At 46.6% G+C, this 57,892-nt stretch overlaps 1 protein-coding gene and 1 long non-coding RNA gene across 3 annotated transcripts; one reads left to right on the plus strand and one right to left on the minus strand.

The window, feature by feature from the left end:
- Positions 1-3,533: 3,533 nt before the first annotated feature.
- On the minus strand, positions 3,534-34,449 carry LOC123383371. The gene is made up of 3 exons (XR_006593043.1): positions 34,074-34,449; positions 33,119-33,339; positions 3,534-5,172 (listed from the first exon to the last, which is right to left on the minus strand). It is a non-coding gene; the product is annotated as an uncharacterized LOC123383371 (long non-coding RNA).
- On the plus strand, positions 5,635-24,712 carry UTP14A (UTP14A small subunit processome component). Of its 2 annotated transcripts, XM_004000882.6 has the most exons (15): positions 5,637-5,771; positions 6,808-6,883; positions 8,114-8,184; positions 9,377-9,441; positions 10,812-10,954; positions 11,247-11,402; positions 16,237-16,356; positions 16,455-16,549; positions 17,157-17,280; positions 17,363-17,440; positions 17,927-18,317; positions 20,413-20,816; positions 21,586-21,779; positions 21,909-22,008; positions 24,275-24,712. In XM_004000882.6, exons 1-15 carry the CDS (start codon positions 5,746-5,748, stop codon positions 24,545-24,547), a joined length of 2,316 nt encoding a protein of 771 aa, XP_004000931.1. In that variant the 5' UTR covers positions 5,637-5,745; the 3' UTR covers positions 24,548-24,712. The 2 variants fall into 2 exon arrangements, with proteins under 2 accessions (XP_044906774.1, XP_004000931.1); XM_045050839.1 differs by lacking the exon at positions 21,909-22,008 and having other exon boundaries at positions 5,635-5,771; positions 24,275-24,356.
- Positions 34,450-57,892: the final 23,443 nt, after the last annotated feature.

A 57,892-nucleotide genomic window follows, 5' to 3' on the forward strand; every position in this document is an offset into this window, starting at 1 on the left:
TGTAATATTGGATTAGAGTTTTGCAAGATGTTACCATTCGGGTAAACTAGGTAAAAGATCTACAGCATCACTGTATTTTTTCTTACACTCTGTATGTGAATCTACAATTATCTCAAAATAAAAATTTAATAAAATGTTTAAATAAAATGCACAGTGGATGTCAAAGCTCTTAGTCCGTTCAGGCCGCTGTAACAAAATACCACAGACTGGATGGCTTATAAACAACAGAAATTTTATTTCTCACAGTTCTGGAGGCTGAGTCCAAGATGGAGATGCCCGACTGGCTGAATGAGAGAGCCCACTTCCTGATGCGCAGCAGGTGCCTTCTCCCCATGTCCTCAGGTTGCCTAAGGGGCAAGGGAACTCTCTGAGGTCTCTTTTCTAAAGACGCTAATCTCATTCATGAAAGCTCCACCCTCACGACCTAATTACCTCCAAATGCTCCACCTCCTAATACCACCACCATGGGGATTAGAATTTCAACATATGAATTCAAACGGTAGCAAGCACCCTGCAAATTCTAAAAATAGGCGCAGGCATACTTTGTTTCATTGTGCTTCACTTTATTGCGCTTGGCAGATACTGTGTTTTTCGCGAATTGAAAGGTTAAGGCAGCCCTGTGTTGAGCAAGTCCATTCGCGGTATTTTTCCAATAGCATTTGCTCACTTGGTATCTCTGTGTCACATTTTGGTAATTCTTGCAATATTGAAAACTTTTTAATTTTTATTATATTTGTTATGGTGTCAGTGATCAACAGTTTCTTGTGCTGGAAACTGTTCCTGGTGGAGATGCTGTGAAGAGTGTTGATATGACAACAAAGGATTTAGAACATCACATCAACTTAGTTGATAAAGTAGGGGCAGGGTTTGAGAGGATGGACTCCAATTTTGAAAGTTCTGCTGTGGATAAAATGCTATCAAACAGCATCAAATGCTACAGAAGTCATTTGTGAAATAGTCCGTGCAGCAAACCTCATTGCTGTCTTATTCTGAGAAACTGCCACAGCCACCCCAACCTTCAGCAACCACCAACCTGATCCGTCAGCAGCCCTCAATGGTGAGGCAAGACCCTCCACCAGAGAAAAGATTATGACCCGCTGGAAGCTCAGATGATGGCTAGCATGTTTCAGCAGAAAGTGTTTTTTAATTAAGGTATTTACATTTTTAGACATAATTCTATTTGGACACTTAATAGACTACAGTATAGGGTAAACTTAACTTTTATATGCACTGAGAAACCAAAAAAATTAATTTGACTCACTTTATTGCAATATTCACCTTAACTGCAATGGTCAGGAACTGAACCTGTAATATTTCTGCCTGCACAAATAATTATTAACAAGCATCTTTTATGAGAATGAATAGCATGGAAATATTGTGGCTTTATTCAACCATTAATTCAAAAAATACTTAGTGAGTCACTTATTATTGTTCAAGGACTAGGTTAGATGCTACAGGGCATACAACATCATGAATTTATGGTAACATCACAATTGTTGCCATGTTGCAAGTTTTGCCTGAGCCTGGGTATTTTTTGTGAAATGTAAGTCAGTTGATAAATATACTTGTAGGGAGAAAACATATTTTTATTTACTGATAATCACTAACAGCTGTGACTGAGATCAAAGGCTCTTAACGAATTATCTTTCACAACTCCTATAGCCAACTACATACTTGATATCTCCACTTAGGTACCTTGCTTTCAAACCTCAAAAGTACTAAACTCCCCAAATCTGTTCCCTCCATTATTAATCTTCTACATCTTTTTTTTTCACCAATATTTTTTTTATTTTTTTTAACTTGTTTTATTTTTTATTTTTTTTAATTTACATCCAAATTAGTTAGCATATAGTTCAACAATGATTTTAGGAGCAGATTCCTTAGTGCCCATCACCCATTTAGCCCATTTCCCCTCCCACAACCCCTCCGGTAACCCTGTTTGTTGTCCATATTTATGAGTCTCTTATGTTTTGTCCCCCTCCCTGTTTATACTATTTTTGTTTCCCTTCCCTTATGTTCATCTGTTTTGTCTCTTAAAGTCCTCATATGAGTGAAGTCATATGATTTTTGTCTTTCTCTGACTAATTTCACGCATAATATCCTCCAGTTCCAGCCACATAGTTACAAATGGCAAGATTTCATTCTTTTTGATTGCCCAGTAGTACTCCATTGTATATATATACCACAACTTCTTTATCCATTCATCCATCGATGGACATTTGGGCTGTTTCCATACTTTGGCTATTGTTGATAGTGCTGCTATAAGCATGGGGGTGCATGTGTCCCTTCGAAACAGCACACCTGTATCCCATGGATAAATGCCTAGTAGTGCAATTGCTGGGTCGTAGGGTACTTCTATTTTTAGTTTTTTGAGGAACATCCATACTGTTTTTCTAGTGGCTGCACCAGCTTGCATTTCCATTTCTTCTATATCATAATAAATAATCTACCGTACTTGTTCAAGCCAGTAATATAAGCATAATCTTTCTCTTTCCCTTGCCTCCCACATTTCTCTGGTGAGTCCATCAATGACTCTATCTCCAAAGCCACCACCCTATTGCAAGTTATCACCATCTCCGACTGTACTACACAATAGTTTCCCTACTGATCCCTCTGCTTCCTCTTGTGCCCACTCCCCAACCCCGCCAATCCATTCTCTGCACAATGGACAAAATGATTTTAGTAAAATTTGCATTACGTCACTCTCCTACATAACCCCTACACAACAAATACATCGTGGCCCATTTTATGTAGAGTAAAATCTGAGTTCTACCATGGCCTATGAGACCCTACAAGACCTGAATCCTGTCCATCTTTCCATCCTTCTCTGTTATATTTCACCTTCTTGTTCACCACCACTCAGCCACGCTGGCCTTTCAGTTGCTAAAATGTAACAAGCTTTTCCCAGCCCAGAGGGCCTGAGTATACATTGTTTCCATTGATCAGAATACTCTTCCCAGTTTCTCGGAAGGAAGCCTTGCCTCTTTCTTCTTCTCAGCTGAAACATTGTATTATTGTTCCATAATTCTACATAAGAGGGAAAGGGGGCAGCAGTCTGGTTAGAGCTGGAGAAGGGGAGTACCTAGGGAACTTGCCTCAAGGCTGCATTTGCATAGCAAACACACTGTCTTTACTTAGATTAAGTGTAGATCAATAAAAAAGTCAATGTTTTCTTAAAATGCTTTTATTTGTACTTCCTATAAGATTAAGAGAACATCATCTGTCCATAAAAATACAATTTGGAGGGGTGCCTGGGTGGCTCAGTCAGTTAAGTGTCTGACTTTGGCTCAGGTCGTGATCTCAGTTTGTGAGTTCAAGCCCCGCATTGGGCTCTGTACTGACAGCTCAGAACCTGGAGCCTGCTTCAGATTTTGTGTCTCCCTCTCGCCTTCTGCTGCTTCCCACTTGTTCTCTCTCTCTCTCTCTCTCTCTCTCTCTCTCTCTCTCTCTCAAAATAAACATTAAATATATGTATACATTTATATTTTTATATTTATAATTTATATATTTATAATTTGGAGTGTCTTGGGGGAAGCAGCAAACAATTCCAAAGAGGTTGGAGAGGTAGACAAGGACTAGAGATTTTTAAAATTTTATCTTGAAGGTGATGAGGGTCTATCTGCATCTTTTCAGCAGGGGTGTGACATGATCAGACTTACAGGATTAGATGAAGAGAAACTAAAGACTGAAAAGTCAGTACAAAATAATTATTATAGCTAACATTTATTGAACATTTAATGTGTGACAGGTATTATTCTAAGGGCTTTCCATTTTAGTGCTTTATGTATATTAATTCACTTAGTCCTTGCAACTACCCAATGTACTGTCATACCCACTTTAAAGATGAGGAAACAAAGGCACAGAGAAGTGACTCATTCAAGAATTACAAAGGTAGTAAGTGGTAGAGATAAGATTAAAACCCAGAGAGTCCAGGGGCGCCTAGGTGGCTCAGCCAGTTAGGCGTCCAGCAGTTCGTTCTGGCTCAGGTCATGATCTTGAGGTTCCTGGGATCGGGCTCTGTACAGGCAGCACAGAATCTGCTTGGGATTCTGCTTGGGAGTCTCTGGCTCTCCCTCTCTCTCTGCCCCTCCCCCACGCATGCTGCGTATCTCTCAAACAAATAAAGTTAAAGAAAACCCAGAGAGTCCAGTTCATAGCTCATGCTCTTCATCAGTATGCTATAATGTTCTCCTTTAGCAGTTAATGGCAGTACCACAGGGTTGAAATTGCAAGGGTGTAATGGATGATGATGGAAAGGTTCAAGAGGGAGATTGGGAATGTAAATCCAATGTGAGGAGCAGCTATGAAGCATAGAGAGGAATCAAAGATAACTCTGACTTCTGACTTGACCAACTAGTAAGGGATGGTGCCAAATATGGAACTCTGGTGGAAAAGATAGAAATTATTGGACACCTCATGTTTGATGTGTCTGTGGGACAAAAGGACTGCCAGGAGGCAATCAGAGATAGTAGTCTGGAGCTAGACTGGAGCAAGAATGAGATCTGAGCTAGAGATAGAGATTTTAGAGTTCTCATACAAGTGTTAAAGGCTTAAGGAGAGCATGTAGAATAGACAGGCTGAGAGCAGAGCCTGGGGAGAGCAGAGCCATCATCATTTAGGGAATAAGTACAGGAAAAGTATCCAGCAGAGAAGACTGACAGAGGTGGCCATAAAGCTAAGATGCTAGGAGAGAGCCGTGTCATGCAAGCCCAGGAAGGAATTTCAACAACGACAAATTTATCTTTAATGCCACTAGAAAGTCAGTCCTGTGAAGCCATGGAACATGTCTGTTTTGTGCACCAATGTACCCTCGAGCCTAGAGGCCTGGCACATGGTAAATGGTCAAAAACATGAACTGAATATGAGTAAGAAAAGAAACCAACAGTACCAAATACCACACAAAGTTCTGGGAAGAAAAAGACTGAGAAGTCACCATTTTATTTAGCAACCTAGGGTGTGACAATCTTGTTCAGAGCGGTTTCAGTGTACTAGCGGGGTGAAAGCAAAATGGAAGTGGCGTAAAATAGACAGCAAGAATGTTTTCGTATACGACTTTTCTACTTTTTTATTTAAAAAATTCTTAATAGTTGACAGGAGGTGAGGAAGTTGCAGCCACCGGTCCAGCCGATTCTTGGAGGAACCTTCGTTACGCAGGGAAGGAGGAACCTGGAGCTGCAATTACAAGGGGGCACGAGACGAAAGGGCGTTTTTTCTTAGCAGGGGAGGAAATTTGCTCCGTCCACCGCTCAATCTCCGGGACCTAGCACATGCTGGAGACCTCACGGGCCCTCGATAAAGCCTCGAGCTGCCCGGCGGCGGGCTCGCAGGACGCTGCGGAACACGGGTGGGCGCTGGAGCCTTTCCTTTCGGATCAGGTGGCGACAACCAAGGCTCAGCCGGTCCCAGGCAGCGCAGCGCCCTCGCCCTAAGCTCATCCACCTTGGACCGAGCGGGAAGCAGGAACCCGAGCGCGGACACCGGCGCTCGCCGGAGAGGACGGCGGGCGGGGGACGGGACAGGAGGCAAAGCTCCGCCCGGTGACAGGCTTTCCTCTCCAGCCTCCCCGTTTCCCGCAGGCCACCCCCCCAGGCGTCTCCGGTTCCCCGCACGCCTTGGGGTGGAGCGGAAGTGACGCGACGCGCAGCGCATGATTGGCGGAAGCAGAAATTGCTTTGCGGCCGGCACGGAAATTGCTTTTCTTTCGGCTTCCGTTCCTGGTCCATGTGAGAGAGACAGGGTACCGAGATGAGCGCGGCCGGGGTTGCGGAAAGGTGAGGTGTGAAGACTGGAACGGGAGTTGTGGGTGTCGTTGGGCGCCAGGTTCCCCGGCTTCTGCTAAGTGGGAGTTGTCTTTTAACAGACAACAGTTGTTCCTCTTCCAAGACCTCACCATTCATTACGATTTTCACGGTAGCATCCGTGAAAAGTCCTTTTAATTTCATTTAATTCGCTCCCTCCGCTCCGCAGCTTTTTAGCCTCATCCCTGTTGGTCCTGATGTGGCCTGTCCCTGTCCAGCTAATTTGTTGTACTTTACTCGTCACGTGACTCCTTTTTCTGCTGCTGCCGCTGGGGCACGGGGAGTGCCTGCGTTATAAATACCCCTTATTCTGGGAACCTTTGCTGATAGGAGTCATTTTCTCCTCTGATGCTTCATTCCCCCCGATAGTGTCACTAAATATAATCCGTTTAGTAAAGGTTGCCTTGTAAAGATTGGTATATACTGTTAGGTACTAATAGAGTCTGTAATTTGGTTCAGGGTACCAGTCTCCTTAGTTAAGCATCTACTTTGCCGAGGAAGCCCCAGGGAAAATAGCTTACTTGGCTGCTTTCGTCCAATTCCCTCTTTCCCCATTTCTGGGAACAAGTGATCAACTTGTCACTTTTGAGTAAGTTGCACCTATAAAGGTGTCTTCCGTGTGGAGGATGCTTAGGAATATTAATGGTGAAACTGCCTCAAGGGCCAGCAACAGTGTCTTCTGTCACCTTACCTAGAGTCTGACATTTTTACAGCCTCCCGGATGCCCGTGGAAAATGCAATACCAATCACTGAAGAGGGTTACCTCTTTTTCATTTCATGCACTTCTATAGGGGTATCACCACCCAGTGCTCACCCCTTGGGGTTGATGCCTGACTTCAGGCTAAATTTAATGTCTTGACAAATTTCCAAAGATGCCCATGCTGTTTGCTTTGTGCCTCTTCCAGGGAACAGGGCTGTTCTGTGCTTAAAAACTGAAGTTATGTTCTGGAGATTGTTTTAATAGAAGTTATTTCAATTGATAATATTTCTCTTTTGTCTCCTTTAACAGCCTTCTGGCTTTAAGCCAACAGGAAGAATTAGAGGATTTGCCCAAAGACTACCCCTTGAGCCCCAGTGAAGATGAGGTGGGTGGCAACTGCTATACTGCCTTCTCTGGTACCCCTTCTGCCTGGCAATTAGGATAGACAGCACTTTCCTGGAAAGAAAAATTATGGCAACATTGTTTATATTTGTTATGGTGTTGCAAATAAGTTACAAAGTAATATAGTATCTCATGTATAAGTTACTGTATTAAGTACTGTGGAAATTGAAAGACTATAAGATACACTGTTTCCAAGTTGCCCAAGTATAGCTGAGTGTATAAGAACAAAACACATGATCTTCATTATATGATTTCCATATTTCCCAAGTTTGGATTTTTATAGAGTTACGTAATTATGAATCTTCCTCCACTTAAGATGGGATTACATCCTGATAAACCCATCATAGATTGAAAATATCATAAGTGGAAAATACATTCAATGCACCTAACTACTGAACATCATAGCTTAGTTTAGTCTACCTTAAATTTGCTCTGAACACTTACATTAATCTACAATTGGGCAAAATCCTCTAACACAAAGTCTGTTTTATAATAAATGTGTGGAATATCTTATGTAATTCCTTGACTACTGAAAATAAAAACTAGAATGGTTGTATGGGTACAGAATGGTTCTAAGTGTATTAGTTATTTACCCCTATGATCATGTGGTTGACCAGGAGGTGCAGCTCGCTGCCACCAGCCAGCATCCCAAGAATCATATCACATATTGCTAGCCTGGAAAAGATCAAAATTTAAATTTGAAATACAGTTTCTACTGAATGTGTGTCACTTTCTCGCCATCATAACGTCAAAAAATCATAAGTCAAACAAACCATCATACGTAACAGACTGTGTCTGACTAAAATACACATAGTTAAGCTGACTCTCCAACAGATTCTATAGGAATTCTAACTGTTTATTCTCTTGACAAAACTACTTACATTGTGGGGGTTTTTGACATTAATGTTTCTGTGTCAGATCATACTATATATTCCATACAGAAACATTCTCATAGCACTTTTCTTCTCAAGACTGATTAAGACAGAAGCATGACATTAGCTACAGATCACTATGCACTGTGGTCCTCATAATGAGGGAGTCTGGCTTTTGAAGCAGTTCTTTGTTTCAGCTTGAATGCCTGCACACTAGACCTCACCTGATTCCCCAGTTCTCCACTGACCAAAATAGCAAAAAATTTTATATGGGCCTCAATTTCCATGCTGTCTTTTCCTTTTCATTATTGTTCTGATGGTTTTTCCTTTACTGTCTCTAGGAGGACATTGATGGAGAGAGAAAGCATCAAAAGCTTCTGGAAGCAATCAGTTCCCTTGATGGAAACAATAGGTAACATTCCCATCTGTTTGGACAGGCTATAACTAGCTGCTTCCATGAGACAGATCTGCAGCTAACATTTACTGAGTACTGGGGTGCCTGGCTGGCTCAGTCAGTAGAGCATGTGAATCTTGATCTCAAGGTTGTAGGTTTGAGCCCCATGTTGGGTGTAGAGATTACATAAAAAGTAAAAAAAAAAAAAAAAAAAAAAACATTTATTGAGTGCCTAAGACAATGAAGACACAAGTGTCAGCATCATTATTAAGAGCACATACTTTGAAGACAGACCGTGTAGGCAAATTTTTATCCTCTCTACACCTCAACTCTTCAAATAGAAAATAAGATTAATAATATTACCTACATCAGAGGGCCATCATGACATTTAAATGAGTTAATAAATGTAAAGATCTTAAGCCAATGCCCAGCATACAGTAACCATGATGTAATTATTAGTGGTTATTGTGTTAGGCCTTTGTGCATTTTAATTCTTAATCCAAACTTACAGTCTTTTGAAGCATTGACTAGGCACTACTTATTGCCATTAGAGAAGGTAATTGACTTGCCCCAAAGTCACTTTGCTCATAAGTGACAGGTCCAGGATTCAGATCCAGGTGTGTTTGAATCCAAGTCCCAGTACCTTTTCCATTATGCCTATCTAATATTGCCTTGTGTTTTTGAAGGGCTGAGTCTACACTAACAGATGGTTAGGGGCACCTGGCTGGCTCAGTTGGTAGGGCATCTGATTTTTGATTCCAGGGTCATGAGTTCAAGTCCCACATTGATCGTGGAACCTACTTAAAAAAAGAGATGGTGGGGCGCCTGGATGGCTCAGTTGTCGGTTAAGCGGCCAACTTCGGCTCAGGTCATGATCTCACAGTTTGCGAGTTTGAACCCCACGTCAGCTCTGTGCTGACAGCTCAGAGCCTGGAGCCTGTTTCAGATTCTGTGTCTCCCTCTCTCTCTGACCCTCCCCTGTTCATGCTCTGTCTCTCCCTGTCTCAAAAATAAATAAAACATTAAAAAACAAAAAAGAGATGGTTAGACTACGTAGTCCAAGATAGGAACAGATTTCCTGGTTTCTTTGTGACAAAACCTGATTCTAAAACAGAAATACATGAAACCAAAGCCTTCTTTGAAGAGAGAAGTGTTTGTTCTCCAGAAAAATGTGTTCATTCCTACTATATTCTGCTTTGCCTAATTTCAGGTGGAAATTGGCTGAGAGATCTGAGGCTAGTCTGAAGGTTTCAGAGTTCAATGTCACTTCTGAAGGTAAGTTAACAAAGGAAGTAATCAGTATATGGAGCTTGTAGAGTTACAAAAGCATCATGGTTGCTTCACCCCCACCGCCTGGAACTGTTTTTGATGTGGTTAATGGATCATACCATAAATACTTACCTGTGAGTGGGTGAATATAGGTAGTCAGATCCCCGTGAGTTTCTTCCAATTCTAGAAGAAAGCCCTAAAGGCTACAGTCAAGGTCTCCCACTGATGAGCTACTTCTAGGATATAGGGACATGAATGAAGACAGATGCTTCATGGTTTCATTTTTATTTCAGTTCTTACAGTACTTTGAGTTGGGACAGGCAGATAATCTGCCGGAGTTCAGAGAAATCAAGTTACTTACTCAAGGGCCTTCACCTACTGTAGTGTTTCTCAACCCATTTCCTTTATTGTTCCCTGAGAAACCTTTTTTTGGACATTTGTTTTTGATTGCCTCCCTCCCTCCCCACTCCCATCCCCACTCCCACAACAAGGAAATCAAATACTAAGGAATAAGATTTTGGTGAATAGGGTTGAGCTTTAGAGGAACACAAAACTTGAAAATATCTAAGATTTTTTTTTCACCACTCTCCTGCCTCCAGAACCAATTTTCATCCCTTGGGTGGGCAAGTAATACCTCCCCTAATGTGAATGAGTGATCTGGTAAATTGCAGAGTTGGGATTTTAACCTGAAACCAAGTCTAGATGCCTTATCACCATATCCACAGTTTAGGCAGCTCTAATGAGTTCTGTGCTTCTAGTAACCACTAATGTAACCCCTCAGAACAAATAACAATGTATTCTTCAATCTTACTCATTCAACAAATACTTAATATGTTTCTACTATGTATTAGTTTCAAGGCAGTGTAGATACTGGGGCTACTATGAAGAATAAGACAGGAGACCCGCTTCCTGGGGTTTACCATGCTAGGGGGAGAGCAAGTGGGGAGACAGTGAAGTGACTGACTGGCTGCTTCAGTTTGGCTGGGCCGTGTCCTTTAGAATGATGTAATTCCAAATATCAAAGGAAGCCACTGGAGGATTTTCAGCAGAATCCTGACCTGCCGTGATTGACAGTTTGAAAATCTAACTGGCTGCTGTGTGAAGAATGAAGGGCAGTAAGGCAGAAGTGGAAGCAGAACGACCAAGAGAAAAGCAAATGACTTTAAAATAAATCATTTTCTCCTCTCTTCCATCCTCTAACACATATGGGAATGTAGAATGATGGTGTCACTATGGCTGGCAGTTAAAGAGAATTCTTCCTGCTTCCCTGCACATCTGCCTGCCTACCAGCATTTTCTATGGAGGCATCTCCCTATGGTATATTGAGATTTTTGCCTCCTTTCTCGGTCTGACCAGAAAGTTTGGCCTTTCTGCAGGATCAGGAGAAAAGCTAGTCCTTTCAGATCTACTTGGGCCTGTTAAAACTTCATCCTCATTGGCTGCTGTGAAAAAGCAACTGAATAGAGTCAAATCAAAGAAGACTGTGGAGTTACCTCTTAACAAAGAAGAGGTTGAGCGGGTGAGTTATAGAAAAAGTGGTCCATTAAGGGGAAGAAATTGGACTGACAAGGAAAAATAGGGTAAGAAGGGAAGGAGGGGAAAAGCCTGACAAATGGGGGGAGGGCAAATCGTGATTGCCACAGAAAAGATTAAAACAAATCTCAGGGAAAATGCATCCTGAGGAGTAAGCAAGAGCTAGTCTCTAGCATGCTGTTTCTTAGGCTAAGAAACATTGACTCCTAATTCTCTGCTGGTCCTTTGAGTTCAACGCTTAATTTCATGGCTCTTTCCTTTTGTGTACTTTGCTTCAGATCCACAGAGAAGTGGCATTCAATAAAACCTCACAAGCCCTCTCCAAATGGGATCCCATCGTTGTGAAGAACCGGCAAGCAGAGCAGCTGGTTTTTCCCCTGAAGAAAGAGCAGTCAGCCTTCGCTCCCATCGAACATGTGCTCAGCAGCTGGAAGGTGAGCGCACACAAGGAGCTGCACCTGGGCGGGTGAGGGTGCACTGCCTGCCATCCATGTGACTGGGGCCTCATAGGCCAAAATCCCAGCTGCGGTCTCTTCGTGTCACAGGCAAGGAAGGGGGAGGGGGGTAGTAGAACTCATTGTCAGTCACGGAATAGTCAGAATAGCTCTGTAGTCACCCTTCAGCCATTTGTAGCACACAGCATGTGGTTATTTTCATGTTTTTGTGTGAAAACGTGATTGCCGGTAGCGAGGGAACATGATGTTTTCTTTTTCACACCCCAGTTTTAAAAAAGGGTTTTTTTTTTATTTTTTTTAAGTTTATTTATTTATTTTGAGAGAGAGTGAGAGCAAGCACATGTGCAGGGTGAGGGGCGGAGAGAGAGAATCCCAAGCAGGTTCCACATTGTCAGTGCAGAGCCTGATGCGGGGCTTGAACTCATGAGCCGTGAAAGCATGACCTGAGCCAGGATCAAGAGTTAGACGTTTAACCAACTGAGCCACCCAGGTGCCTCTAGAAAGCTTTTAAAGCCACATTCTGACCTGGGGAAAATCAGGAAATCAGGAGCTCAGCAGCATTAATGAGCCTTGGTAGGACTATGTATGAGCAGTAGAACCAAAGTTTGCTTGTAAAGGAATCCCACAATAAAATGTAACGTATTGTGAATAATGACAAGAATCTTAGCAAATAACTCATTATGATCAAGCTGCAGAAAATAAAAAAGATATCTTAGAGCTGGGTTGTCCAAACACTGATCTTTGGCAAATTTTTTATGCGTCTGAAGCAAAAGAATAATGGTGAGAGTAGCGGATGTAAGTTTAGCAGCTCTTCTTTATTATGAAGTTATCTTTTCCATTTTAATAGTGTTGAAATAGCTTTTCTTTAGGAAATGATACCAGTAGTAAATGATGGGACTGGGGGTGGAACAGTAGTTATGGCCTCGTTGGTAATCCTATGTTGGTCCCCAAAGTCTCAACTTTTATTCTGTGAACAACTTCGGTACAATTATTTTCTTTTCCAATACACTGTTGGTTATGGAGTCTATAATGGGGCATTTTGTTTTAAGTAGGAATAGTCAAAAACAGCAGTGCCCAAAACATGGATAGATGCCCTGTTTATGTTTCCTTCTCTGCTTTCTAAGAATCCAGAAATAATAGTGTTCTATGTGTCGGGAAGTTGAGCTAATTAAAGCTAATCAAAGTAAACATGGCTTGCTGCCATAGCTAAACATTGAGCAAGTTGTTGCTTATTACGGGGATAAGCTCTGTTTCTCATATTGTTGTTGAAGTCACTACCATTCTCTTTCTAGGATGCTTCCTTTTCCACATGAAAAAGAGATCAGGTTTAAAGTGTGGCTGCGGGATAGAAGGGAGACTTTAGGAAAAAAATAAGAGGTAATAACAATTTGCAGGATTCAAAAATAAAAAGTATAGAAGATACAGAGTGAAAAGTCTGACCCTACCCCTATCCCCCATCCATGGTTTTTACCCCTGTACTCACTTAGAAGTAACCATTTTATAAGTTTTTTGTTGTTAACCTAAGAGTTTGCTATATTCGTGTTTACCTTGTTTTTTAAATTTATATATGTGTATATATATATATATATATATACACACATTTATATTTATACACACACACACACGTTTTTCAATGTCTATTTTGAGAGAGAGTGCACGTGCATGCGCAAGCAGAGAGGGGCAGAGAGAGTGGATCCCAAGCAGGTCCACGCTGTCAGAGCAGAGCCTGATGCAGGGTTCGAACCCAGAACTGCGAGATCATGACCTGAAATCAAGTTGAAATCAAGAGTTGGACACTTAACCAACTGAGCCACCCAGGCGCCCCACCTTGTTTTTTTTTGTTGTTGTTGTTGTTTTTAATCACAAAAGTAGTGCACTACTATGCATTGTTCTGCAAATGACAATGACAGTGTGATCTTAGAGATAGCTGGAAAATGCCTGGCTGGTTATTAAACATGAGATGGTGGAGGAGTAGCTTGCACTAAGAATGGCACAGCCTCTGCTTTCCAGAAACTCCCTGTGCAAGACTGAGTGGAGTGCCCCCACATGCTGTACATGAATCTACTGTACCATTTATTGGAAGATTCATTTTGAAGAAATTAGGCCAGAATGGCACACAGCAATAAGGAAACGATTGGTCAGAGGTTGCTTTCTGGCTAGCAGCTGCGCTGTCTTCTTACAGCTTAGAGAGTGCCAAGTACCAAGGACTCTGGAGATTAAGGATCCAAAAAGTCTACACTATCATTTGGCCCAGCTTCCTAAAATTCCATTTCACTCCAAGAAGATTTAAATGGGATAATGCATGAGAAAGCATTTGTAAACTGCGAAGTGCTAGAAATGATGTAAGGTAACTTCCCACCCTCTAGCAGCCTACACTAGCATTACCCAAAGTGTTCTCAAAAGTTTAGTTTTTCAGTATGCCCTCAAAAAGGTAGGGTTCCATTGCTAGAAAATGTTGTGTGCCCCTGCTGGAGATTAGCAGCTCATGATATATACTAGCCTTTTAAAGGTTATGAGAAGACACTAAAGAAACCCCTCTGACCTACTCTAGTCCAGAGTGTACAAACAAAAATCAAGTAAGTTTCATTTTGCACCTTAAAAAAATAAATCTTGTTAGCTGGTGAGGCACATGCTTTGGGAAGAGCTGGTCTCCACTGCTTCCTCCGTTCTCCCACCTTTTTCCCGACTACCCCACTGACTCTTCTCGAGGGCATTAGTGAGAGGCCTCTGAATCGCCAGATCCCAAGCCCTTTGAGTCTTCAGCCTATTTGACACTGTTGACACATCACATTGGTTAAAAAAAAAAAAAAAGCTCTCCTCCTTTGGCTCCTGTGGTGACATACTCCTGATTATTTTTTATGTATCCGACTGTTAGTTCTTATTATTACTCTATAAATTCCATGGCTTTTGGCTGTCACCTGTGTATGCTGCAGGTCACTCTCAACACCTTCTGAGCTCCAGTCCCATATTCCATGTGGCCAGTAGGCCTCACCTGGGTCTCCCATATGCACCTTAAACTTCACACAAAACAAAGTCATCTTGGCATTTTCCTTCCCCAGACTCCCAAACCCTGAGCTGCGACCTTCATTCTGTAAGTCAGTCAATGGCATAACTCCCTACCCCAGTCCCTCGGGTTGGAAACCTCAGCCATTTGATTCCTCTTCCTCTTCCTCCCTTTAACTGCTGCCCCTTCCCAGCCCACAGTGGTGTGCTGCTCCTGTAAACTCTGTCCGCAGTGGCTCTCAGACCCCTGGTTCCTCCTCTGATTTTCATTTTCGCCCATCATTGGGCACTTCACACATAACCCCTTACACAGTCACCAGAATTTTCTTTCCAAAACAAAACTGAGTGTCACTCTCCCACTTAAAGTCCTTCAAAAGGCTCTCTATTTATAGAACAAGACAGAAGGACCTAGCGTCTTGGCTACCCTGGACTACACATTTTCCCTTACATATCTCTCTTTTCCATAGATATGTTTTTATTTACCCTCATCTCCATTTGATTCCCCCCACCTTTACAGAGTTGTACTTAATGCCTCAAAGCCTAATTCAAAAAGTCCTTCCCTAAGCCCAACCCACCTCCTAATCAAAATAAATTCTTCACTTCCTTTCTGATTACTCCTATCATATAACTACCATGTAACCGATTACATTGCTAATGGTACATGCGTCTCTTCCCTCCGAAAGGCTGTGAGCTCTATGAGGACAGGAATGATCTTATTTGTGTATTCCTAGTGTCCTGCACAAGTGCCCGGAATGTAGCTCCAATCAATAAATGTTTGCAAAATTGAATTGGAAGGAGATTACAACATTGTATTATAAATCACTTTGTAGCCTGTGATTGATCACTACTGGCAAATACTAAAAATGAAAGAACATGCACCTTTACTATTCAGTAGAATAGGTTTATGGTTAAATCAATAGCACCGTGTAACGTGTGCTGATGTGTGTTTATGCATTTGTCCAGAAATTTGTAAGTTTAATGCCGACCATGATGTATATGGCTGTTGAAGAAAACCACATATAATATATGCACAAGGTTAGAAACTGGCTCTGTTGCCTACGGCTGTCTTTGTGCCTTGCCAAAGTGGACCGTGGCACAATTGGCCTGATTATTTTAGCCACCTACACAGTATCAGTCAAGCAGTAAACAGCATCTTTTGTTGACATATGGAGTAACTGGTTTAGAGTCCATTCATTCATATGTAGAGACTACCTAGCATGCAAAGTTAACTGTAAACTAAGGAATTGGAGCCAAAGTTAGAAAATGGCTAGAGTTAAATTTGAACTGTCAGGGAGCTAAGACCTAACCTCCCCTTTCTTCTAGAAATATTCTTTAAGGGAGGCTTATAGGAGTCTTAGATTCCTAACTATACAGTAATACGCACACATGCTTCAAATATACATAATACAGGGACCATTTTGTTTTGCCACTATCAAAACTGACAATTTGGTACTGCTGTTCTTCTGTCCTACCAGCATTTACCTTAAGGGCATCCTGCTTTGATGCTTAAGAGAATGGTATTCTGTTTTACATATTTTGGTAATCTGAACAGAGTGATCCCTTCAGTAATATTAAAGAGTAGGCTCATAATCCAGTTGCTGACGTTGTCTTAAATTGGAAGAAAATAAGGCTTTATCCTACACAGCTGAACAGTGAGACTGGAACCCCTTCTCTTGCTATAACAGCCAATCCTTTCCAGTTAGTGATTCCCATTATATTAATGTGTTGGGTTGTAGGATGGTCGTAGGATTGTAAACAGAGAGACTAGGAGCATGGTTTAAGACTGCGAATGTTATGTTACCTCCTTAAGGCAAGGACTCCCCTGGAGCAGGAAGTTTTTAACCTCCTCCATAAGAACAAGCAGCCAGTGACAGACCCTTTACTGACTCCCGTGGAAAAGGCCTCTCTCAAAGCCATGAACCTGGAAGAGGTAAGTGTAATAGGCCCTATTATACGCCCAGACTTGCTCTGTTCCTTCCAGCATTTGCCCTCAAGCCCAGGAGTCACTGTAAATGTCATTCATTATAGGCTAAGATGCGCCGAGCAGAGCTTCAGAGGGCCCGGGCCCTGCAGTCCTACTATGAGGCCAGGGCTCGAAGAGAAAAGAAAATCAAGAGCAAAAAGTAAGGAGGCCCCTATTGAACTGGCCGTGGATTCCCTGAAAGAAAGTAAAGTGGCTAATCATGGGTCCTTAGGAAAGAACCTTTGACCTAGTAACTGGGGTCATGTAGAAGAGGTCCCAAATAGGAATGACTAGGGTTTGTTTTTTTTTTTCTTCTCAGTTGAACCTCATAGTTTTGCCTGCTTCAGTAGTGCCCTCTCCTCTGGCTTTGCCTTTCAGTCTCGGTCTTGCTAAAAAGAGGACTGTTCAATTACTTTCTCTCCCTTCCAGGACATCACGGAGTGGTTCTGCAGAATGAGCTCTGAATTCTACAGCTGTTGAGGCCAGTAGGGCTTCCTTCCTGCCTTTTTGCCTCTTTGGAACTTCTTCTACTCTTGCCTTGTGCTCTAGAAGCAGAGGGGACTCTTTGCTCTGCAGAGGTGTGCCCCTGGGGGCTGCAGGGACTGAGAGGCTTGCCAGTCCTCTCAGGTCCCAAACTGGTTCCCTATAGTCAGCCAGCTCTGTGATGTCCATTCTAGCCCCTGCACAGGGAAACTCCTTGGGGAGCGGGAACACTTCTGTGTGTAGCATCAGTGTTTCAGCTGAGTCTCTGCCCTCTTACCCTGTAGGTATCGTAAGGTTCTGAAGAAAGGAAAGGCCAAGAAAGCCCTAAAAGAGTTTGAGAAGCTGCAGAAGGAGAATCCTACTGCAGCACTGGAAGAATTAGAAAAAATCGAAAAGGCCAGAATGATGGTGAGGCTGCCTCTTGCCCCTACCCCTTGAACCGGCTTTCCCCCAAAAGTGGTAAGGATCTCACTGTGCCCTTTCTTTCCAGGAGCGAATGAGCCTTAAGCACCAGAACAGTGGGAAATGGGCAAAGTCAAAGGCAATTATGGCCAAATACGACCTGGAGGTAAGAGACCATCAGGGTGAGAGAAGAAATGGAATTGGAGGACAGAAAGGAAAATCAGTCCATAAGGATGCTAGCAGAAGCAGAGTTGGGGAAGAGCCCTGAGGAAGAATGGAAAACCAGGATTCTGAAAAGGCATCAGAAAATCTCTAAGGCAGAGAGGAAAAGAACCAGAAACAAGGTGGAAAAGGAGAGATGAAAGGGAAACAGCATTGAAGGCAAGTCCAGTTAAAGGGTAGAGGAGCGTTGTGGTTTTGTTTTGTTTTTTTTTTTACCTTGTTTCATATGTTGATTTCCTTGAGGACAAAGACTTTGTCTCCCATTTGATTCCATAGCCATTAACACAGTGGTATAGGTGCAGTTTAAACAGGCATCGGTAAGAAACACTTAAGTCAAATTGAGAGGAGGTAGCTTTAAGAAATGGACCAGGAGAGGTGTTGTTGCAGTCACTTAATGACAAGGCACTCGTGTTGTGACTCCTTCCTCCAGGCTCGCCAGGCTATGCAGGAACAATTGGCCAGGAACAAAGAACTGACGCAGAAACTCCAGGCAGCCTCTGAGAGTGAGGAAGAGGAGGGAGATGTGGAGGAAGAGGGTGAACTCCTTGTCCCTGATGCAGTGAATGAGATCCAGATGGATGCAGATGGACCGAACCCCTGGATGCTCAGGAATCACTCCAGCGGCACAAAAGAGGCCAGAATCCAGGACCCTGAGCAACTTCCAGAGCCTGTGGCCCATGAGACTCCTGAAAGTGAGGAAGAGGAAAGACCAGGGGCAGAGGAAGAAATTTTGCTGAACGAATTTGAGGAAAGGCGATCACTTAGGAAAAAGGCTGAGCTCAACCAGGACACCAAGCCGGTGAGCAGACAAGAGCCAAAAGGTGAGTTATGGTGGACTAAAATGGAGAACTGCCCAGGGCTAGTGCCGTGGGTGGGCTGCGAGAGGAAAAGTGTCCATGCACACGTGCTGCACAGTGATTAGGCCCTGGGTACCTTCCACAGAATGCCATGGGTCCCTGAAGAGAAGATTGATACGTAGTAACTCTTTTTCTTCAAAGACATTTAACACACAGTCATCTGCATGGCTGTACAATGTGTGTTCGGACATGTTTTCTGCTTTTGAGAGCCTATAGTCGTCAGAAAAAACTGCCCCATCCTTGAAGGGCAGGAGTTAACAAACCCGAGAGAACTGCCTGTGGTAGGATGGCAAGTCTGAGAGGCCGTTCATTCCCACAGACACAGGTGGATTTTGAGGCATTATGAAATTTCTTCAAATTACTGCCAAGTTTTCTGTTGTTTGTAAAGTAGGAGTGGCATTTTTAGCACTTCATAATGTTGGTTGGTATGTGCCGATACGGGGTGAGACTTTCTTGACAGGAACGAATGACTCCACAAACTACATGGTAAATTAGAATTGTCACCCAATGCTCAGATTCAGTTTGTATATTATATTTTGTGTTATCTTAAGGAGATTTTACATTAACAACCTTAACACCCTTGAGACAGGTCAGAAAGCTCCCGTCTTGGCAAGAAAGTCCGCTTAGGAAACTGCATTCAGAAATCACTTGGCTTTCTGGACAGATTCTTGGGTCTGATTTTATTTCCTGTAAGAATAATGCATTCAGATGATGGCAAGAATCTGTTTTTCCATGAAAAAAAATTGTTTCTAAAGAGCTGTCATTTAGAGTGTGTTGCAGGCCCTTTACTTTGGGTTCTCAGAGAGTTCTGGGATTAATAGTTGCAAGCAGTCACTTCCAAGAGGACTTTGGAAAGCCGCCCTGCAGGCTGAGATTGTGTGGCAGTCCTTACAGGACCACAGAACAGCAGCTGTGTTGTCCTAAGCCTCAAAAGATGGTCATCTAGCTAAATGTATTGAGCACTTGTTTGTGGTATGAAAGGTAGATTTGGATTTCCTTGGATGACAGATAAATAGAACATTCCCAAACCTTTAGGTTCAGGGAAACCATGTCCTAAAATAGTAGGAAGTTGTAGACCCCAAATAAAATGAGCAAGGACACTTGCTCCTTGAGGAATAAACATACATGTGCCCAAAGGCCATATTTAAGTAGCTTCTTAGAGTGGCTTTAAGCCAAAGCTAGAGAGCAGGATGAACTTGGGAATGGAGGCGACTCGAGTCAGTGCAAAAAAGAGTTTAGAAGTGTGTCGCTGCCATATTTCCCTCCAGGATCTCAGAAGCTAGTGGTATTGCTCACATGTTGCTTGTGACTGGAAAATGCCAAGCGACTTGACTTGGCCACAGCAGAGTGTGAAATGCTGCTTTAAGATAAACAGTGCTGGGGGTGCCTGGGTGGCTTAGTCAGTTAAGGGTCTGATTCGGTTTTGGCTCAGGTCATGATCTCACAGTTGTAAGATTGAGCCCCACATTGGGCTCTGCACTGAGTGTGGAGCTTGCTTGGGATTCTCTCTGTCCCTCTGCCCCTTTCCCCCACTCCTGTGCTCACTCTCTCTTTCTCTCTCTAAAGTAAAAAACAAAATAAAGATAAAAAAATGCTGGATTTGGTTTTTACAAATAGGAAATGACAGTGTAAATTACAAATAGTAAATCATCACATTTTTATAAATTGCAGTGAAGTTGCATTCCGAGACTACCTGTTAAAATGACTTTTTTAAAATTTTGAACTTGGGGCCGTCTCTCCAAGCAGGGTTTACTGTGTGCAGCAATGAAGCCACAGTTCCAGTTATGCAGTGAGTCACTGGCATAGCTGGGAATAGGACCCAGGACATCTGCTTCCAAATGTGCCACCTTTAACTACTAAACTCTATTGCCTGCTACTTAACAGGCAATGATTAGTGAACTCTCCAAGAGATCTAGTGAATGGAATCGTCTCTTCCCCATCATGCGTAGCCCTGTGAATGGGAGCACCTAAATGCTCATTGTTAAGTGTGCTCAGTAAATGCTCATTGACAAGGCAACTTCCAGCCTCCTTTTCTGACAGCTTTCATTTCTTCCCTCAGATTCTAGCAGCCAGGAGGTGCTGTCCGAATTGAGGGCACTGTCTCAGAAACTCAACAAGGAAAACCAGTCTGGGAAGCAGAAAGTGAGTTCAGCGAGGACAGTTTGGGTAGTCCAGAGAAAGGACCCTACTGAGGAAGAAGAGGAGCCCCTGTTGCTGCAGAGGCCGGAGAGAGCACAGACTGTGGAAGATCTAGAAGAGCTGGGCAAAGAGGGGTGTTTTCAAAATAAGGAGGTTCCCAGGTCTGTGTTAGAAGGGCAGCAGCTGGAGAGGAACCCAAATAATCATCCTGGTGCTCCCAAGGAAAAGAAAAAGAAGGAGCAAATGATTGATCTACAGAACCTCCTAACCATGAAATCTCCTTCTGTGAAGTCTTTGGCAGTGCCCATGACAATAGAGGAGCTGGTGAGCAGAGCCAGGGGCATGGGCTATTGTGGGGGATCACCGCTGGGGCAGGAAGTGTCCTTGCACAAGGAGTAGAATCAGTGAAGTTGTGTTGTGCTGGGGGCACATTTCAGTAGTGGAAAGGTCCAGAATAATATGGGGCCGGGCCAGTCCCAGTGACAGTTTAATAGATGCAAATATGTGAGTGCTGCTGAGATTCCCACATCTTAAATCCTGAGCCACCAAACCCTCCGTGGGGTGACTGTAAAACTGCCCTCAGAGGAAAGAGGGAGGCACTCAAAGCTCTGCTCAGATCCCAGGCAGGATGACTCAAAGGTATAGTTGTTGAGCTATTGCCAAGGTTTTGCTCTTATTCACTGGGATCTGAAATGGTCCAAGACTCCCTGGTTAACTAATTGAAACTGCTCCAGTGAGGAGCCCTGGTGCCTGGTGCCCGTCTTTTCAGGGATGTGAGCCGGAGGACACCCACGTTCTAGCCAGGCCACTTGGAGCTCCTCCTCCTAACGCAGGTCATTCCTTCCTCCATGCTGCAGCTTCCTTACTGTAAGCTTAAAATTATGTCTATGACAATGAGTTAGGGAGATTTACCCTAGAGAGAAGAAAATCAAAGTGTGATTGGCTAACCAATTCACTTATACTGCAAGACCATCATTGTTCAGCGCTTTTCCCCTAGGGGGCGCTAGAATGTCACGACCCAAAATTTAAACGTTCTTGCCAGGAACCATAGCTCTTCAGGCAAGCTGTAGCTCTCACTCTTATTTCTTCCCAGGAAGATGAAGAGGAGAGAGATCAAAAGCAGATGATAAAGGAAGCTTTTGCTGGAGATGATGTCATCAGAGACTTCTTAAAAGAGAAGAGGGAAGCTGTGGAGGCGAGTAAGCCAAAGGACGTGGACCTGACTCTGCCTGGCTGGGGCGAGTGGGGTGGTGTGGGCCTGAAGCCCAGTGCCAAGAAAAGACGCCGGTAAGAACAGGGAAGAAAGCCTGTCAGAAGTGCACCAGGTTCTCCCACTTCACCCTCCTGCGTCCTCCCTGCCCTTTTGACTAAGTCTTTAATGCTCTTAGTCAGACATCCCACTGTTCTGCTTTCCAGGTTTCTCATTAAAACCCCTGAGGGTCCTCCAAGAAAAGACAAGAATTTGCCAAATGTGATTATCAATGAGAAGCGAAATGTTCATGCAGCAGCTCATCAGGTGAGGGAGAGAGAAATTCTTTGCTGCCTCGCTCTCTTGCTTGGGAGAAATATTCTAGCACTCTGTGGTAAAGAGCGATGTGTGATCTTGACCACAGAATCAAAGCTGTTCTCTTTTTCACGGACTGGCTCTGAGATGAATAATTCCAGATTGATTTCTGCTGTTTTAATTTCTGACTGGGAAGAGGTTGAGGCTTAAATGGTAATCTCTGCAGCAGTGGTGAGGCCCCCAAATCAGGTTTTTCAGCTAGTACCCCAGATAATTCTGATGCAATTGGGTCTCACCAAACTAAGAATTACTGTTCTTCACACTTGTCTTTATAGTCAGGATAATGTTGAGAGGCTATAGGTTTGAGCTGCATCTTAAGAAAAAGAAGACAAACTGGTACTCATTCAGGACAGCGAATGGAATTAAAATTGTGTGTTATGACAAACCAGGGATATTTACCAAAGAGAAGCAAATTTGAGCATGATCATGGTCTGCAAGTACGTTGAAGGCCATCATGTGGAGTGCAGTCACATAAGGTAGCAGTTAGAGGGAAAGCAATGCATTCAGTTCAAGGAGAAACTTTGTGGGGCGCCTGGCTGGCTCAGTCGGTAGAGCATGCAGGTTTTGATGTCGGGGTCATGAGTTTGAGCCCCATGTTGGGCAAGGAGCCTACTTTAAAAAAAAAAAAAAAAAAGGAAAAAGCTTTCTGCCAGTCCAGAGGGAGAATGGGAACATGGGTAGAGGGGACTCAGGAATGAGATTGAACTCCATGACTTTTATGTTTCCTTCTGAAAGTCTGTGACCCTGAGATCTGTCCCCAGCCAGTACAATCTTGAAATGAGTTGTAGTTTTTCTTCTGAGAAAGAGGGGGAACTGTTTAATAAGTACAAAAGAGAGGTAAGAAATTATTGTTTCAGCAATACTCTACTGATCTTATTTTGCGAACCAATCCCTGCAGAAATGGAATCGTAACCACTGTAATCCCACTTGAAGATCTATAACCAGAAAATAGGCAATGAACAGGCAATTATGGGATAAATGAGAGAGAAAAAGCATGCTTCACCAGGCCAGGAAGGGCAGCATGGACCTCAGTAAAATCACCCCTCCCTGCTAGGAGCCTTGCCTTAAAAAAAAAAAAAATACAGTCACAGGAAACTGACAGTTTTCCAAGAATCTCCCTGATTTTCCTCATCTTTTTAATAAGCTATAGACTTCAGGTCTCAGCATGCAATAGAATACAGTGTGCTTGAAGCTGAAGGAAAAAAGAAAAGCCTCCCAAGACTGAATATTTTGCCCACGTGTTTTTTTTTTCTCTTGATTTACATGACATGCACAGATCTAGCCATCTACCCCAATAAGACATTCCCTCAACCTAGAGACCATCTGTGTCCTTCACCACCATCAGGACCCCCGGGCAGTACTCAGCTTCTCTTGAGTATTTCACTGAATATCTCCAGAGACTACTGTTCGTAACTTCCTGATTTTTCTCCTTATGTTTTTGTCCCTCTTCTCTAGCCCTCAGAGGTAGTGTTTAAGGATTATTTAAATGTCTAAAGTAGCACATTTGGAAGCTACTAAAGTAGCAAGTTTGGAATGGAGAATAGTACTAGGCAAGGAAAGGAACCCTGGGTTCTGTTCTCATTCACTGCTCATTTTACGCAATTTACTTGCATACATCACTTCCCCTCTCTAAGCCAAATTCTGGGACCAAGGAAGATGACCTTTGCCATTATCTAGGCCCTTCCAGCTCTGACGTTCTGTGATGCCAAAAGAGGATGAAGCTAACTGAGCATCACAGCCTGGTATAGTTCAGGATTCATGGCAAACCTTAAAACATAAATCCTGTTTATCAAGAAGAGATTGAGAGCTTGAAGAGGGTAGGAGGGCCACAACATTCCCAGGGACCCACAAATGTCCAGATGCTTCTTGCAGTCACAGCATTGTATAAGAAGACCCACTTAGGAACAGCAGCCCTGGAGCTAGTGTAGCGTTCCTACACTACAGGAATGGGGTCAGGGTGGTTTTTCAGTTCCTAGATCGTTGGGTAAGCCTTGGGGGCTGTCTAGTCCCAATTAGTCCCCTCCACTCCTAGATGTCCTCAAGCAGATTGGGACTTCTAAGGTTAGATTGGGCGCATTGGGATGCCTTGGCCTCTCAGTTGCTTCACTCACTGAAGCCATGTATACCTGTGGCCTGTGCCCCAAACTACCTGCCATTAGAGTTTACCAACTGCACCCCAGGTCTGGCTTGTGACAAGTCACTCTGCCTTCCTTTCCAGGTGCGGGTGCTTCCATATCCATTTACCCACCATCAGCAATTTGAAAGGACCATCCAGACCCCTATAGGATCTACATGGAACACCCAGAGGGCCTTCCAAAAGCTGACTATGCCCAAAGTTGTCACCAAGCCAGGGCACATCATTAAGCCTATAAAAGCAGAGGATGTGGGCTACCGGTCTTCCTCAAGGTCGGACCTCTCTGTTGTACAGAGAAATCCAAAACAACTCACTGTACGTCACAAAAAACAGCTGAAGAAAAACTCTATAGATTGAATTCCTGGAGGAATGATGTCTTGGTGCCCAGAACTAGGAGCCCCAACTGCTCCTCCATTATCCCAGTTTTATTCCAACCTGCAGGATCAATTCCAAGACTGGCTTAGCACACTGTGAGTGTAGTTGAGCTGTATTTTAGAAATAAATGCATTTTTATCTATTTAACTGGAGTGTATTCTGTGTTGTCACACGTCAGACAAGACACCTTTGGGTGCTCCCCATTGCATTTTTCCAGCCACACTTGTTAGGGAAGCCTCATTTTCTCACCAAGGATTATATAGTTAGTCCTAAAACAAAGTGGAGAGAAGTTACCATAGCCTATGATCTTAAATATATTATCAGACACAATCCACTATAAATAACCAATTGGAAGACTCAGGGATAGTAAATACTGTATACTCTTAACCTCTGAACCTAAATACAGCGTGCACAAACCGTCCGATGGGATTGTGTCCTGCATTGGCCCTAGGGTGGTGCTGAAGCTGGCTTCAACTTTAGTCACTACTATTTATTGTTTCTTTCCATGAAAGAGCCTCCAGGCTTGCAGGGGTTGCGTCTAGAGTAGTTGGCACTTTTGCCATTCTTAAGATGGTGAGTTTTTACCTTACCCTACAGATGAGGTAGATGAGCTTCCAGAAGTAAAGCTCTATTCCTTTACTTCCTAAGACCAACCTCTCACTGCAACTGCTATATGGCAATTCACATGGGCTTCTCAAGTCTGAGGCTGCCTGTCTTTAGTTGACAAATACATACATGGCAAGAGTCCCTGCAAACAAGATTGCTAACAAGGAATTGGAGAAACTTTCTCTGATTCCAAAAGGACATAACCACTACTGTGCTACACCTCCCAGCTTGGATGTGGGTCTCCCCTGCCCTTTTAGAGCAAGATGGGGGTGAATTTTTGCATGTCTACAGACCCCTCCGAGAATTTGATGGGAGTTATGAACTCACCTCAGAAAAATGCACACACATGTATACCATTTTACATACAGTTTGAGGAACTTTACAGACATTTGGAATCCCTGGGCTAATAGTTCTGCAACTCCACCGGTTTTACAATCCTCCCCCAAACCGGCACGACCCTGTCGTCCAAGCACAACTCTCCAGATCAGTCCCAAAATGTGTAGACCTCAAAGGTAACTAATCCCAGTGCCTTTATTTTATAGTGTGAAAGAATGCAGAGTATCCGGTGTTTCACATTAATGACTGAGTAGGCAGTAGGAACCTAGGCTAACTTAGAAGCCAAAAGCCACACCATAAATTTCTATGAAATGTCCAGGGGTAGCTGTGGGCCGTCACTTCCATTGCTTATCCCCTCAAGGGCCAGCCTGGGGCTGAGAAGGGAAATGAATACGTCGATCGGGTTTAGAGCCCAGGGGGATATTTTTAAATTATCCATTGGTTTGAGATTATCTGTGATCCACTTGCTGGTTGACGCTTAAGTAGCCAGTGGGGGCATGAGGGACCTGTGCCCACTCCTGCCTCCGTTTACAAGACCATAACCCTACGTTCACTCTTTGGCACACAAAGCTACCACCTCTGTCCCAGCCACCCCCCAAATTGAAGCGCCCAATCAAGTGCCCCCCCAGTAAACGGCCAATCCTCATCTACTTTCCCGGGACCCTCCTCAGCTCCGTGTACGGCCCGCGGCCCGGGAGTGATGCAAGCGACCCCATCGTTGAAAGGGGACGGCAGGCGCTGGAACGTGCTATAAACGACGCCCACTCCCAGCCTTTCAAGCCCCCAAACGGATTCGATTGTTGTTTCGTGGGGCTTTTTTTTTTCTTTTCTTCCTCCGAACCTCCGAAGTGTTCTCCCTTCCCATTGGCCAAAGCTGCCCCTTGACGCCACCCTGGCCTTGTTCGCTGATTGGTCCATTCTGGATGTGCCCAAGCCTTTTTCCCAGGGTGTGGCGCCCCCCCCCCGCCCCCAACAGGGTTCTGACCCCTGGCTCCTCCCTTTCCCCCCCCAAGCCCCCCTCTCCGTTCCGAATGGTACCGCCCTGGCTCGGCTCCCCCACGGCCCAGGCCGCTGCCCTTAGGGCCCCCGGACGGGGCGGGGCACGCTGGGGACGGGCAGAGGGCGGTGGTGGCGCCTTCCTGCCGAGCCCGAGGCCGCCCCCGCCACCCTTCTCCTGCCCTCGTACGTCCCACTTTCCCCTGGGCAGTTTTCGTCCTGCCTTGGGAGCCCCGTCCCGTCTGTGCGGGTCCCCCACCGTGGTCTTTTGGTCATCCCTATCAGCAGCGTTAAATCCCTGCCCTCCGCGCTCCACACACGCCCATCCGCCTCCACCCTCGGGTTCTCGCAGCACTCCCTTTCCCTGCGTCTGCTCACCCTTCCCCTCCTGAGCCTGCCGAAGACACGGCCCCCCTTCCTCGAGGACTGTCCATCCCCAGGATCCCCCTCCCTGTGTGTGGCCGTTCCTCCCAACGGCCTCCCCTTCGTGGCCTCCCCTCCCCTTCGTGGCCAGCGTGGTGGAGCACTCCCAGCCCACCCCCCTTTCTCCGTACCCCCGCACTCCCTTCTTATGTTGTCCCTTCACGTCCCCCTCTAAGTCCCTCCCACACCATGCCCACCCCACAGTCGTACCCCTCCCTGCGAGGCGTCCCCCGGCGCCCCTCCCCTATCCCCGCTTGTCTATGCCCCTCCCACCCTCCCCGTCCTTTTGTCTCCTCTTTGGTCTCTAAGTCCCCCGCCCCTCCCTCACTCCCGCCCTCGCTCCCCGCGAGCACGCTCTTATCTTCCCCAGGTCCCAGCGCCCCGCCCCCTGGCCGCGCCCCGCCGGCCCCCTCCCTCCCGCGGCCCCATCTCCGCCCTCCGCGCTCCGCCCTCCCCCCCGCGGCTCTGGCCCGCCAGCCCGGCCGACCTCCCGGGTTCCCGGCTCGCTCCTCCCGCCACCGCCGCTCCCCGACCCACCCTTCCCGGGCCGGCGGCTCGCGCTCCCGCGCGCTACCCCCCTCCCGCACACGCGCTCCCTCCGCCCCGCCCCGCCCCGCCTCGCTCGCTCTCTCGCCCAGGCCGTGCAGCGGCCCCGGCCCGGAGCTGCACGCAGCCCGCCCTCGGGGGAGCCTCGGCGCTCCGGGCCCACGGGCACCTCACGGGGAGGCGCATGACCCGGGAGTGCGGACCCGGGCCGGGTCGCCCCTGCCCAACCCGGCCCTCGGAAGCCGCCAGGGACGCAGGCCGCCCGTCGGAAGTGTTTGGGCGACGGGCGGGCCGCGGCGCCTCCCGCAGCCCAGGCCTGGCTGGAGCGCCAGGGGAGACACCACGACCGGACCGCCCGGGATGGCCTTACCCGAGCCTGTTCCCGGCTCCCTCCTCCCTAAACCTGTGTCATCCACGCGCCGCACGCGCACCTGGGACTCGAAGCTAGAGGGACGGGGGTGGGGGAGCCACCCCGAAAATTCTACGAGGCACCCAAGCTGCGGGCTGTGAGGCCCGGCGAGGCAAGGGCCAGTGACACGCCAGGCCACCCAGGCAGAAAGGGCGCCTCGGCCCTCGCCTCCTGGCCCTCGCCTCCTGGCCCGCGTCTCCCCACCACGACGCACAGAGCGACGTTGCCTCTGGCCCTTTGTACTGACCTGTGCGTGGACGACTGGAATAAACCCTCAATACGGGGTTGGGGACACGGCTCACGTGCACAGAAAACCCAGCCATATGCCAATAGGCACTTTTAAAAAATGTCTGTTCGATGATGTCCTAGTTGACCATGTTTCCTCGCCTGAGCCTCTTCTCCCCAGCCCTCACTTACTCTTAGCTATTTACCCACCAGACTAGAAGCTCTTTGAAGGGGGCCCTGTTAGTGGCTGGGGCTCAATCAATGGATCCCTTGTGATGGGCGGACAAGTGTATGTATTTGTTAACCCGCCCGCCTTTGGGATCTGTGTCATTATTGTGTGCCTTAAGGTTGTAAACTTGGGAGGGCCTGAACCGGGTAGGGATTACTAGCTCGTGCCAGGCACAGCATGATGCCCAAAGAGATGGGCCATGAATGTTTTTTGACTGATGGAGTTAATTATGCGGGAGGCAGATGCTTACCTCCTCCTGGTCCCCAGAACTCTGGGTTCCAGAGCTGGATGTCCTGAGCAGGGAAGAAACTAAGGAGCTTCCTTAGCTCATTCCCAATCTGAGACTGATTTGCTGGGGCCAGATCCGGTTGCACTCACCATCAGAACACACTAGGTGATGTGACTTTCCAGTACTTAGGAATGAGTTTTCAGGGAGCCATGAAGTCTCCACTTTAACCCCCATCAGTTTGCAACTGGATCTGGGAGGAAGAAAGTAGCACGTTTTTTCTCAGTGTGAAGCTAGCTGTCTCATATAAGGATCAAACCTGTAGCTCTTCATCCATTTACCGCAAGGTCAAGCTGAACCCCAATCTGCCAGAGGAAGAAGGCTGCAAACAACTGGACACGATCAACAGCATTTCGCTGCAGGGGAGGAAGGACAGTGGAAGTGCTCCTTCCTCCCGTTTGTGGATGCAAGATCCAGCCTGTACTTTCCAGTGACTCATTTGCAACCTGGTCACTTCATTCAGTGCAGCTCCCTGCCCGCCTCACACCCTGTCCCCAGACAGACAGGTCCTCTCTTTCCTCGGCCCTACACTGTCTTCACCCAAGCCAGCCTGCTCTGAATGGACATGGTCAGTGATCCAAGCAGAAACTGAAACAGTAACAATTGGACAGTGTCAAGAGACTCGGGCAGAGATGCCTCTGAGCGCCCGGCCTCCTCCTCTGCCTTGGCACAGATGTTCTTATTGTCCTGGAAGGGAATAGGAAATTCCCTCCCCAAGCGTGGAAAGGGGGGGGGTGCTCCAGGGTTTAGTCCCCAAGAACAGAGTTGACCGCCCCAGCCCAGCCTCTCTGCCTCCTAATTATTCAGAATAGGACTGTCACCATTGCTCTTCCTCATCCTAGTCAAGGCTGGCTCCCTGGGCCATTTGTCCCCCTCACCAAGGAGATTAAGGGGAGTGGGACTAGAGCTGCCGGAGAAGATTACTAAAATCTCCGTGGCTCTCTTTAGGGACCGTTAGCACATCAAAATACATATTTGGAAAATGCTCACAATTAACACTGGGAAAAAAACCAGTAAACACAGTGTCACTTTGCCAGGCTTAACAGTTTTGTTTTGTTTTGTTTTGTTTAAATGCTAATGGCCTCAAATGGGGAGCAGCATCCATCAGTTAAATAAACAAGCCATTAGACTGAGCCTAGAAGTGTCAACACATGACTAATCTACTAATTGTGAGCTAGTGAGGAGTGAGGCAGCAAAGCATGCTGGAGACTGTGGAGTAGGCAGCTGAAACACACAGTATGCGGCTTTTAGAGCCAATGAGACCTGAGTTTGAGTCCTACCTCCACCACTTGTTAGCTGTGTGGCCTTCTGTTTCTTACTCTGTACAGTGGGGACAATAGCAATACCTACATCATAGGGCTGTTGGGGGGATGAACTGAGATACTAACAATCTAAGTTCTTGGTACTAAGCCTGCCACATTGTAAGTGTCCAATACCTGTTAGCTATTATTGATAATAATAAAGCACCTAGCAAATGGTAGACATTAAAAAAAATGTCGGCAATAAAGATGAAAAAGAAATCACTTATGGTTGCTAGATATTAGCCATAAAAGGTGAACGAGGACCCCCAGTGGGAACCCTGGTGTCTGTCCCCACACTCTCCCAAATATAACTGGCAAAGGGATACTTTTGGTTGGTTAATTCCAACTTTCAAGGCCATCCCTTTAACCTGGGAATAGCCCCAGCCTTAAAGATCACTGTCCTCTCCCAGGTTTGCTGAATTCTGGGGACTTCTCTCCTGACATCTGCCAAAGAAGCCTGGGTTAGGCTGGCCCTTGCAGGTGAAGACCAGCCTGACAGCATCCTGGGCATCCTTCCCCAGCCAGACAGACCTGTCCTGTAAAGAGTATTCTATCTAGATCATTCTTGCTTGTCTCTGTCCTGTTGTGTGTGGCGACAGGTGCGATTCACAGTATTGAGCGGGGCCATAGTGAGGAGGAAAGAGGGCAGACAGGGGTACACAAGGCCCCCAAGAAAAATAACTGTGACCTAGACAAAGATGTTGGTCTTTGCTTCCTTGCCCCACCCTCTCCTTTTGAAGCCCATTGTCTTCCCTGTCACCAGCCAAGAAGGTCTGTCCTCAGCCAAATGGAGTTTTCCTCTTCACTGATGCTCCCCTCTCCCCTCATCCCTTAGTTTCTTTTGGAGAGTCTTGCTCTCCATCTGAAAGATTGGTAAGTACTAGTTTAGGTAATTCTCTCTACACAGGTAGAGAGTTAAGCTAACAGTGACTTAACATGCCACCTCCTCCCCAGGTCCTCTAGTTACATAGCGCCCTCTTTAACTTAAAAAAAAAAAAAAAGTCCTCAAGGTGCCTAGAAAAAAATGAAAACAGATCACAGGGGATTTCTAGGCCTTAGGCTGAGGTGGCATGGGAAGGAGAAAGCTTTCACCCTTCATTGTCCATTATGCTGTTTTGCCTGCTTGTATGGTCTTTTTTTTTTTTTAAAGATTTTTTGTAATTTTAATTTTAATTTTTTAAGTTTATTTTTGAGAGAGCACTCACCTGAGCGAGGGAGGGGCAGACAAAGAGGGAGACAGAGAATCCCAAGCAGGCTCTGCACTGTCATTGGAGAGCCTGATGTGGGGCTTGAACCCACAAACCTTTGTGATTATGATGAGCAGAAATCAAGTCTGACACTTAGCTGACTGACCCCCGCCCCCCGCCTGCTTGTTATGTTCTACCTTGAACTCAGGCCACCAAGCAGACTAACCAGACCCCACCAGGCACTTTTCTCCCCAGTTCTACACCTGGAGCACCCCCCACCCAACCCCAGCAACACAGTTAGTTCTCCAGCTCCATTCTCCATCATCCACATCTCCCAGCTGAGGCCTGAACGAGGCCCCTTCCCTGCTCTGCACTTAACTAGCAAGGAGCAGATTAACTTGATCAGTTAAGCCCTCTCCACGACTGCTAATTGAGTGCTAAGGAGTTAAATGTGTTCTCCCTCCTGCCACACCCAACCGGACCCCATTTCTCGACGCACACCAGTCACGTTCTGTTCCAGAGTCTGTGCTATTGGCAACTGTTCTCTGAGCCTGGGCCACTGTAACCAGGCCCCCCACCCTGTTCTCAGCAAATCCAATTCTCTCTCTCAGAGGACCGACTGCACTGCCCCTGCCGCCAGGAAGTGGCCCACAATGCTGCAGGTGAGGTCACCTTGCCCTCCAGCCTGGGTTTACTGTACTTCATAGTCCTCTTTGAGGGCCTCCTTGCACATTCTGCCTGACTTAAAAATTAGGTGCTGGCTTGCTTCTCTCCTATGAGATAAATGTAACCTTCTCATGTACAAGAAGTACTTCTGTTACCTTTTATAGTTTGTTTGGATTTCAGACCTACACTAAGAAATGGGTCCTCCAATGAACCCCCATCACCTGGATTCCACAGCTGTCAAGCTTTTGCCACATTTGTTTCTGCTTCATGTCTGTGTCCCCCTCCCATCCAAACAGTGCCTAGCACTGCCTTGAACAGCACTTTCAACAAAGGAGCTGGGACTTGTTTGGAGATGGAGATTGAGGCTTGCAGGGCAGGCTCCTGGGGATGACATGGGCTGGGGGAGAGGGCAACGAAATTAAAAAGCTGTCCATGCCCCAGTACCCGTAATGAGCCAGGCGCTCTACAGTTTATCTCATTTCACCCTCTCCACAACCTTATGGGGTAGGTACTGCTATCCCCATTTTACAGATGAGGAAAGGAGGCTCAAAGAGGTGAAGGGGCCCCCCAGATGCGCAGTGACAGAGCTGGGATTTGAATCCAAGTCCTGTGCCATCCTCACTGTGCCATGCAGTCTGCCTCAAAGAGTGCCAAATGGGCTGCCACCTGCTCTGCTTCAGTTTTACAGAGTACAAGACATGCTTTGTGTGTGCCCTTACAGAGTAGTGTGCATGCACACACGCACGCAAACCCACGCAGCGGGCATGTTCACAGTAACATTGTAAAATAAAATAACACACTGAGTTTTATCTGTGAGATCAGTCTGCTCATTTTAGAAGTTACCCCTTAGCCCTGCAAGTATGGAGGGGGAAGTGGGAGGGGGCAGAGGGCTGAGCCGCGCACGTGCGTGCGTGTGTGTGTGTGTGTGTGTGTGTGTGTGTGTGTGTTTGGCCCAGGGGCTGAGGGAATTGGGGAAACCTCCCCCACAGTCTCAGTCTCCTGGGGCCATATCATTCTGAAAAGGGAAACAAAGTCTCTTTCCTCTCTCCCACCAGTACAGTACATTCTCTTCAGATCTCCACAATGACCTTGCATCCAGCACCCTCCTCTTCACCCATGCTGCCTCCCTCAACAAACATTGCTCTTTGCAGCCTTTGTTCTTTTGCACAACCCCTCACCCCACACGGATGGCTTCACGGTGTTCCTCCAGCCTGGGCTACCCTCCCCACCACTCTCCAAACCTAAATTCTCCAAGTCAAGATTCAATACTCACCTCCTCCTAGAAGCCTTCCCTGATTCCAACCACCTCTCATCAACTTTTTCATCTGATCTGATTTTTTTACCTGAATCTCGAAGTTCTGCGCTCCAGCCTTGTTCTCTAGTTGTTTCTTGTCAGCTGTTTCCTTGACCACACTGTAAGCCCTCTAAGCTCACAGTTTCAGCTACAGAAAAATAAAGTCTTTCAAGAAAGACATGTGGTCAGCTTCCTTTTTCTTCCCATGGTCCTCTTGCTTCCTCCATGTTGTTGCTTGGGTTTCCCGCTTTGCTGCCACTGGCATCTCTTCTACAAAGATAATGAGGTAAAAAGGAGATTCAGATGTTTACCCTGATCTTTCCTTTTTGTTTTTTCATTCTTGTCTTTCATTTGCTCAGGTGGGCAGAGGGCTAACTGGGGTCTGAAAAGCCTTAAGCCACAGAAAATTCACCCTGAAGCTACTAAGTTTGCAGGTCTTTTTTTCTAAGCATTTGTGGGAGGGAAAACAAAATCTATTGGGCATGTTAATGCCTGCAACACTACCTCCCACTTCCCTCCTCTATATCTACTTCACCTTCCCCTGTCTCCATTTCCTTACCCCCTTCCTGCAAAAACAAAAACAAAAATACAAAAAACCACAGACAAAACAAAACAAAAACAACCTCCACCACACAGACACTATTACAGCTAGAAAGAGCACGCTTTCCAGATTTTAGGAGAACAGCGCATGGAGGTATTGGAGGACAACGTTCTACAGGCTCTGAGATGGGGCCACCTCATGCCACCAAAGGAATGCTTTCCACTTAGCAAATTGCTGGGCACTGAGGGGTCACCTCAATCTTTGAGCAGTGACTGTTGGGATAGGCTCTCCTGCCAGGCCAGGGAGGATTGAGAGGCAAGGATTGAGCCCCCTTCCCCCCCCCCCCCAATTTAAGCGGAGGGCTGAGCAGTGTCCTGGCCCTTAAAAAGGTCTAGGCTAAATGCCCAGCCTTCCAGTGCCTGTCAGTAAAGTCACCAAAACTTACTGTAACTCTCATAGTTACCTCTGCTTCCCTCCCAGCTGAGCCTGGAACCAGAGATGCTGCAGGAACATTGTGCTCAATTCTGTCTTGTGCATTCTCATATATCCCAAAGTTATGCTGCCCCATTGTACAGATGCGGGGGGAGGCGGGGGCTGAGGCACTGAGGGAGAGACATGACTGGTCCAATTATCTCGCAGGAAGGGAAATTCCTTTCTAGCTTTGCTGACCTCTTTATCCCTGGGGGAGTCTCTGTCACCTCCGCTAGGGTTCCTAGCACTGAGGAGTTATGACAGAGCTTCCCGGAATGGAGGTGAAGAGGGATGGTCCATTCCTTTCTGTCACTCCAGTTCCTTTAACCGGGCGTCCTGGGTCGCATCTTCTTTTCCCTCGATCTTTTCTGGCGCTCCTCCACAGCTCTCAACACGCCCCGCCCCTGCGCCCCCGCCCGTTTCCCAAAGGCCTTTCAAGAACCGCCCAGTACGAGGCCACTCCCTCCCTCGGCTAAGTTGGGGACCCAGCGAAAGGCCTTTGGGCTTTGCCCTTCTGATCCAGCCTGTTGAGAGCCCCAAATAGCCACATGGAGTAGTGAGAGAGCTATTCTCGAGAGAAGCCAGTCTCTCCTCAAGTTAGAATGCAAGCTCTAAGCATCCTCCCTTGGAGCCACGGACTTGCCCTTGCCCTTCTAGTTGAAAGGTGCCTACCTGCCTGCCTATAAGAAAGTGCCTCCCTTGACCCTTCGGGGGAGGAGCTTGTACTGATTCACATATATTCTGCATATGTCCCCCTTTGGAACATACAGATTTGTATGATCGAGGATGGAGGGGTAAGGTGGGGGAAAGGCTCATTGTACAACACAGATGAGAATTCATGCTCTGGACTGTGTGTGGAGTTAAGGGGTGTGTTGGATTAACCCCGAGAGGGTTCAGCCTGTGGCCAGGGTGAGAACCAGGATTAGAAGTCAGGGCAGTTGTCTCATCTTTGAGGCATCCTTTTCAAGAATGTCCAGTCCTTGTCAGGAGCTGGATTTAACTGGGATCCCTTGTTCTAAGAGGCAGTGAAAGATCCCTAGAGTTGGCGTGGTGTCAAGCAAGTCACTTCCCCTCTTTGATCCTCAATCAGTTTTAATCTCCAAGGTTCCATCTACTTCTGAGAATGTACTACTCTGGGTCTGTGGGAATATTTAAAAAGTTGTTCTGTTGGTCTTGTAGTGTTAAAAATAAGACAATGTAAAGGAAAGGAAAGTGAAAACATGCAAAGTACAAAAAGAAATGAAATACTACTTTTTCTCCATTAAAAATATCAAAGTATCACATACTCATTGTAGAAATTTTAAAAATACAGAAAACTATAAAGATCATAGAAATCATTTGTAATCCCACCACATAATTTACCATCATTAACATTCCAGTCTTTTATTTGTATTTATTATATATTTTAAATAAGAATGGAAGTATGCTGTATATAACTGATCTGTAAATTGCATTTTCCAAATAACATGTATATTGCATTTTTAAATGTCAGTAAATATCTTTGAAAACATGATTTTTTGGGAGCACCTGGGTGGCTCAGTCAGTTGAGCGGCTGAATTTTTTTTTGTTTAGTGTTTATCTATTTTTGAGAGGGGGAGAGAGAGAGAGAGAGAGAGAGAGAGAGAGAGAGAGAGAGAGAAAGTGAGAGGTGGGGAGGGGCAGAGAGAGAGGGAGACCTAGAATTCCAAGCAGGCTCCAGGCTCTGAGCTGTCAGCACAGAGCCCATCACAGGGCTCGAACTCACAAACCGTGAGATTATGACCTGAGCTGAAGTCAGATGCTTAACCGACTGAGCCAACCAGTAGCCCTGTGACTAACTCTTGATTTTGGTTCAGGTCGTGATCTTCAGGTTCGGTTCATGGGATTGAGCCCCATGATGGGCTCTGTGCTGTCAGTGTGGAGCCTGCTTGGGATTCTCTTTCCCTCTCTCTCTCTCTCTCTCTCTCTCTCTCTCTCTCTCTCTCTCTGCTCCTCCCCTCCCCCAAAATAAATAAATAAAAACTTTAAAAAACCATGATTTTTAGAGACTCCATACTATTATTCCATTCAACGAATGTGCCATAATTTATTGCCCTATCATTTGTTGGGTATTTAGATTGTTTACCCTTTTTCTGTTATTATAAATGTATAAATGTAATTCCTTGTGAACACCCTTTGTGAATATCTGATTTTAGGAATAACTGGATCAAGATGTATGCACATTAAAATTTTATGATGGAAACTTTTAAACATACACAAAAATAGAATAGTATAACAGACTCCCATATACCCATCTCTTAGTTTCAATAATTATCAACTAATGGCTAATCTTGTTTCACATACACCCTTACCCATTTCTTCATACCAATGGATTATTTTTGAAGCAAATCCTGGACATCATGTAATTTTAGTATATGTATTTTAAATATTTTGACATAGTGCAAATTGACTTATTAAAATCTTTTTTAATGTTTATTTATTTTTAATTTTTTTTTCAACGTTTATTTATTTTTGGGACAGAGAGAGACAGAGCATGAACGGGGGAGGGGCAGAGAGAAAGGGAGACACAGAATCGGAAACAGGCTCCAGGCTCTGAGCCATCAGCCCAGAGCCTGACGCGGGGCTCGAACTCCCGGACCGCGAGATCGTGACCTGGCTGAAGTCGGAAGTGACCTGGCTGAAGTCGGAAGCTTAACCGACTGCGCCACCCAGGCGCCCCAATGTTTATTTATTTTTAAGAGAGAGAGAGTGTGTGTGTGTGTGAGCGCATGCAAGGGGCAGAGAGAGAGGGAGACACAGAATCCAAAGCAGGCTCCAGGCTCTGAGCTGTCAGCACAGAGCTTGTCACGGGGCTCAAACCCACGAACCATGAGATCATGACCTGACCCAAAGTCGGATGCTTAACCGACTGAGCCACCCAGGCGCCCCTGAGCTATTAAAAGATTTTACTAGTCTGCACTCCAACCAGAGTATTCACACCAGCTTTATCCATAATATACCAGTCACCACACACTGGAAACAACCCAAATGATTATCACCAGGTGAATGAATTTTTAAATATGGTATATTTATTACAACAGAACACCCCCCAGTTGTGGAAAGGAACAAACTACTGATACACGCAACAATATGGATAAATCTCAAAAACGTGATGCTAAGTGAGAGAAAGCAGACCAAAATACTACATAGTGTATAGCCCTATTATATTAACGTCTAGAAGATACAAATGAAACCATAATGACAGAAAGCAGATCAATGGTTACCTGGGGACAAAGATGGAAGAAGAGATGTACTATACAAGAGAATGAGCATAGTTTTGGGGGTGATGGATATGTTCTATATCTTAATTGTGGCAGTGGTTTCATGGCAGGATTTATATATCAAAACTCATTAAATTGTACCATTTAAATGAATGTGGCTAATTATCCCTCAATAAAGCTGGTTCCCTAAACTGACAGAATATTGCTGAAATAAATAAATAAATAAATAAATAAATAAATATTATTAAAATAAATAAAAATGTATGCATATATTTGCCACCTTGATGAGTAAAAAAAGTACATGTTGAAGGCACTTGGCTGACTCAGTCAGTAGAGCATGTGACTCTTGATCTTGCGGTTGGGAGTTTGAGCCCTACATGGGGTATAGAGATTATTTAAAAAATTGTATCTTGGTATCTCAATATTTGATTTGTGCTTCTTTAGTGATATTGAATATTTTTCCTAGTTCAATGGCCATTAGTATTTCTTGTTTTGTGAATTGCCAATTTCTGTCCATTGCCTAGTTTTCTAATGAGATTTTGTTCTTTATCTTGTGGATTTGTAAGACTTCTTTGTATATCAAAGCTACTACAATTTTGTCATATATTGCAAATACTCCTTGTCATTAGTCCTTGTAATTTTCCTTAGGGTGTTTTTTTTATAATAAACAGAAGTTTAGGAGCACTTGGGTGACTCAGTCGGTTAAGCATCCGACTTTGGCTCATGATCTCGCAGTTTGTGGGTTTGAGCCCCACATTGGGCTCTGTGCTGACAGCTCAGAGCCTGGAGCCTGCTTCAGATTCTGTCTCCCTCTCTCTCTGCCCCCCCCCCCACCCCACTGGCACTCTGTCTCTCTTTCTCTCAAAAATAAATAAATATCTAAAAATTTTTTAAAAACTTAAAAAAATAGAAGTGTTTCTTTCTTAAGCCAAATAGGGAAAGACAAATATCATATGATCTCTCTTATATGTGGAATCTAAAAACAAAACAAAACAGGCTTGTAGATACCAAGATCAGTGGGTGCCAGAGGTGGGGAGTCAGGGGTAGGAAAAATGAGTGAAAGGGATTAAAATGCAGAAGTTTTACACTTTTACATAGCCAAATCTATATTTTTGTGTCCTTTATTGTTTATTTTTTTAATGTTTATTTATTCTGAGAAAGAGAGAGCAGGCACGCATGTGCCTGCAAAAGCTGGGTAGGGACAAAGAGAGAGAATCCCAAGCAGGCTCCAGGCTGTCAGCATTGAGCCTGATGTGGGGCTCGGGGCTCAATCTCACAAACCGAACCATGAGATCATGATCTGGGCTGAAATCAAGAGTCGGATGCTTAACCAACTGAGCCCCTGAGGCACCTCTGTTTCTTGATTTATCTTTATGCCTAGAAAGACTTTCCCTGCTCTCAAGATCACAGAAATATTCACTTATTTTCTTGTAGGTTGCTTATGGTCTTACTGTTTGTCATTCTTGACCACTCTGGAGCATAGTGGATAAACCAAGTTCCCACCCTGGGACCACATCTCAGCTCTACCCCTTATTTACTAGCTGTGTGACCAAGGGCATCTTCAGATTCCTTCTCTATAAAGTGGAGACAAATAATAGTTTCCAACTTGCAGCATTGTTTTCAGGATTAAATGAAATAATGTATGCAAAGCAGTTGGCCCAACATCTAGCACATAGCTAGTATTCAAGAAACATTAGCAACTGTAATTGGACATTTTTGGTTTGGGTTGCTCAGTATCCAAACAGCCTGATGATTTGAAGCAAATCTCCAGAGACACAGAAGGTAGATAGATATTCCCTCTCCCTATCTGCTGGTGGCCAAGGTAGTGGGGACGTGGCCTGTCAGAGGCTGTCACTCCCTTTGCATTTTGGTACTTCAGCATTATAGCACTGCAGGGGAGAGCAGCAATGATTCCTAAAGGTCTCAGCAGCCAGGCCTCCAGAAGAGCAGCGGCAGGTCTCTGGAGGGGACCACACACTTTCAGCATCCTGAGCAAGGCAGTCCTGTGGCATGATCCTGACTGCCTGCTTCCCTTGGTTCCTACCATTTTCCTGAGGTTGGTTCTTTACACTTCCACTCACAGTGAAATCTCCAATAGCCTTCCAACAAAGTCCTTTTCTGCTTCAGTTGCAATTGGATTCTATGGTTTGCAACCAAGAACCTGATTAGGTTACTAGGATTTAGCTCTGGAATTTACTTTGGCGGGTGGCATGAGGTGCTAACTTTTCCCCCAAATAATCAGCTATCCACAAATCATTCATTAAATAACCCCTTCTTTCCCCACTGATTTGAAAGGGGTGATATTTTCTATTGAATGAGCTCTTGCCCTCAGGACTGTCCTATTAACTAGAATCCACACCTCTCCTAGAACCCCAAAGGGTTTTCTATTCTTTTCTCCCCAAGAAAAGTGTTATGTTCTAGAACCCCAGACTGCCTGCTTGATACTGAACCCTCTGGACACATAAAGATCTCCCTGTCTTGAAGCTGGAGGGCTGTGTTTGGAAACATGGTTGCTGACTTTAGGTCTCCCCACAGCAAGCCATGTATTTGACAAGTTTGGCTCAGATTTGGAGAAACTCAAAAGGGTTAGAGGGATTTCCCTAATGAAAAAAAAAATGGCCCAAGACAAACACCCATTCTCCCCCAACCCCCCCTCCCTGGCTCACTGTTCTGTAATTATTCACACCTGCAGCAAGACTGAGGCAAGAAGGGGATCTATCAACCTTCCTCCAGACACTGGAGCTTGATCTAGCCCTCCGGAGGCCCTGCAGTGGCTACAGTGTTTGTCTTCTAGCCTACTTTCTTTGTGACATCAAAACTGAATTTGCAGGGCAGTGGCGGTGCCACCTCTGGCCTGAAAGGTAGAAACGGGACTGGCATCCGGAGAGTCCTTGAGGAACCTCCAGCCCAGGCTTAGGGGGCAGGGTAGGGAGTAGGGAGAGGCAAAGATGCTGAAGGGAGAGAGGAGGAGTCCTCTGAGGCAGTGGTGTGTCATTACAACAGGGTACCTACCACAAGGTCTGAGAACGTCTTGGCTGCCAATGAGTGTATGGTAGGGCACAAACGCCCAAGTGAAAGGACCAAGGCCAATCAATGTCTCAGGAAATAACTGGATCTGAATGGGAGTGGATCTGAATGGGAGGGGGATGGGAAACGTGTGGTTCCATGATTAATTATATTCAGTAAATACCTAGTATTTCGAGGGTGGTGATATGTAAAGAATAAAGGAGACAGTAGGCTGGAAAGCTCTGGTTCTTTGTTGTCCAGCTTTACCGAGACACAACTGACAACCTGGGAGCTTTTAGAAAGGAGCAGGAATCTACACAAAGAACTATTATGTGACTACTAAAATGACGTTTTCAGGGAACTTTTTTAATAATATGAGAAAATTCTTGTTATAATTTTAACTAAAACTGCAAAGCCAAGGTATAAAATGGTATATACTGAGTTGAATTGCAAACTGCATGGAAAAAAATATGCGTTTAAAAAAACCCGGAGGGAAATGCACCCAAAGTGTTAGCAGCATTTGATTGTGTTTTTTAAAGTTTATTTATTTATTTTGAGAGAGAGAGAGAGAGAGAGAGAGAGAGAGACAGAGAATGAGCAGGAGAGGGGCAGAGAGAGAATCCCAAGCAGGATCAGTGGATCAGTACTATCAGTGCTGAGCCCGACGTGGGGCTTGATCCCACAAACCGTGAGATCATGACCTGAGCCAAAATCAAGATTTAGATGCTTAACTGACTGAGCCACCCAGGTGCCCTAGTATTTGATTGTTTTAGATAGTAGTTATGTAACACTACTAGATACCAGCAAAATATTAAGAGTCTATTATGTACCAGCTTCTGTCTTGGCATTTTACTTATTTAAATTATCACACACCTCTGCACAAGAACCCTGTGTAGCAACTCCTTCCACTTTACAGGGTAGAAAAGTGAGGCTCCCAGAGGCCAACTAGCTAAAATCCACACAGCTCAGAAGTCGCATAATTAAAAATTATTGATTAAAAATTATGTTTCTGCTCTTCTCTGTTTTCCAAAGTTTTGACAATGAACATTTGCTTTCTACCTTTTCCCAACTGTCCCTTTCTTCATTTAATTAATCCTTCTTAGAGCAGGAATAAAAGGTAGCATTCTCTCCTGCGCCTCAGAATTTGTGATCTCTTTCTCAGTAGAGCAGGAGCTCCTGGTGGAGAGGGTCTCAGTCCCCAGCCCTGAGTTGGGAGGGGCACCTGGTCGTGCCGAATAGATATTTGTGGAATAAAAGACTGAATAAAGAAGTAAATGCGTAACAGTCACAAACAAGTTAATTGTGATGATGTTAATGCCTTGTATATACAGGGTGCCTGGGGAGGGTTCAGCCTTTTCACTAGAATGTTAAGGAGGGTGTCATTATGTCTACAGTCTTCTTATGAGGCTTGGGTCCCCTTGCCTTGAGAAGCCCAGCCAGCCATATCTCAAGTGATATCCCTAGCCTTGGGGACTCCACATACTGTGCCTGCCATCCAAGGCTTATTGCTATCATGTCCCTCCCCACACTAAAATACTCCTTTGTTTGCGGGGCCCCAACTCCTAGCAGGCTGGAGGGGAGAGAGATTTAAGTTCAGGGAGATCCTGGAATCTTAGAGCACCCTGGTAACCCTTGTAGATAACAGAGAGTTGACTGTGTTTTGCAAGCTAAAAAGGATAACAGACAAAGGAATTCGCATGATTAATATGCCAATAAGAAAGGACCAGGATGGCCAAACACCTGATGGGCTTCTGGGGACTTGGAATCTGGATTCAGAATCCCTGCTCAGTGACACCAATGGTGAGGCCTAGCACATGATGAGAGGGAAGGGTAGGACTAAGGCAAATCTCTGGGTGCCCCTGTTCTATACTCACCAAGTCGATGGCCATCTTCTATCCCTGTGGGGCAGGGGGACAGAGAACAGGATAATGACTTCATTTCCTCCTGGCCTGAGCTTCCCCAGTGGAAAAAGTGTACTGAGGAAAGTTTTCATTGAACTGGTAGCACTTTGGAAAATTATAGCCAATTCCCAGTAATCAGCACCAACAAGGGGCCAGCAGTAGAGCCTGCAACTAGATAAAGAAAAATAGCAATGTTTACAATTCAATTTGTTTTAAAACAACAGATTTACCTTTATAATTATGAACCAGTGCACGTTCCTGCTAGAAGGCACTGACTGGCCTGTGTTCCAGCCCTTCTGCTCAGAATAATGCCTCCACCTGCACCTCTATCCCCCAGAATCAAGAGCTCTCCTCAGCCCTCCAGGCCTTGTTCAAATCCTACTTCCTCCAAGAGGCCTTGGAGTTCTTCAGTCATTTCTCTTTCCTCCATACTCCCTCTAGCACTTTCCTAGCACTGGATAGAGCCCCTTTCACAGCCATTTCTGTCTGTGACCTTCTCTCCCTCCAGTACAGAAGCTTTCAGATGTGCTGTCCATCTCAGCAGCCCCCTGGACCTAGCACAGTGTCTGGCACAGTGGGCTCCTAGCCTTTGCCACATTTGTTCCTATCCAATGGAATGGACTCACCGACTTGGGGGTTGGGGCAACTCTAAGGTCTGGGAGAATCCGGATTCCCAGGGCCCTAGGGAGCCCCTGCAGCTAACAGGGAGTTGTCCTTATTTTGTAAGCTAGAAAGGAGTGTGCACCAGGCCTAATTATAGCTGGTTTTGTCGTTCCAGGAGTGGGTTAGCGTCAAACCTAGTTGCATGGGTAGAGTGAGCGCAGCAACGAGGGGCCCCTTTGGCTGGAGCACAGGGTCTCCGGTCCCTATTCAGTCACTGGGCCCCCAAGTGTGTGACCAGAGAGTTGAGGCTGGGGAGGAGAGGGGAAAGGGGGGGGGGGGCTGGGCCGCACCGCCCTCCTCCCTCCCGCTCCTCCTTTCTCTCGCGTTCCCCACCGGCCTCCCTCTCAGGCTCTTTGTCTGTCGGTCGGTCTGTCTGTCAGCTTTCACTAGCGCTGGCTCTCCGGAGCGCTCTCTCTCGCTCTCGCTCTCTCGCTCTCGCTCTCTCGCTCTCTCTCCTTGGTTCACGTGACCGCCTGTTCTCAACGGCTCCGATCACCTCTTCCTGAGGCTGCACCTTTCGGTTGGTAACAGGAGACACTCGGGTGTTGGGGGCAGGATGGGTTTCCTTCCTCCGCTTTTTCCTCCTCGCCTTCTCCGGCAGCTCCGGCCGCTCCTCTTGGCTCGGCCTCTGGCCCTCCACCCCTCCACCCCTCCAGCCTCTCCCAGCCCCCACAGTGCTCGCTCCCTGTCCCCTCCCCCCCCCCCCCGCGCGCGGGGCCTCCCTCCTCCCCCACTGCCAGCCCTCTTTGGGGAGGGGGCTTCGGCGCGGGGGACAGACAAAAGGGCCCAGACGGACTTGGGGGCACCCTACTGCAGCTCCCCACCACGTGGCCCCCTCCCTCCGGGGACGGGTGCATCTCCCCCTTCCCCTCTCCAACCAGAGGTCGGGGAGTTCGCAAACCCCCCCCCCCACGCCCGCCCCGCACCATCCTTTCCAGGCCTGGTTCGCGCCAATCTCTCTGCCGCGGGTGCTGAGCCTCCGGGCGCCTCGGATACCAAGGAATGCGCCGGTCGCGGATTGGGGAGACGCTCAAAAGACGGAGGCAGCTCTCTCGGTTCCCAGGCTGGGGAACGGGCAGCCTGAGCGGGGAGACTCGGGCCCCGCCGTTGGCAGGTTCCTGGCCTGTGAGGATGCTGAGGTCTCCCAACCTAAGGGAGCTTGAGTTTCACGGGAGAGACAAACTCTTCGCAGTATAAACTCAATAAAAAAAGGACGAATCTACAAGTGTGACAAAAATGCCATGCAAGAGCAGGGCTGGACCGTCATCTCCGTGAACTTCTGGCGAACTACATCGTGTTTCCCTGCCCATCTTGTTCAGCATTTAGCACTTAGCACTTAGCCCAGCACTGTTGCTCCCCATCCTACCAACCCCCACTGCCAAAATTTGTATTTAAAAGCGAACTCTCTCTCATCCCACACCAGGATAAAAATTTAAACAAAGGCCATTTAACATGGAAGTTATCTAGTAAATCAGACAAAACATTTTCAAAGCTGTCTCACTGTAAATGCACACTTAGCGGCTTGAGCCATGGTACTAGCCTGGCCCTAAATACCATGAGTGTGCATTTTAGACCCTCTGGAGGGATAGTTGTCCTGAGCTCCCCAGTTGACCACTTAAAACCAGTTTAGACAATAAAACTAAATCCCCTTGGGGATATTGCCTGTGGGCAAAGCCCCACTTGCTGCACTTTAGGCATATCCTAACTCAATCCCAATAACAAATTACCAAATGCTGGGAGAGGATGGGTGCCAGAAGGAATTCTATCTTTCCAGGATTTTAGGGACAGACTTGAGCTGAGAAATGCCCCAGGCTTGATTGGTACCAAGCAGAATGGTACTTGCTTGCAATAAAACCTACTAAGAACGGTCACCACAGCTACAATTTATTGAGCACTTACAAAGTGCCAAGTACATGGTAGGCATCATATTTAATCCCAATAACAGTCTCATGTGGTAGACAGTATAATTATCCCAGTTTAACAGATAAGGAAACTATGGCTCAGAGAAGGTAACTCGAAGAGATCACGCACTTGGTTAGTGGCAGAGTTGGGTTTGGAATCCAGGTCTGGCCGATGCTCAAGTCGAGGCCCTTAACCACTAGACTGTCCCACCTCTTTCCCAGAAGGAGTGATTCTCAAACTCTCCCAAAAGGGACAAGGACAATTAGTGGCCAGGGCACAATCTCACTGAAATTCACTATTTGCCAAAATGCAGGTCAACAGGGGCCCAAAGTCATCCTGCTGGAATTGTAAATGCCACAGCCTCCCAAATACAAGTCTATATCCTAGATTTCTATCAGAGAATCCCAAGGACCTGTCCTATCTGCCCATCCCCACAGAAATCCTCCCACTTCCGGTTTCTGTCTTTCCTGGGTAGTGGTGAGATTTGCAGGATGCCAGGCTAAGAGTGATCTTCTTGGAGGCAGTGTTATGCGGGGTGGGGGTGGGCTTGATAATGGACTCCCATTGCCCTACCCCCAGTCCTCCCTGGAGGGAGGACAAATAGGCCCATTGATTCGAAACTCTCCCAGAGGGCATTAGAGTAATGACTCTGGACTGTGTGATGCCTACACCCCCGTTGACCTCCTGACTGACCCCTGCCCTGGGAGGTTCCAAAGGCCACAAATCTCTGTTGCTTGTGGGCCATGTGGTTTGTGGCTGTTTGTAGTTTGGGAAGGGAGGGGGAAATGACAGGGGTAGGGGACACTGCTTCTCACTGTGCTAGGCTTCCCAAGAGAACTAGCAAGGGGCGGGCAGGGCCCCTTCCAAACCCTGCCAAGACACACTGCAACTACTGATACGGCTCCATCATTTATTTTTGAAAGCAGCAGGGCTCTTGGCTCATTTGCATAAATGTTTGCACTGCCTGCTATATTTTGGTTCAGGAGAAGGGCACCAGGGCACAGAACATCACATACATAACAGCTTTGTAACTGAGCCGCTTGAGCCTGCCCTGGCTAGGTGAGCTAACAAGCCAGCCCAGGATGGCCCTTCACCTTCTGTGCCCACTTTTGAAAGCCCCTCTAACTGCAGAATCCAGCACCAGTGGTATGTAGCAATAGAAAGATCTTGCCCCAAAGGGGTATTTCTAAGCCAGGTGTCTAAGTGGATGGGTGGATAAGGAAAATTTTGACTTGAAAAGGGCTAGAGTCTGGACTCCTGATTTTTATTTTTCAGTAAACACACACACACACACACACACACACACACACACACAAACCTTATTGAGTGTCTCCTATGTGCCAGGCACTTTACTAGGCACTGAGATAACATGTATTAAGACCCTGTCTCCGTCATTGACGTACTCATAGTCTAGCATGGGTGACAGAAATATAAACAGCCTGGTTTGGTGTGCCATCAGAGGGAGGATAAGAGAAGACTGCTAAGGTAGCACTCAGCTAGCAGTGGGAAGGGAGTCTGCAGGGACTTGGTGGGGGGTGTGAGTGCTTAATCAGAGTTTTAAGCATCAATCCTACCACCAACCACCACCACCATCTCCAAGCTGTGTTTTAACCTCTATTACTAACTCCATGTGTGAGCTCAGCAAATGTTTAAGCTCTCTGGGCTGCCTCGGTTTCTTCATCTTCAAAATGGGAGCCATAATGTGAAGCCAGCCCGTGTGTCCTGTGTGCCCTACTATCCACCTTGCTTGGTCCTATATCAAACATCGACCCCAGAGTGAGGACATAACTGTCTCCTCAAGACGCATGCAAACTTGTGGCAGAGCCGGGAAGAGTGGGGAATATTGAGAGGTGGTGGGAATGGGAGATGCGGTTGCGTAAAGGGGATGAGGCCCCAATGGAAGATGCGGGTAGAGGTGGGGGTTGACCTTCTATTCTGAGGTAAGCATCTTTATTTATCCAACCATCTTTCCACACCCGCTCCTCTCCCCTGCCGTCTTGAAGTGGGAACAGCACTGGCGGAGGAAAGCGGGCTGTTGGGGAGAAGGCACCTCAGGAATCGGAGTCAGGTGTCACCTGCTCGGCCCCCCCCCCCCGCCCCATGTAGTCCATCTTGAGGACGGAGGCACTGAGGGACCCGTTGTCCGTCCCGATCTCCACCCCTCAGGGATTGGGATCGCCTTAGTTTCTCTCTGGAGTCGAGCATTTGCCCGCACTTTTTTTTTTTTTTTTTTTAATCCTCAACGTGGCCCACCTTTGCGGTGGAGGTCAACAGTTCCGTTAAGTTTTCTCCTCGCTGAGTGAAGAAGGGCTTCCTTCTAACTCATCCTAAAAGACTCCCTTAGAGCTTCAGGAGGGCGCGAGAGCTCGGGGCCGGCCGGGGCCGCGCCGGCCGCGCTGCCCCTCCAGGACTTCCTGCACTCCGCGCCGCGAGGTCGGCTAGAACTTCGGCCTCCGACGAAGGCAACTCCGCTTCCCTTGAAAATGCAGAAACTCCCGGCCCACACCCCCGCCCCTCGGGCCGCCTCCTCCCTCTTCCCCCGCCGCCCCCGCCCCGGCGAAGGCTCCGCCCCGAGCCCTCGGCGTGGGGGCCTCCCTGCCACCTGCCCGCTGCCCATCCCACATGCAAAGCGTGACCGCCGGGGAAGGAAGCCGAGCGCGCGCCCACACTGGCCCTGCGCCGCCGCGGCGACAGCGAACAGCTCTCGCCTACTCCGTCCGTCTGCGCTTACCCAGCATGCACTTCCAGGCCCCGAGCTATCTCGGAGCTGCAGCCCCGGGGTCAGAGCGGCCGGAAGAAACAGGAAGTTTGGGACGGTCCTAGTCGTGGGGCCGGGAGTCCTAAACGGCAGGCCCTTAACTCCGCGCAGCCTCTCCCTTCCCCCGCCCCTCCCTCTGGCGCACTTCCCTGGGGTCCGTTTCGGGGGCTGGCCTGAACTCCAAAAATCCAGATGTGTTTGGGGGTCATTCAAGGCACACTCCCAGGGTTCCCTTCGCTGTAGCATCTCCGGGCTTTATGGATCCAGGGGTGGGACGGAGGGAGTGCTCCCACCCTGGTGGGGTGGTAGGCCCCGAGGGTGGTTCGCCTTCTGCCCGTGGAGAGGGAGAAAGACGCTAGATTGGGTAGAGGTGGAGGTCTGGAGGTTAGACACCCCCGGCCATCTCTTGGGCAGGTAGGGCAGAGGGAGAACCTGGTGCCCAGCCCGGGGTTATTGTCTCCCCTGCCTCTGCTAGAACTGCCCTCCGCTCTAATCTGCTCTCCACACTGACTAAGGCTACCCCATTATCCTCAGCAACCCTCTCATTACCGGGCACTGCTGTTCACCAGGGGCGCCCGGCAAGGGAGAGCGAGTGTGTAATGCAGCCCCTGCCTGGGGCAGAAAACGCAAAGGGCATGCCCTGCAGAAGGTGATCTCCTTCCTTTCTCCCCTTTGGCCAGGTAGGAAGGACTGAATTCTCAGTTCTCTTGGCCTCCCTCTTGCTGTCCATCCCCACCCCAACAGGAGCTAAACCCGTGCCACAGGCAACCTCAGCTAGCCCAATCAAGCCTCTCTTGGCCTATAGCTGATAAGGGTATAGGTCAGGGTGGATTCCAGTGGGCCATGTGGATCTTAGTATGTCAGGTTGTGCAGACATCTTCCTAGATTTCCTGAGAGAAAGGGGTAGAGGAGAACAGGCTGAATATTTTGGAACTAGGAAGGTGAAGGGGAAAGCTCACAAGCTGTGGAGCGTGCAACTGTCCCAGACAGTTTTACCCCCAGGCAGAATTAATTGGCCTTTCTTCTACTCTCCCACAGCACAGTACGATTCATACCTCTATTATCACATTGCATTGTAATTACTTGTTTACATGTTTCTCCCCCTTGCTAGATGGTGAGCTCCTGGAGGGCAGAAACTATGCCTTATTTATCTCTGCAGCTCCCTGCACAGATCCTAGCTCACAAAAGGGCTGTTGAATAAATGAACTAGAAATGGAAGAGATTCAATTAGATGACCTCCAGGATCTCATTCAGCTCTAATATTCTGTGATGCAATTTAAACATGCACCCATAGATGCACTTGCACATGTGTAAACACACACACAGAGCAAGCAGACAAACACCATCATACCACAGTCCCAGTGTCAGTGTAAGACCACTCCTTGGAAAGCGAACAGATGTTACATGATGCCAAGTAACTGGCCTTTTGAAAATTGAATCTCCAAACCTAAACATCTGAAGTGTCGACAGCCAACGTCACAACTGGTTTGGCTGATTTTTTTTCACTGCCCTGACTTTTTAGGCGGCCACAACCCTGCGTGTAGAAACAGTGAACACTCGGGCTGAGAGGGCCCTCCAAGATGCTCTGGTACAACGCTCTTCATTTTACAGATGAGAAGGTCCAATGTCACACAGGAGCAAAAATGTCAGTCCCGCATTCTCGCCACTTGGAGCATGCACATGTATGACACATGTTTGTATGCAGACAACTGCCTGGATCTGCACAAGTGGCTGCTGACATGCATAGACGTGGGTGCATGTGCCACGAAACTATACCCGGGCACACCCTCCCCCAACATTCACCTAGCAAATGCGGATGGCCCCACCCCCATGAGGCTGCCGGTCTGGGAAGGGAGGGCAGGGGTCACCCTGGGCCTGGGCAGCCCTTGCCAGAGCAGGAAAGGGATGGAGAAGCCTACAGGTTTGCAGCTGTCATTTAACGTGCTCAACTCGCCCAGCTCCCCTCGGCTCTCCTCCGTCTGCAGAGGGCGAGAAGAGGAGACATTCCGGGCTCATTCCAGCGAGCCGTGTGCACGCTGCAGGCGTGGTATGTGAGTAAGCGGCTCGCTTCCAGCTGCTGCCTTACACTTCGAGGGCTGACAGGCAACCCCCTCCCCCCAAACAAAACTCGTTACCCACCGCTGGCCTCTCTTCACATGGGCATGATTAAGGCAACCGGGACCGTTCAAGCTCTTCTCAAAAGGAGAGAAATTATGGCTTTTTCTCCACCTCGCCTGGCCGCCTTTCCCCAGGGACTCTCCTCTCAGACCCACCTCTAACTAGAAGCCGAGGCAGACTTAACCCCCCACCTGCCTCTGATAGCCTCATTACAGCATGCTACTTTACCACTCTCCTGGAGAGTTTGCACCCTAATCATTGGTGCCTACTCGTTTTTCACCCATCAGGGTCCTCCCTCCCACCTCCACCCCAGTTAACAAGAGCATCATCCCTCCCTTGCCTTCATAGAGTGTTTCATAGCTTTCAAAGCGCTCTCCCATATGTGTCTTACTTTACCTTTACCACAACCTTGTAAGTCAAGTATTAGTAGCTTCATTTTACACACCAGGAGACTGAAGCTCAGAGAAGATAAACAAGCTGCCCAAGGTCACACAGCTAATACCACAATCTCCATCTTTGACTACTGAGTGCACACTTTGACTCGCCCAGTTGATGTCTGACTCGCCAAAGGGAGGGAGCCACCTGTCTGCTTCTTTTGTACCTCCATTCTACCTGCTGGAGGACTGGCTCTGTACACAATGGGCACTCCAAGACCTGGGTAGACAGACCAATGATACAAACAGCAAATCTTGGGATCTCCAGGAAGGGAGAGGCATTTACAAATTCTGGTGTTGTGTACCACCAGAGTCTTTTCAGCAGCTCCCACCCCTAATGTCTTCTCTCCGTTCTAACTTGCTCAGAGAGAGCAGTGCCAAGCCAAAAGAGGAGATCGTCCCTATGGGTGTAGACCCCAACTCTCCCCTCCCCCTCTCCTTTGGGGCTTGGGAGTGTTCAGATCTCATGAATAAAGCTAATATTGGAACTAGTCATATAACAGTCAGAGAGGGACTGTTCTCTGGATCCTCCTTTGCAGGGACGCACTGTGCCAATAGAATGCCCTGAGGCCCCAGCCCTTTCGGGCTGGCTGGCTCGAACTGAAGGCACCCCCCTTCCTTTATGAGTCTCAGCTGATTTCCCTTGAGAGCCGCCCTGCTCCGCAACCCCCCCCCCCACCACCAATCGGACTCCCTCACTGTACCTGGGCCCCGCCCCTACTGTCCTCAAGGGGCGTGGCCGGCCCTAGGGCAAGCTGGGGCAGGAAGTGGTTGCAATTACATACTCCCGACCCCGCACTGGCTGCCACTGCCTGAGCGACAGTGCTAATTCGACTTGCCCCAAATGTCAGTGTAAGGGCTGGAAGAGGGCTCAGCCAGGGGCTCCTGGGCTGCAATGAAGCTCCTTTCCTGATGCAAAGAGGTTTCCAAGGCTGGACAAAGCTGGAAGATTCAACTGTCTGCGGTCACAACCAGGGATACAGGGAGGAGGGGGTCGTGGGTCTTCATCCCCAGCCCAGCATGGCAGCCACTCAGCACCACCATCCCCTTTTAACCTGGCCACTAGCTAAAAGCAGCTTTTACCTGCTGTTTGCCTCCCCTCAGCCCCTGCTCAAGATTGCCAGGACAGACAGCCCTGACCCCTCCTACCAAAGAGGACAGGCTTTGATCTGCTGCTGCAAACCACCAGAACACAGTGGCTTTATACCCACTATTACTCCTGAGTTTCTCAGGCGCTCTCATCTTGGGCCAGCACTGGGCCAGGCGGAGGGTGTGACTGGTGTGGCCATCGCTATGGACGAAGTACCTAGTAGAAAAAGGGATAGGGGAGTTTGAGAATGTTAGGCTGGGGTGGCTTGAGAATCTCTGGAGTGGCCTTTCACGGAAAGCATCTTCAGCTCAGAAAATTGGGGCTACACTAGAGGAATGGGGTAGATGGGGGTTCAGCGAATAGGCTGGAGGAATGAAGAATATATGGAGGTACAGAGGGTAATGGGTATGAGTGAAGTAGTTAGGTTAAAAAAAAAAAAGGCCTACAGACCCAGTGGATACGACCCAGTGGGCTCCTCTTGCCCTTCACTAGGATCTTCTCCCACAAGCACCAGGTTCCTTTGGTATGTCTGCACTCTGCAAAGCCCGTACTTAGCAGTTGCCTCCCCTGCTTCAAAGCCCCATTTCACATCGTACTAAAAGCTCCACTCCTTTCCTTATACTATTAAAAGTCCCCCCTTCTGCAGGGCCTGCCCAATCTGCTGAGGTGGGTTGGTGCTCACTTTGGGGTTGCCCAAAGAGGAAAGTCTTCTCTCCTCAGGGCACCAATTCTGGCAGAAGTCAAAGGCTTGGGAGACTACTAATCGGTAGCCCTTTTCCCTGGGTTTCCAGGTTCTCAGGAGTCTGGGAAGCTGAGTCATAGGCAATTTCAGGCTCCACAGACAGCACAGCAAGAGAAAGAGGGAAGAGAAAAAGAAAAAAGGTGCAAAAAACAAACCAGGGGGCAGGACTCTTAGCCCTTCCTTTGTCTTGTTTCACTCACGGCTGGTGATCACAATCAGAAGATGGTCTTTGGATATGAGATGATGACAGGACATAGGATCAAATCAAGGAATAGGGATGGAAGTGTTTTGTAAACTATTAAGTTTTATACAGATGTGATTACCATTATTATTACTATGGGATATACCATTATTATTACTATGTATTACAAATTTTTATTTTGCTCTCGTGGATCTGGATTATTCAATACTCTCCTTAATAGAGGTATGTGACACAGACCGGTTAACCTTGGAGCTTTTGAGGCCCTGAGTAAAGCATCGTGTGTGTGTATGTGTGTGTGTGTGTGTGTGTGAGAGAGAGAGAGAGAGAGAGAGAGAGAGAGAGAGAGAGGGAGAAAGGGAAATGGACAGGAGTGATTAGGTGGAACCCCTTCCCTCAACATTTGTCCCCTGGCTATAATGAACAAGAAGAGACTGGAAGGGGAGTCCTCATGAATCATATGGCCAGAGAGGTCTAGGAGACAAGTCTTGTTTGTTTCTGTACCCTCAATACTCAGAACAAGGGGGGGGGGGAGGAGCTCAAGCATCCAACATCTGCTCATCTAATGACTGATGGAAGGAAATGAGGGAGGGGTGATCCAAACCTTCTGCCTCCTTTGCTGCCATGACAGTGACAACCACGTGCAAATGCATCTCAGCTTCTTTCAGCCGCAGGAGTCCCATCCCACCAGCCGTGTCCCCTAAGTGCTGGTAAATCCTTGCAAGTCTGTAGCAGCAAGTCAATGTACCCCTGATGTCTCTGCCACAACAACAGAGTGTTGTGGGCTGGTGTTCAGAGACCCAGCACACAGCCAAGGCCACTCGCACCACATGTGTCATTGCTATTTGCTTCTTCACAAGGCCTCCCAGACTCTTGCAAAGCCTCAGGGCTATTCTGAACATCAATCAACAAACAAATGGGGTCGTGGATGGGGAGGCACTTTGTGACCTGCAAAGCCCCACATGAATGTAAGGGATTATTGCACTGTATTGCAAAAAGAACATTCTGATTCTCTGATGGTTGTGGTTATTTGGATTCTGACAAACAGAGTTTGCTGCATTATAAAAAGTGTGTATTGGGGGTGGGGTATCTGCACACGTTCGTGTTCAGTGATAAGACTCATAGGTAGAAAGCTACCTGGCCAAATGGCACAAAGGGTCATTTAGATCATGTGAAGCCAGTATGGCTAAGTTAATAAGAATTTTCTGGCTCTCCATCTTTTTCAATATGCTTTTATATAGGTGTTCTCATCAGATTCTCCCTACAACACTATGCCACTGTTAAGTTCCTCTGACTTGAGTTCAGTAGAATAAAGCACACAGTGAGCTCAGAGGAATCTACTTTTGAGACTTGCAGGCTCTGAGAACTTTGCCTGAGAGAAATTTTCAGGCAGAGAAAAACATGGTCTGTGTAGGTTCTGGCAGGCCGCTCCAGACACATGCCAACCTCGCTCCATTCTCTGTCCCCACACACAGCAGCTCTACAATGCCTCCATAATGACCTCCAGACCAACAAGAAGGTTCTCTTTCAGTCATTCACTCAACAAACATGTTTTGAGTGCTTTCACATCTGTGCCAGGCCTTCTGCTAGGCCCTGGGGCTACAAAAATGAAGAAGCCTTCATCTCTCACCATTCCTCTCTCACCTCTCTAGCAACATGTTTTGTGGAATCTTTTTCCCTTCAAGGTTCTCCTTGATGTTCATTTTACTCTGCCGAGAGAAATCAGGGCTAATGGTTTTGAATCTAGTCTGGTTGTTTAATCTCTGATGGGTTAATGAAGGACCCCTTTAGAGGGGGAGGTGCTCAGGACATCAAATGAGGCTCTCAGACATGGAGCAAAGGTGTCACAAACTCCAGAAAAGACACGAACCTAATCGCACCCCCCCCCCCACACACACACACTCAAAAAGTAAGGAGAAAAATCCTGCAATCAGTCTTGTGTGGGAATAGCATTCTTACCTCAGGTTCTGTCAGAACAGATGCTTTGGATCTAGAAGGCCTCCCTGGCAAGTCCAACTTATGCTGTCACTTTGCAGGGGGAAGCTAAAGGGTCGTCTGTATTTTTAATGTTTGTTTTTGAGAGAGAGACAGAGAGACAGAGTGGGGGAGGGGCAGAGAGGAGAGGGAGACACAGAATCCGAAGCAGGCTCCAGGATCTGAGCTGTCAGCACAGAGCACTACGCGGAGCTCAAACCCTCAAACCGTGAGATCATGACCTGAGCCGAAGTCGGATGCTCAACCGGCTGAGCCACCCAGGCGCTCTGCTATAGGGCTGTCTTACTTGTCCTCGGTATATGGCCTGGCCCTGTGTATCCTTGCTGGGAAAACCCTGGTTAGTTAACTAGTACATTCAAGTAGAATGACTTCCTGGATTTTGGAATTTTCTAGTTTACTGAAAGGTTAAGCTCCAGCTCCTTTCTTATTTAGCTTGTTGGTGTGGAAAAACTTTCTAACATGCATGAGCCCGCTTTCTAGATTGTCAGTAGAGTCCTCTGAGCAACTTGATGGAATCTCTCTGTTGACTGGGGCACCTTGCAAGGATTTATCATCAATGGATCCCAAACCAGGGTCTCCAAACCCATAAAAGCCTGGGAGAGAGTCTATGAATTGTGTCTGTATTTCATAAAGTTAAGTGAAACATACATCACAAAGCTGCAGAGGTTAACTACAACATGAAGTGTTTTTGGCTTTAGCTGGAATTGAATGACTTCAGTATGACTATCTCGGGCTGATCAGAAGTTCTGGCAAAGTTTTATTTGTCTCTGATACATTTTTAATTTTTAAAGTTTATTAATTTAAGTAATCTCTACACCTAACATGGGGCTAGAACTCATGATCCTGAGATCAAGAGTTGCATGCCCTTCCGACTGAGCCAGCCAGGCACCCCATATCTGATATATCTTCAAATGACAAATTATTACTTGAAAATACATCTTGTTTAAGCAGATAAGTGTTTTGAACACAGAGGGTTAAGAGCACCAACTCTGGAACCAGACTGCCTGGATTCAGATACTAACTTCAAAAATTATTAGCTAAGAATGTATAAACAAATTGTGGTATATCCATATGATGGAATATTATTCAGCCATAAAAAGGAATGAACTACTGATACATGTTATAATGTGGATGAACCTCAAAAACATTATGTCGGGGTGCCTGGCTGACTCAAGGAAGTACAGCATGCGACTCTTGTTCTCAGGGTTATGCATTGAAGCTCTGTGTTGGGTGTGGAGCCTACTTAAAAACAAACAAACAAACAAACAAAAACATTGTGCTAAGTGAAAGAAGCCAGAAACAAAAAGCTACAGATCATATGATTTCACTTAAATGAAATATCTGGAATAGGTGAATCCATAGAAACAGAAAGCAGATAGGAATTTTCTCTGGCAAGAGGCTGGGTAGGGAGGAAAGAGGAGCAGCTGCTTAACAGGTATGGAGTTTCATTTTGGGGTGATGAAAATGTTTTAGAACCAGGTAGAGGTGGTGTTTGCACCCAGCTTTGAATGTACTAAATGAGAGTGAAGTTTAGGCTTTAAAATGCTTAATTTATATTACCTGAACCTGACCTCAATTAAAGAAACTTAGTTGCTGGGCAACTTTGGGCAAATCACTGAACCTCTCTGTACCTCAATTTCTTCATCTGTGAAAGGGGAAAATAATAGTAATTACCTTATGATATTGTTATGAGTATTACATGAGTTACTATTTGTAAAATCCTCAGAACAATGTCTGGTACATTCTAAGCAATGTATAACTATGTTTAATGGGGTCCATGAGGGGAAAGAAATAATAAAACCCTTGGTAGCAAAAAGTTTGGGGATCTCTGGTGAAGATGAAAATGGAAAAGTGCTCAATGTATTTCAAGGTGTAGCCCAAGAGCCCTCTAGTTTCTAATTCTCAGTAGACATTGTTAGAAATTCAGAGTATGAGGCACCACCCCAGACCTATTCAGTAAGACCCTGGGTGGGAGGGTGCTTTGAAATTTGAATTTTAAACAAGCTCCCCCCAGTGATTCTTATGTATATTAAACTTTGAGAAAATTTGGTGTGAGAGGTTAGGCTGAATGGGTATGGAAGGTGGAACACTGTTCCCTGGATTTTTTAAAAATCTAAATCCCATGTCTCTACTTATTTTTAAATTATCTTGTGACTTTCTTCCCAAGATGGACAATTCTTCCCCTAGAGCCCCTTGCACTTTAATGAGCAAGAACAGACACACAAGGATACATATAAACACACAATAACAATGTATCTTTACCAAGTTATCTATAGCAGCAAAACTATGTTGGAAGTGCTATGCTGGGCTGTGTGGAGGACACAGTAAAATGTGGCCCTTGCCTTCCAGATGCTGACGAATTCTAAGAGACAAGATGGTTCCTCAAAAGGCTGGGGCATCATGTGAATGATGGGTCTGAGAAGTGGTGAGTATGTGGGGACTGGGGGATTGGGAAACTGAATGCTGGGCAGTACTTGAGGGGATTCATGCCCCCATTGAACGCCTACTGTCAATCAATCCCAAAGTCTTCATGGAGTGCTGTCTGCTTTAACACTGCCAGGCATTGTGGGAGATGCTGCTTTCTATGGCAAAGTGCCTGCCCTCAGATGGGGAGGTACTAAGTCACAGAGCACAGAAAATCACTAAGTGCTAAGCAGTACTTACCTGCGGGGCCAAGAATTCACAGGCAAAGTATTCAGAGAAAGTTTTGTGGAGCAGGGCTTGAAGGCTTTAGCAGGTGGAACAGGACTCAGGTGTAAGCTCATGGAGAAGAGGGAGCATAGTGATGTGTAAATTAGGTAGGGCATCTCAGTCCCATGCCAACATCTTTAAGCCTACAAAGAGGTACCCCCACAGCCAGAGGATGCGAAATTGGGTGAGCACCCACTGAATGTGGGCCACTGAACTGGGCACCATTCTCAATACTCTTTAGCCTCTTTGGGGGAAGAGATAACAGTTTTGCTTAAAGGTCTTGCTAAATTTTATTCTTTTCCCCTTGCCAAAAATACACCTTTCTTTTCATTATGTTTGAGTTGTGCTTTTATTCCCATGCTTGAATTAAGCAGGTGTTCCCAAGTTATGAACTCTAAAAACTCCTCACGCTAAAAAAAAAACAAAAACAAAAACAAAAACAAAAACAACAAAAAAACCAGCAATGGGGCACCTCGGTGGTTCAGTGGGTTAGGGTCATGATATCACAGTTTATGGGTTCTAGCCCCGCGTTGGGCTCTGTGCTGACAGCTCAGAACCTGGAGCCTGCTTCGGATTCTGTGTCTCCCTCTGTCTCTCTCTGCCCCTCCCCTGCTTGTGCTCTGTCTCTCTCTCTCAAAAATAAATAAACATTAAAAAAAAAAAAACCCAGCAACTACTATGGGGCATCTACTAGGTGCCAGACACTGTTCTAAGTGCTTAACATACAAGAACTCCATTGATGTTTGTAACATTTTCAGGAAGTATTTATTAGTCTCCATTTTACAAATGAGAAAAGTGAGGCTCAGACAAAAATCAAGGATCTAAGTTGATATCGCTAGTAAGTGAAGGAGCCAGGATTGAAACCATGTCTGTATAACTTTAGAGACAGTGTATATCCATCCACTAAGCGGGAAGACAAAGACTAAAGGAGGCTAAAATTTAAAACCAAGTCTTCAATTGGCAGGAAGGGAAGCCAGGTATGGGCTTCAATTTCCCCACTATGAGATAAAGGGATTAGATTATTAGATCATCCATTCATTCATTTACTTAACAAATACTTGTAGAGGGGAATA

Source organism: Felis catus, chromosome X (assembly GCF_018350175.1).
Source record: "Felis catus isolate Fca126 chromosome X, F.catus_Fca126_mat1.0, whole genome shotgun sequence".
NCBI lineage: Eukaryota > Metazoa > Chordata > Mammalia > Carnivora > Felidae > Felis > Felis catus.

Excerpts from the sequence above, each read along its gene's own strand:
- UTP14A (XM_004000882.6), top strand. The coding sequence starts at position 5,746 with ATGAGCGCGGCCGGGGTTGCGGAAAG. Across the intron at positions 21,780-21,908 it reads AGTGCCAAGAAAAGACGCCG|GTTTCTCATTAAAACCCCTG; the intron begins GTAAGAACAGGG and ends TCTGCTTTCCAG. Across the intron at positions 22,009-24,274 it reads TTCATGCAGCAGCTCATCAG|GTGCGGGTGCTTCCATATCC; the intron begins GTGAGGGAGAGA and ends CTTCCTTTCCAG.